This window comes from Thamnophis sirtalis, unplaced genomic scaffold (assembly GCF_051295495.1).
Source record: "Thamnophis sirtalis isolate CommonGarterSnake01/CBP01778 unplaced genomic scaffold, rThaSir2_p1.2 scaffold_5, whole genome shotgun sequence".
Lineage (NCBI taxonomy): Eukaryota > Metazoa > Chordata > Lepidosauria > Squamata > Natricidae > Thamnophis > Thamnophis sirtalis.
In genome coordinates, this window is record NW_028261385.1 from 27,600,288 (window position 1) to 27,672,376 (window position 72,089).

A 72,089-nucleotide genomic window follows, 5' to 3' on the forward strand; every position below is an offset into this window, starting at 1 on the left:
GGTTTTCAAAGCTTTATGGAAGGCTACGAGGACAGAAGCCTTCAGGAGAAGATCCATACAACAGTAGCAGTCACAGTAAAGGCTTGTGTTTTAGATCTCATCAAATGGCAATATTTAATGGAAGGATCTAGGACATTCACTTGTCCTACCAGGTCTTATCTGACCTGGTAGGACAGTTAGATGTCCTTAAGGAAAGGAAGTCACACAGGTTACCTGACCCTGTGCTATATAGATCTTTAAAGGTGATTACCAGAACCTTGAATTGCACCTGGAAAGAAACTGGAAGGCAGTGAGATAGCATAATGGTGTTTCATGGGCAAAACTAGGGGCTTCCAATTACTGAATACCCTGCTGCATTTTGAATCAGTTGAAGACCTTGAAGATGGTCTTGAAGGGTAGCCCCATGTAGAGTGCATTGCAGTAATCCAAATATGCATACATGTACCTATGGATGTATACCAAAGTTCAATCTGAAGGAATCTTTATTTTTCTCTCTCCAATTTGACATCGTATTCTGTGCAGATTATATGTGGAAGTGTCAGGTGAGAAAGGTCATGTGAAGTTCCAGTTAAATGATGTATTACTAATCATACCTGTACATAGTAACATACTCAACAAATGGTCAGCACAATCTTGGCATTAGGTAAGGTTCAATGGAATTCAAGGGGGATTTGACTTGGTCAGTTTGTGACTACATAGACTGATTCTAGACTGATTCATCTTTTGATTCCACCTCCAGGTTTTTGCCACTCCTTCTCCAACAGGAAGTCCAGCAACCTTGACTGAATTGTTTTTTGCAGTAATTACACATTTGTTAAATATATAAATCTATGCTGACGCTCAAAATATATGCAAAGCACTTTAGAGTACAGGTAGTCCTCAATTTAATATTGTATGATTAACAATGGCTCAAAGTTATAATGACTTCAGAAAAAATGACACATGACCTCTACTGGCACTTAACAGTTGCACCATTCCTACAGTCATATCAATCAACCCTTTGCACCACCTTGTGGTCACATGATTGCAATTCAGGCTCTTGACAATTGTTTCATATTTATGCCTGGTTGCAGCATCCTGTATTCACATGACCATGATTTGCAATCTTTCTTTTGTCATTTTCAATAAAAAAAACTTCCATTGGGAAAACTGGATTTTTTAAATGACTGTGTCATTCATTTAATGACCACCATAAAATTATTATAACATTTATTCTGATTTGACTTACGATGATAACTTGGGATGAAAATTCTGCCCCCCCAATGTGATTGTACATTGAGGACTACCTGAGGTGTGGTATAAATGAATATTATAGTACAAAATTCTTCACATTTCTTTTAGTACTGTGTTTCTTCTATAAATCTCTTGAAAACATCCATTAAGCTCTACTCCAATACTAAAAACATTCAGATCTCCTTTTTTCCTGATTTGCATGAAACTTAAATCTCTGTGTGAAGTCAAGGAAATAACACTCAGTTTAAGCCTTTCAACTTTTGAGCATACAGCTTAATAAGCAGTTACTATTTTTTCCCCAAGTATCTATAGTGAAATGTAGTAAAAGAACAAGGAAGAAGTTCATGAAATGGGGAAATGAATAATACAAAAGGGAAATAAAGCTTTCACTACAAAACATTCCTCACAAATCATTTTATAGCCAAGGATTCCACAGAGTTCACTGAAATAAGCTCGGTGATGTAACTGAACTGTCTTGGCAGTTGTGCAGGAACTGTACATTTCATTTGCATCCTGAAATGAGTTTTGATGAATCTATTTTCTTTGTACGGACCTATTGTTGTTGTTGTTATTATTGTTAGTTGCAGAGTCATGTCCAACCCATCGCGACCCCATGGACAATGTTCCTCCAGGACTTCCTGTCCTCTACCATCCTCTGAAGCCCATTTAAGCTCACACCTACTGTTTCAATGACTCCATCCAGCCACCTCAGTCTCTGTCGTCCCATTCTTCTTTTGACCTCAATCTTTCCCAGCATTCAGCTCTTCTCCAGTGTGTCTTTCCTTCTCATTAGGTGGCCAAAGTATTCATCTTCAGGATCTGGCCTTCTAAAGAGCAGTCAGGGTTGATGATCTCTAGGACTGACCGGTTTGATTGCCTTGCAGTCCAAGGGACTCACAGGAGTCTTAAGCACCATAGTTCAAAGGCTTTAATTCTTTGGTTTTATCACAGCTCTCTGCTATGACCTGTCTGTCTTGGATATGCACGACATAGCTCATAGCTTCATTGAGCTACACGATCCCCTTTGCCACGACGAGGCAGTAATCCATAAAGGCGTTGTATGGACTACTATGTCTATAATCTGCATTGACTAGGTTTCAATTAAGAAAAATTAGGAATAATGGTGTAATACTCAAGTAAAAATTGTGCATTTTCAAATGCAAAGCTATACTGCATCTTTTAAAGATATTTTAAAATCTCTCCTTTATTACTTTGCAAATAATTCAAGATGGCAAACATATGTAATACTCCTTCCTCCTCCTATTTCCCCACAACAATCTTGTGAGATGGGCTAAGAAAGAGTGGGCTAAGAAAGAGTGACTGGTTGAAGTTTTCATACCAAAGGCAGGACTAGAATTGTTCTGGTTTCTAGACCAATACCTTAAATACTGGGAACACCAACTTTGATTTGCAGCCCAATCCAATGCAAATTTACTTACACATACAAGCCACTGAATTCAGCAGAATTTCTTTCCTCAAAGGAAGCTTAACATTTTGAATTTATAGCAATAGCAATAGCAGTTAGACTTATATACCGCTTCATAGGGCTTTCAGCCCTCTCTAAGCGGTTTACAGAGTCAGCATATTGCCCCCAGAGTCTGGGTCCTCATTTCACCCACCTCAGAAGGATGGAAGGCTGAGTCAACCTTGAGCCGGTGAGATTTGAACCGCAGATAACAGTCAGCTGAAGTGGCCTGCAGTACTGCACCCTAACCACTGCGCCACCTCGGCACAATTTACTGTGCCACAATTTACTGGTGCATGGCACACCCAGAAGTGATCTTTAATTGTATTTTAGAATTTACTGGTACCTAAGAGAACAATCCAATGTAAACTCCTTATTCTTCACGGATTCAGGAATAAAATGAAAAAATGAATTAACAATTTTCAAAAACATGATAAAGGATACCTACTGTATGAGCTATGGATATCTGGCAATGAATAACCGTAATTGATTCAAGGTACCTATTGGCTCAATAATACAAATGTGTCTCCCTTTGTACAAAAGATAACTAGAACTACATGTACATATGAGTGAACAATCTGAATTCAGAGTATGCAATCTTAAAAATATAAAACTCGGAATTAGATTTTATTTACGACAGAATCAAATTCAAGTTGTTCATTACAGAAAGTCTTTTTTAAAAGAATTAGCAATATTTTTTCAGGTATATAATTTGCTTTAACAATGTTATCACAGCCATTTCCCATGCCGGGTTATGAAAGGGAAGGAGCAACAGTATGCACTCAAAGACAAGCAAATTTGTCTTTCCATTCTTATCATCTATTTCATTTTGCCCTCTTGAAATTGATGGAGTCTAAACGTGCTTAACTTTGGTTAGATTGTCCCAACAGCACAGATTAAATTGCTGTCATTTCACAAGCCAGAGTTGTTCTCCACTTTTTTTTTTCGTGGCTCTTCTTTGCAAAAATCTCTAATGCAAGAATTGAGATTCCTGCATCTTTGAACAATGGTTTTTCAGCTGCAAATCTCTAGTAATCTCTGAACTCAGAACTTAAATTGGCACAACAATTGGGTATCCAAAAACTCTCTGCCTTTATACATGTTCTGGTATTTTGTTATGACAAGGTATGTTTTTATGGATTGGACTAGTACCAGTCACATGTCTATGCCTACAATTGGGACCAGAATTTCCATTACTAAGCATTACATGACCAGGGTGATCACATGACCCTATGAACTCACAAACTTTGTAAATACATGCCGGTTACCAAGTGCCCAAATTTTCATCATATGATCATTGTGGAGGCTGCAGTGGTTGTTAAGTGTTAGGATTGGTTATAAGTCACTCTATTCAGGGATGTTGTAACTTCAAAGGGTGAATGACCACAAATGAATGGTTGTAAGTCAAGGACTACCCATACTTAGACATCTTCTGAATCGATGATGGATTTTGTCATTGTTTGACATGAACATGGATGCCTCCTAAAAAATCAATAAACTTTTTTCTCTTGGGTCCTCTTGTGAGTCCTCAATTTGAGAAGCTCTCCAAATTCAAGTTCAGTCTACAAAATAATTTAAGGCAGATGGATAGGGGCCCTGAAGTACCATATTTTTCAGACTATAAAATACACTGGAGTATATTACACACCATAATTTTGAAGAGGTACATTTTTTAAAAAAGGTTTTGCATTCTGCAGGGTTCCCAAACCCTCTGCACACCTCATTTTTGCTTTGGGGGAGGGCTTGTAGAGTGCTCCTGGGGTGGGGAATGAGCAAAAATGACCCATTTTTCACAAAAAAGGCTATGGAAGGCTTGTGGAGGGCTCCTGGGGGCTAAGGGGGGGCAATAATGAGCAAAAATGGCTTGTTGTTTGCTGGTTTTGCCCTACCTGGCCCTCAGGAGTACTTTGCAAGCCTCCCAAACCCTCTGCATGTCCATTTTTGCAAAGGGGGCGGGGTTTGGGTAGGCCAAAAATGCTGTATTCAGTGTATAAGACGCACCCAGATTTCCACCCTCCTGAGCCAGGACTGATAAAGATATTTCCTTTGAAGTTCTGACTGACTGTCGTTTGTGAACGAGCGAAGAGGGGGGTCAGAACACTTCTGTATGTAACAGCACAATGTTCCTTAACATTTTTTCCATGAAAAACAGTGATAAAGTTAAAAGACAGAATTTCTGCTGAGGCTCTAATATACCATCTGCTAAATTCCAAGCAACTATTTTTGCAACCCAGTGAGAATTTCTGGCCCTTGTATTGTAATATACAAGAAAATATGATTTCCTACACAAAACCATAAGATAATTTGGAAGACTGGCTGGCAGCCACACAGATTTGCCATGAGGATGAGATGAACACATTTTAAAAACAACATATAGAAAAAAAATTACAATCAATTTTTATCATTAAGAAGTATAAATATGAAAATAAATTAATGTTCACATTAGCAATAATTTTTAGCAAACACAGCATTAATGTTCATATTACCAAGAGCTTTGCAATCAATATCAATTACTCAATAGACTACAGAGGGGTGTTTTGCTCAGTTAAATACAAGTCAAAGTAGCAGAAGCTTGCCTTAACATTTATTTATCTTCAAATTATAAAAGGGTCCAAAGGACCTGGTAAAATTAGCAGTCTGTCCTATGTCTGAGAAAAAGAACATTTTTTTTAAAAAAGCTAGTAGACTCAGAATGTGAGAGAACATACATTACTGGTATTAAATTTTACTTTCTAAAGGACACTAATGACAGTAAAAATAGAGTTTTGAGCTATTAATCACCAAATAAAACCCGAGATTTAAAACATACAAGCAAACCATGAGACGTGATGCTGGCTACCAGCTTGATCAGCTTCAAAAAAGAGTGGGAACAATTTATGGAAATTATGGAGAACGATGGCCATTAGCTTTGATGATGGTGGGAGACAAGGGAAACAAGGGACCTTCCTCATTCAATAGCAATATATATCGCTTCATAGTTCTTTTACAGCCCTCTCTAAGCAGTTTACAGAGTCAGCTTATTGCCCCCAACAATCTGGGTCCTCATTTTACCCACCTTGGAAGGATGGAAGGCTGAGTCAACCTTCAGCCTGATTAGATCTGAACTGCCGAACTGCAGCTAGTAGTCAGCTGAAGTAGCCTGCAGTACTGCACTCTAACCACTGAGCCATCTTGGCTGATCGCTTGGCTGCTATAAGAACAGTCTGCTGGACTAAATGGACCAGAGGGCTGACCCAGAAAGGAACTGCTTCTGTTCTTCTGTCCCTATATTATACCACAAACTGTAAGCTTGACTTTCTGCTTTATGGGAAATCCTTATTATGATTTAAATTCCTAAATATATAATGGTATTTCCATATAGAAATTCTGTACAAAATAGGATTGTGTGGTTTTGAACCAACAGAATCGAAATATTTCATGATTTAAGTTTACTGATTTCCAACCATATAGAATAATGGAAATATACATTTGTGTATGTATGATGCAATATTGTTTGCTACCTATCTTTTATTTATTATTTAAATAAAATTTGGTCAAGAGCATTCTGATTGGAAAAACAAAATAAATAAAACAAGTTCCCCATATGGAAACAAACTCTTCTCTCTACAACTTCCTGTCTTTTTACAACTATCTTTCAGTATTAATCTCCAGTGGCATAGTGATTAACAGCAATAGCACTTAGACTTATATATTGCTTCACAGTGCTTTAAAACACTCTCTAAGTAGTTTATAAAATCAGCATATTGCCCCCAACAATCTGGCTTCCGATTCTGAAGGTTGGAAGGCTGAGCTGATCAGGATTGAACTCTGAAAGTGGGCGGCTAGCCTGCAATACTGCATTCTAACCACTGCACCACCGTGGCTTAAATTTACCATTAATTTTAGCATTCTATCACATTAAAAATTTCAATTTGCCAACAAATTTATAGAAGTCCATAAGCAGCACCTAATGGGGCACCTGTTGTATATTTCATACACTTCTCTTACTTTTACTGCAACCAACATAATTGGACCCAAATTATTTGATTGTGACCCTATAAAGCTTACTGTTGTCCTCTCCTCTCCTTTTTTGCTTTCTCCAAATCAGGAGTTGATTCCTGGCAACTGCCTAGACAAACCCCTGAATTTTTCTTGGCAATATTTCAAAAGTGGATTTAGTTATGGATAATTAATTAATCATACAAAAACTAAAGAAAAAGAGACGCAGTACAAGGTTGAATATTCTTTACCGATTTCAATGGTATATTATACCCAGTATTGATTGCATTTCAATGTTGGGTGCGTTTTTCGACAGTGCTGAATAATTTCTGGGTCAAGGCTGGACCAGTTGCTTTGCAGAAGACTTATAGTTGGTTCTGGAGTAGCTGGCATTGGATGAGACTGTTCCCGCTGGAGGGACATGAATGGTAAAACCGATGTTTTGTCGGTGCTTTTTAAGAGAGGGGTCACTGTGACAGTAGGTATTGTTGAGCTCCTCTCTGCAGAAAAGCTTGAACTGTTGTGAATTACTGGTGGCTGTTCTAAAATAAGAGGTTTTGCCCTCTTTGATCTACGGCACATTAAGAAGATACAAAGAACAATGGCAATTATAATGAATAAACCAGTCACAGAAGAAAGGGGTACGATGATCAACCAGTTCCTGCTGCTCAATGTTTGAAGCCAGGTGCTTTCAGACTGTGTTTTTATTGTGGTCACAGCCCAAACAGATATGCTTCTAGTATTATCTTCATCATACTGTCTATCTTTCTGAGGCTCCCAATGGTTTTGGTTAGGCCTAAAAGTCTGTGCTGGTATATCGGTGTGTGTACCATGCTTTGGAATAAACAGATGTTCATTTTCTATAACATAAGTTTCTAAAATGTCAGCAGTAGTTAAAAGGGGCACTTCTGGAGTAAATAGCTGAGTCGGTGAAGGATCCTGTTGCACTATGACAAAGTGGAACTCACCAATGGCAGGCTGAACATTGTCTGCTCTAAGTATAAAGGAAAAGGAATCATTTAATACATCAGTATTTGTCATATTAGCATTGGTTTCAAGGAAAACAACACCCATATCAATGTCCCTTTTTGTGAAGAGAACCAGGTTCTCACTTTCAGCGTTACTCAATGACTTCCTTGAAAGACTTCCATAAACTGGTGACATTAGGACTTCAAACTGTGGATTGCTTTTTGTCATGTTGGCTAACCATGTAGCATCCAAATGACGTGTCTCGAGCTGGTAAGACATCCTGTTGGGAATTGTCACATTAAGGGCCATTTGCAAAAGAGGTTGTACTAAGATCTTCAGAACTTGTCCTGTTAGATTACTGTCTGATGTGAATACAGCAAATTCTAACGTATCACCAAAAGCAGTGAAGTCTGCCATGCAGTACAACAGTCTTGCTTTATGTATATCTCTTTGGTGAAATGTAGTCACCTGCTCATTCTCAATCAGAAGATTCCCATATCTAAAAGGCTTTGTGACTTCAAACCTGATTTCAGAGTTCTTCCCATTTGTTGTGGCCGAAAGGTGGACATTTGTAATAGCAACTCTGTCCTGTCCCTGGGGAAGAAGCACTTCTGTTAAATTAATCAATGTGATGGACACCAGTATCACGTCAAGCTGAAAGAGTTTATACTGTGGACGGTGCTGCCCATCGGTCACACTAAAATAGAAAACCCCCGAGAAAGGGCTCCCATCTTGTACAAACCAAACATTACCATCATTGATATCAGCTTGTGTGAAATTTTTGATAGACTCATTCAAATGAGTCCACAGTGCTAAATGTCCATTTTGGGGATCAGTTATTATGGTATATTTAATCTCTTCTGGTGAGTTATCCAAATCTTCAACGTTTAGGTTATCTTGCCCTAGAACCATTCGATCTCCTTGCAAAACATTCAAACATAGCAGTTTTGACTTCAGTTTTGGAACCTGGTCATTCACTGGTACAACAGTAATATTAAATGCCTCTTCTATAACATCAATGTTGGGTTTCACAGTGGACTTGCTTTTCTCATTTAGCCACACAGCAAAGGTAAAGTAATCGGTGAGTGATTCAGAGTCATCGTGAACATAGAATATTCCAAATTTGTTAATGATATACTGGGAGAAATAGGGCTTGTCTCTAGTAATATTTCGTTCTCCCACAACAATTCTGCCATGTTGAGGCAATGCTATGACTTCATACCACACTTCAAATGAAGAACGCTGTGTCTGGGGTAATTTAGAGAGTAGGTTTGAGCCATCCAGCTTAGTTTTGTCAATTAAAACTTTGCCACCTTCCTGGACAACAACACCTGCGAAAGAAAAAAACAACCCCTTTCAATAGAAAATTTGGAGAGTGACTCTTAAACATAATATTGTATGGAGACATCAAGCAATCCAACTGGAATTCTAAGAACAAGTCCATCCACTGGTTATTTGTGAGCAATTCCAGTGGACAGAAAATATTATAATACAATTTTTTTTTTCTGAGTAAGAGCAGAATTAGTTCTGACAAATGATGGGAAATTACCTTTTGAATAGAAGAAGAAAAAAAGAGGAATCAAATGGGAAAATAACACATGCAAAGATAGTCTTCTGGTAGGGAGGCAGATCTTACAATTAATTAGCCCATTTTCTTCCCGTTGCAGTAAAAAAGCAAATGGGGTAAATGAAAATGGGAATGCAAATGGTAGCATTTTAGTGCCAGCTGGATTATTTAAAATATCCAAAGATAGGTTGGCTCCAAAACTTGCAATCTTTTTTGCCCATGCAGACCAGGTAATGCATATTCCAGGAGACAGGAATAAGCTATCATAGTTCCACAACTGGGAAATGCATGCAGGATGTGGCTTCATGAATCCTTAACAGGAGCTCTATTTTGGGTTAAGTAAATAACAAGGAGGAAAGGAAGAGGGACGTTTAGAATAGAAGAGTCACCAGTCTTCTGAGCTGTAACTCTCCAGCCCCCCACAAATAAAATGACTTGAGAATTTTATCCTAGGTTTTTTTCCCCTGAAAATTCCCCTGCAGGGTCCAGCCCATTTTCAGTCTCAATCTTTCTTTTCCAGCTTTTTGCCTTGTACCAAATTTGACTGTAAACCGCTTAGAGAGGCCTGAAAGGCCTATGAAGCGGTATATAAGTCTACTGCTATTGCTACTGCTATTGCTACTGCTATTGACTGTATTCCATTCAGTTTTGAGAGAGTTATCCTCATCCATCGTGATGGCGAACCTATGGCACGTGGGCCACAGAGGCCCTGCAGCGCCCTCTCTGTGGGCATGTAAGCCACCTACCCAGTTCAGCTCTGCCACGCATGCATACACAGCTCCCGCTGGCCAGATGGTTGTCAGGTCCATGCCACACATGCACAGGGGGAGGGGCACGTGCGGGGCTGTGTGCATGCATGGGGGGTAGGCACATGCAGGAGGTGCACATCAGTGGTGGGATTCAGCCAATTTGCTCCACTTCGGGAGAACCTTTAGTTGTTAACATTCTGAGCAGTTTGGTGAACTGGTTGTTGGAATAAATCATTAGGGCAGAGAACCGGTTGTTAAATTATTTGAATCCCACCACTGGTGCACATGCATGCACGGGAAGGCAGGACGTGTACAGGGGGGCTGGGCTGCACGCATATGGGGGCACGCATGCATGGGGGCAGGGCAATGTACAGGGGCCGCATGCACATTGCATTTTGGGGGTTTGGCACTCAGTCCAGAAAACATTAGCTATCACTGTCATAGATGGACAGTGTTCTGGATTCTTTTAACATAAATTTCTTTTCAATACTGCATCCCATTGGGTTGCAAAGAACTGAAAGATGAGAAAACTGGCCTCCACACTGGATTGAGTTGCCAAATACTGCAGCTTAAACTATCTAAGGAACCTCTTTAGACAAAACAGGATTGGAGGAATAAGTGTTTTGGCATTGGAATGTCGGAGCTCAAGAATATATCAATCCCTTTCTGATTAAGTAACCTGCAAGAGGTAATTTGCATAGTTATTTGTGGAGTTTAAATCAGTTTGAATTCTATTAAAACAGCTATGGAGGGAAAAACAGGTAGCCCTAAATGGGTTGTTATTATTAATGAATTAATCTATTGCATGAAAGTACCTCAAGCCAATTTGGATGGAACATCTATGCATACTATTCAATCAGATCTCAATCTCCAAAGGGATTGAGCCAAATGGTGTATTGCCTCCTACTCTATTTAATTTTTTTATAAATGGCATAGTAGCTTTCTAATTAGAATGCCATGCCTTTCAGTTACCTCATAAGCTGCAGACCATTTAATTTTATGATAGTAAGGCACCCACTGAAGAAAGTACATGTTCTCTAACCTGGTAATAAAACTTCTACGGTGAGAGAAGCCAAAGCAGAAAACACAAGACAACTCCATTTACCAAAATATTTCAGGAGACATTAATCCTAGAGATTTGAAAGATCTCAAGGATGAAAGTTCCAGCAGATTTCTGCCCTGAAGCTTCATTTAGTTGACCATCAAAGTTGAGTATGTTATTATTTTGCTTTTATAAATTAGATTCCATTGTCAATTAATATATCCTGGCCACAATCTGAATGATAGGGAAGCCCAGTAATAAAAATAAAAATAAAAAATCCAGAAAGAAACATGTGATATATAAATGGAATTCAAGTGAAACAGATCAAAGAGTTTATATCTTTAGGAAATTATATTTTATTCTTTCTTTTCTTTTAGATCTAGTATAGAAAAAAACATTAAAAACATAACTCAGCAAATGTTTTATGGTTCCCTTATGTACAATTATAAAGACCAGCATTATTTAAGTGCCATTGAGTTGAGCCCAATGCTGGTGACTGTGTGGCTAGAGTCACTCAATCTGTCTCCAATGGATAATCCATAACTCTTCCAAGAAAATACTATTAACCTTTTTCACCTGTCCATCAATTTTATTGTGAGGATTCTAGGTCAGTGTAAAATGTACATGTTTTGTTTCAAACTCTGCCATGCCCAATGAAACAAAGATGTAATCCATTAAGGCCAGATTTCAGTTACAGATTTACAATACTTGCCTAAACTAATACTTTCCAGATTATCATTTCTAACTCTTCCAGGTGGTTTAATTCATGCTGGGGGAAAAAGCAGTTGAAGAGAGCCCTCTTCTTAGCCTTTGAAATTTTGAGACAGAATTAAAGTTGCGGTTAAGGATGTGTCAGACCTGGAAGCCACACTTTGGAGATATAAGAGAATAACTCCTAATCATCTTAGAACTGTGATGGCGAACCTATGACACCTGTGCCACAGGTGGCACATGGAGCCATTTCTGAGGGCATGTAAGGCATTGCCGTCAGCTCCAGCGAGCATGTACGCACTGGCCACCTGATTTTTAGCTGGTTTTCTCTATCTGGAGGCTTCAGGAGGTTTCCTTGAAACCCGGGGAGGGCGAAAAACTGCCAACATGCAAACCGAAAGTTCGGGAATTGACTTCCAGTTTACGCCTTAGTCTGTTTTTCACCCTCCGGAGGCTTGAGGGAAGCCTCCTAAAGCCTCCGGAGGAGAAAAAGGGCCTAATGGGCAACCCGGAAGTCAGTTCCCAAACTTCCGGTTTGCATGTTGGGCTGTTTTTCGCCCAACCCAGGCTCCTAGAAAGCCTCTGGAGCCCGGAGAGAGACCTACCGGGCCCACAGGTAGTCAGAAAATGGCCTCCAGAGGACCCCCGGGGGAGGCTGTTTTGATCCTCCCAGGCTGCAAGAAAGCCATGCGGGCATGCATAGGGCAGTGGGGGGTTGTGGTGGCATGTGCGCATGGCGCTGGGGGGGGGATAAATTATGGGATGGGCATGCCAGTTCACGTGATAGCATGCACACACATGCTTTTGGCACCTGAGGCAAAAAAGGTTCGCCATCACTGTCTTAGAAGATGGGTAGACTACCTAGGTTATTATTCTCCAATCTTCTGTGAACAGTCTGAATGTGCACAATACAATATTTTACCCTATTCGGCCTACTAGAAGGATAGTATCATTATTAATATGCATGTCTTTCTGTTTAGAAGTTGAATCAGTAGGCCATACATTATTTTGAGGTTTATTCTGCATCATATTCAATTTATATAGCTTCTTTTTATATAAAACTAGATGGTAACCTGGCATTGCCCCGGTATTTATCTATCCGAGTGGTGGGATTCAATTTTTTTACTACTGGTTCTGTGGGCGTGGCTTGGTGAATGTGGTGTGACTTGGTAGGTGTGGCTTGATGGGTGTGGCAGGGAAAGGTTACTGCAAAATCCCCATTTCCTCCTGATCAGCTGGGACTTGGGAGGCAGAGAATAGATGGGGCCAGGTCCAGTCAGAGGTCCTATTTACCAGTTCTCCAAACTACTCAAAATTTCCACTAACAGTTCTCCAGAACTGGTTAGAACCTGCTGAATACCACCTCTGATTTATCCAAATCCTGTATTAGACAGTAATGGTGATTTTAAGTGGCAACATAAGTGCAGAATGGGCTGTCCTCCTTCCTTCCATTAACGTTGCCACAATTCCTGAAGAGGCAATGGCAAGAGGAACTTCTACCTGATTTTGGTAACAATTAAATTAGTTAAAAATGTTTTCCCTGTGTCACCAGAAGCATCAAGAAAAATAATACCATGTTTTGCTAGCTGATCCATGATCATTTGTCCTTAAGAATAATAAAAGCCTTGTTAAAAATGTTCAGACCAAAAGTAATTTCTAATGTTGGATTTTCCTCCTTACCAGAGGAAGCCCCCTTGTGAAGTTGTTATCATGGCAATTCCACTGCGCTGTACAGTAGGATCCATTTTACGGCAGAACAGTAGAAGCCATTTTAAGGCACAGCAGGCTGTATCTTAACAGAACACCCCCCCCCAAGGGGTGTTAAGGGTGTCTTACTCCCACAGTATTTTTTTCCAGATTAGTCATCTGTGTACGACATTTGGTTGCAATTGCTCGAGTGTTCCAGAGTTATGCTGGAACAAACATTCACACAAACACACACACACAACACACACACATTCTATTCTATTCTATTCTATTCTATTCTATTCTATTCTATTGTTCTATTCACAGAGCCATTTTATATATCTATAGATCCAGGAAAAAGAACACAGAAAGTACAAATTATATATCTTTTATTAGACCAAAATATGGAGTTTCTGTAAAGAAAATCTCTCCAACTTTAGTTTCTGCAAAGAAGATCATATAATATGTGATTCCACATAACTTACCTGTGTTGGCAAATAGCTGACTGCTCTGATTATGTGCTCTAATTTCATAGGATATATTAATACGGAACATCTGCGGTCCCAGAGCAGCTGGTGGAGAAGAGACCGTAAATGTAAAATAATCTTGTGTACTCCAATCAACTGATTGTTTGTCTGAATGCTCGTAGATGACCAATCCTTTATCCACCTGTAGAGGAAAAAATGCTGAACTTGCTGGCAGTGAAAACATTTACAAATACATTTTTATTTAAAGCTTTTGTTTAGTAAGAATCAGTGGTGTGATTCAGCCAGTTTGCACCTATTCGGGAGAACAGGTTGTTAACTTTATAAGCAGAGAAGAACTGGAGAACTGATTGTTGGAAGAAATCTCATTTTGCTTTTTTTCCACTTAAAAGGGCTAATCTTGTAAGGAAGGCAGAAAGAAACCATTCTGCTGTTGTTTCTAGCCTAATCTTTATTGCCCTGTTTACAGAAACTGCCTCTCCTGTTAACCCTTATTACATTGTAACAGCTAAGGCAAAGCGCCCATCGACGTGAGTGATGTTGAGTTGGCCACACCCACCCAGTCACATGACCACTGAGCCACACCTGCACAAGTGGTCATTAGGGCAGAGAACCAGTTGTTAAATTATTTGAATCCCACCACTGGTAAGAATGAATGTTTCACATCTTAATCAAAACTTGGTATTAAAATCTATAAACCGGTACAAGTGTTATAGGTACTCCAGAACCATACAGATCTGAATTTTGTGAGTAGTTTTAAGGTTGCAATCAAAATTATCTTGCAACAGATTTAAACTAAGTGATGTGTGTTTACAAAGCTCAGAGATTAATTTAACATTTCCTTAAACAATAACAATTAAAACATTTGCCAATTATGGTTAAAGAAGGCAAAAATTTGAGAATGAATGTTTTTGAGTTTTAGAGAATGTAAAATTGGATGTGATAAGCAGTTATTTCACTGCATCTTCAGGGAATAATTGGGATGATGGGTATTATTATTATTGTTGTTACTGTTATTATTGCTAAAAAAATCTTTTTTGCAGCACATCCTGGATCGGCAACTTTGGCTTGATATCTATGCTGCAAACTTATAAATAAATAGATAGATTAGATAGATAGATAGATAGATAGATAGATAGATAGATAGATAGATAGATAGATAGATATAGATATAGATATATAGATATAGATAGATAGATACAGATTGTCAGAGTTCCAACACCCTAATTAAATCATGAGCCTCAAGCCAAGCTTCAAAAGAAATCCAGTTATTTATTAGGAGCTTCATGTCGGCACAATCAGATCATGAATGCTTCATGAGTTGACAGAGATAGGGATAGAGGTAGAGATAGCAATAGAGTGATAGAGATATATTTTAATGACCCTGTAATTCCCTGCATCCAGTTGGAGACGGGGTGACTGCACCCAGAGAGAGAAATATCTACTGCTACCTAGGATCGAACTCACAGCCTCCAGACTGTGATGTGAGACTTCAACTCTAGGCCACAATGCTGCTCAGATTGAAGTGGTATATAAATGCTGTAAAACTATCTGGGACAGGCCTGCTGGTGAATATTTAGTAAAAACAAATGTCATGTACAGACTTATTGATATGGGTCTCATAATTACATTAAACTTCATTTCCTATTTATAAATATGAATCACAACAAATTCAAGTTTCATTTCTAAATTGTTGGCTTACTTCTCCTAAACCTTTCAGTCCCTTTCCTAAGTTTAAGTGGGATTCGTTTGTATCCCACCTTTATCATTTTTGCAACTAACCTAAGGAGACAAATGTATACAACGCATCTTCCTCCTATTTTCTCCACTGTCTCTCAGCCCAACCCCATGAGGTGATATGGGCTGAGAAGGAGAGACAGGTTCAAGGTAACTCAGTTGGCTTTTCAAGCATTAATCAATATTGAGAGTAGCCGCCAAACCCACTCCACAGTAAAGCTTTTCATAGTATTGTCTTGAACTACTGACTATTTTGAACGTTAAAAGAAATATCTCCAAACATTTTCATATTCCATCTAAATGTCATTCTAAGAAAGATTAGGCAATGAAGAAATATTTGTAAATGAGGCATGCTTCCAGTTTCCTAAGGTAGATGAACACTTACCATAGATTGTGTAAAACTTGAAATATCCTGTATGTTATTTTCAGAAAATACACATATCAGTCTTCCAAGTTTGGGGGAATTTGCAATTGTAAAAACAATTGTTCTGTTTTCTACCTCAGCCACATCATTGGTGACAGCCTTCAGATTGTAGGATGTAATTGATTTCCTGGAGCCTGAATAATTATAATAATAGTGCAGAAGGATAATAATATTGTCAATACAGTTTATGATCTTCTTTAATCCTGAACTCTCTCTGCCCTTGAGCAGTTGAATCATTCAAAAGCAGTGCAATCCTCTAAACATTCATCGAGAAGTATTTTCAACCAAATGTATAATTTAAAATGAGGGATCTCATAACAAAACATTATCCTGTACGGAAGCTCTTGGCACCCAGACATCTAGTATGCCAAGAGAATGAGAATAAACACACACACACACACACACACACACACACACACTGAGCTAGACCTTATCTAGCTTGGAAAGCTGCCATGTAAATATTTTCCAAATACAGTGATGTCCAAGGAAAGACTTGGCACAGTCTCTGAAATTCACGGACAGATCTTCACACTCCTGAAATGAACGAACAGACGAACAAATTATTTCCTGCAAAAGCCCGCTCCCCTTTCGCTCTTCTTTTATTTCCTATGGGAGGGGACATTCACCATACACCTGTGGCCTTACTCCCAAGTTAACCCTGATTTCTTAGCTGTTCTTTTCTTCTGGAAGCTCTGAGCATGCGCAAACTGGGAACAAGCTCCAGCTATTCCTCTACCTCACTGCTGTCTAGCTCCGAAGGCAGCTGAGAACTGCCAGATGGCCTTGGCCCCATCTCTGCCGCCGAGCCTTCCTCAGCCTCCAGGAGTGGCCCATGTTCCTCCCCAACCTCATCACTGTCTGACTCCACTGGAGGACCACAACACATACATACATACACATACATACACACAAGCTATCATTCAATTCCCTCATTTATACTTTATGGCCTGGGGAACACCAAACAGCCTGTCAGTCTCCCTTTCGTGATCCCAGAGCCTCTCTGATGTAAGTAGAACTATGTTTTGGTATTTCAGACATTAGATGGGGATGGATTAAAAATGGGCACCTAAAATTCTCTTCCAAAATAGGGCTGTTTCTCTCCGTTCTCAGCAGAGGTATTGACATGCTATGCAACGTGCTATTCTAATGTAGGCCTTGTGCTGACAGAGATTGTGCCCTACAATTTGAAATGGTATAATATGTATTTTCTGCTCTTTGACCCAGCTCTTTATGAATGATCAAAACAATCCTCTGTTATTTTACAAAGATCAATCAAGCCAGAGTTTAAAGGAATTAGATCAACCGAAGGGTTTTTAAGCATTGTTCTTACATTCTTTCACTGAATGCAAAGGGTGAAATCAAATATGATCTAAAATCAAATAACAACACAGTTTCAAAAACTTATGAACCATCATGTGCAATTACGTATGCTGCTAACATTTACATGTGTATTTATTTGGATAAAAAGTAAATGTTCTGAACCGTATGCTCAGCAGGTAGCAATAATGGAACGGATCAAAAAGATTAACAAGGAACTCATCCAAGCTTGGAGAAAAGACAGTAAAAACAAAGAAAGATTTTTAAAAACCCAACTTTCCTAACAAGGACATTTGGCAAGATTTTTTTTTTAAAAAAACAGCAGTTATTGCATTGTCTGCATAAATTCTGGTCAGTTAGTTTTGCTTTTATATGGAGAATTGGTGGAACAGGCATAGCCCACTTCTCCAAACAGAGGGTTTCTGAGCCTCTGGCTAGGAATTGTTGCAGGCCAGCAATAGTATTGGCTGTCTGGTTCATGTTATCATATCTCTCTATTTTTACTTATTATTGGATTCCTTTATTTTACAGACTTTCAGGGCCCATTGATCAATTTGACTCTAAGTGGCATACAATGAAGCAATAAATTACTGTAAAAATAACCAACAGAACTCAAATATTGTTCAGGAATATTATAAATAACATTACATTCATTCTGTCTCAAATGCTGTTCAAAACTATTATAAGTTTATAACAGTTTCCAAATATGAGCAGTAAATATACCAATTTTATCTCTGGAAGGAAGGAATTCCATAGGAGGGAGTTCTTGCAGAAATTGCACAATGTCTGTGTCCTCTTCTGCTATATTTAGCAATAGCAATAGCAGTTAGACTTATATACCGCTTCATAGGGCTTTCAGCCCTCTCTAAGCGGTTTACAGAGTCAGCATATCGCCCCCACAGTCTAGGTCCTCATTTCACCCACCTCGGAAGGATGGAAGGCTGAGTCAACCTTGAGCCAGTGAGATTAGAACCGCTGAACTGCAGATAACAGTCAGCTGAAGTGGCCTGCAGTACTGCACCCTAACCACTGCGCCACCTCGGAGTTGGGTGAGGGATTCCGTTTGAACGTATGCCATATAACATAGCTCAAAGTTATGAAAGATATTAAAATAGCATCTTGAATTGCACCCAGAAATGAATTGGCTGTCAGTGTAGTTCATATAGCTGTGATGGCGAACCTATGGCATGCATGCCATAGATGGCACGCAGAACTGTCTCTGCGGGCACACAAGCTGTCGCCCCAGCTCAGCTCCACCATGCATCCGTGCGTGCCTCCTACTGGCCAGTTGATTTTTGTGCTCTGCCATGCATGGGGGGGGGCAGGGAGCATCCGCGAGAAGCACACGCATGGGTAAGGGAGCATGGGGAGAGCGTGGGGGACACATTTTTGGTCCCAGGTGGCTTCAGGGAGGTCTGCTATGTTCAAAATGGGCCACGGGGGGATGTCACATGCACATGCACAGGGAGCTGTGTTTGCGGGGGGGGGGGAGGTCACACACACATGCATGCTTTCAGCACGCGATGACAAAAAGGTTAGTCATCACTGTCCTATAGTATTGATGCTAAATAGTCATCTTGAATAGTTCAATGCAGTTCCGTCTATAGCATATTGTAGTAATCTAACTATAAATTAATGACAATGTGAGTGGACTGTTGTTGTCTATTGTAGAAATGGTCACAAGGGGCATGCCAGCCAAAAATGGTCGAAATATTATCTGGCCAGTCTTCGCTTAGTTTAGTTTACTTTATTTTCATTGCACATCGTACAACGAAGTTAAATGCCATCTTCAGTGTACATTATAACTAAAATAATAAAAACACAAACACATATCATTCACATTCTATGAAATTGAAAGCCTGATATTGCATTAATATTGCACTATACCACAGAATTCAATATAATTACTTGCTGCTTCAATAAGAGATGCATGTGTCAGACCTTTAAATTAGTGATGGCGAACCTTTTTTGGCTTGCGTGCCAAAAGTGGGGGAGCGAAGGGGGGGTCGGGCGTGGCTGTGCCACACCCATGCTATGCACACAACGTCGGCGCGCATGTGCACACGACCAGCGCTTCCATTCATTTTTTGTGTGCTTTTTTCACCCTCCCCAGGCTCCAGAGGCTTTATAGGAGCCTGGGGAGAGCGAAAACAGCCTCCTGCCCCCCATAGGCCCTGAGGAGGCTTTAGGAGCTTCCCTGAAGCCTCTGGAGCATGAAAAACCGGCCCTACAGGCAAACCGGAAGTCACTTCCGGTTTGCTCATAGGGCCTGTTTTAGCCCTCTGGAACCTTCATGGGCCTTCAGGAGGCTTCCTTGAAGGCTCCGGAGGGCTAAAACCGGCCCTACGAGCAACCCAGAAGTACATTCCCGAACTTCTGGTTTGCCTGTAAGGCCGGTTCTCCGCTCCAGAGGCTTCCGGAGGGTGAAAAATGGCCTCAAAAGAAGGCCGAAGTCAGGTGGTCATGCACGCTGGCCAGCTGACAAGACAACGTCTTGCGTGCCTGACAAATGGCTCCACGTGCCACCTGTGGCACGTGTGCTATAGGTTCGCCATCACGGCTTTAGATAGACCAAACCGGAAAATCCAGACTAGATATCCACAGAGTATATTTTATTGAGATTGTCTATAATCTTGCAAATGTGATTGTGCTGTTCCTCCCCTTTCTTCTCAGTGAATTAGGGAGATGTTGCCTGAACTGCTTCCAAATATTTCCTGGATCTTAACGAATGTTTCAACCCTCTTTGTCCAGGTAATAGCGCTTGAGTATTTTTTTTTCCAAAAACATCTCCCTTACTTTCTATAACACCAGAGTTTTCTCAGGGAGGATAAATCCATCAAGAGTTAAAAGTTGGCATTGTTCCAAATTGAACTGGCTTCTGGATCAGAAGCCACTCTGTCTTGCTTGGGTTAAATCACAATCTGTTGCTTTCCACTCAGATCCTTACAGCCTCCAGACATCAAGCCAAAACTTACACCACTTCTCTCAATTGGTGCAAGGTAGAGGTGTATCTATCATCCTGTATCTCAAAACACCGAATGTCTTCAGCAGCAGGTTCAGACAGATGAAAGTCAAACCTTGTTGTTAGTTGCAAAGTCCTGTCTAACACATCGCGACCCTATGGACAACGTTCCTCCAGACCTCCCTGTCTTCTACCATCCTCTGGAGTCCATTTAAGCTCAAACCTTGTTGTAGCTCTTATTATAGTATCCTAAAGTTCTTTATAGGTTGGAACCACTGCTCAAAAAAATAAAGCCAGCAAAATCCAAGTTTTTGTTACTAACATTGCTTCTGTCTCATCTGGATTTAATTTGAGCTTGTTCCCTCTCTCATCCAGCCTATTACTGACATAATGTAGCAATATTCAAGGGTTCTGGTAATTTGGACAAATAAATCATAATTTTTTATTCAGTGACTTTGGGCCAATCACTTTCTCTTAATTTAACCTCATAAACATGCTATGAGACTAAAAGGAAGGAAATCACACATGCCAGTTTGAATAAAATAACCAGCCAATAGTAAACAAATTGTAAGGTGAAGCTCAGAAGATTATGTATGACAGAATGTTTTCATGTTTTCAAACACCCTTTAAAAATACCAGTTTTCCTTAGTTCTCGATTATGAATGTCAACTTTGGGGGAATTGTTGGCATAAAGGAACAAGACTCACCCTTTAAAAATGTACAATGCCTAGCTTGCTTATAATTAATTTCACTTCCTATGAACATTCTTGTAAAAAACTATGCCTCAAGGCATTTTTGTGACCAAATGTCAAAATGAGGATCAAAAGCATTAAGCCACGTGTCAAATATGAATCACAAAACACAATTTGCCACTGAAGTTGCTAAACATGTTTTTCTACTGGTAGCACATCTGTATTGCTGAAATAATAGTTTCCTGGCGGTTTTAATCCAGAAATCACATAAAATAGGTTCACATAATTTTAAAAAGTAAGCAGTACATTGTTGTTGTTGTTGTTAGCTGCAAAGTTGTGTACGACCCATCGCAACCCTATGGACAACGTTCCTACAGGCCTTCCTGTCCTCTACCATCCTCTGGAGTCCATTTAAGCTCACACTGACTGCTTCAGTGATTCCATCCAGCCATCTCATTCTCTATCGTCCCCTTCTTCTTTTGCCCTCAATCTTTCCCAGCATTCGGCTCTTTTCCAGTGAGTCCTTCCTTCTCATTAGGTGGCCAAAGTATTTGAGTTTCATCTTCAGGATCTGGCCTTCTAAAGAGCAGTCACGGTTGATCTCCTCCAGGATTGACCGATTTGATCACCTTGCAGTCCAAGGGACTCACAGGAGTCTTCTCCAGCACCAGAGTTCAAAGCCTCAATTATTTGGCGCTCAGCCTTTCTTATAGTCCAATTTTCACAGCCATACATTGCAACTGGGAAAACCATAGCCTTGACTGTATGCACTTTCGTTGGTAGGGTGAAGTTTCTGGTTTTTAGTATGCTGTCTAGATTTGCCAAGGAGCAAGCGTCTTTTAATTTCTTGGCTGCAGTCCCCATGTGCGGTGATTTTGGAGCAGTATATACACACTGCCTAATCCTGATTTAGGATCAAGTTGGACATAATTGCATTTCTGAATTCCCGGTATTGTTTTCTTTTTCAAAAAGAATAAGTTAAATATTGACCAATCATCTTATTGTTTATCTTAGTTTATTCCAAATCAATTAAGAATACAAAGCCTTACCTGGAAAAATTTCTAACCCATTATTATTTTCAAGACGAATAACCAAATTTCGAGCTGTGATGCTAAATATCTGACGCGGTGCAAAGTTTATACCATCTGTAACTTGAAAACTGAAACCTCCAGACATTGATCCTAAAGGAAAGCAGGGATATAGTCATAAAACAACAGCAATAATAATAAAAAACATGTAGCAATCAGCATGCAACAAAATAAATACATTAATTAAATTTAAATAAAGAATGATTATTTAAACCAGAAGAATTAGTTCTTCAATGCAGTCTTTTTGTACTGATAGCCAACTTTGGGTCGATGAATTATTTCTGAAAGTAGATCGAAATAAACATTGTTCCTATTGAACAGGAATATTTTCAATCAATACATTATGGTATCTGTATGCTTTGACGCAGAGGCTCAATGGCTAAGATGCTGAGTTTGTCTATCAGAAAGGTTGTCAGTTCAGCAGTTCGAATCCCTAGTGCCGCTTAATGGAGTGAGCTCCCATTACTTGTCCCAGCTTTTGCCAACCTAGCAGTTCAAAAGCATGTAAAAATGCAAATAGAAAAATAAGAACCACCTTTGATGGGAAGGTAACAGTGTTCATGCACCTTCGTCATTTAGTCATGCCGGCCACATGACCACAGAGATGTCTTTGGACAGCGCTGGCTCTTCGGCTTTGAAACGAAGATGAGTACCGCCCCCTACAGTCGGGAACAACTAGCACATATGTGCGAGGGGAACATTTACTTTTACCTTTATGCTTTGGCCAAACCTACAACTGGCTGCTTGTTGGGATTAGTAATAGAATTGATTGTGGTTCAGTAATTGAATTTGACTGCATTTGTTTCTTGCATTCAGACAATGTTTCAGGAGCCAGATACCCTATTTTTAGGAGTATAAGACACACCTTTTTCCCTCCAAAAGGAGTATGAAAATGTGGGTACTTCTTATACACTGAATGCAGCACTTTTGCTTCCCAAAACCCTGTCCTCTTCACCAAAATGGCCGTGCATAGCCTTTAGGAGGCTTTCAGAGTGCTCCTGGGGGCTGGGGAGGGCAGAAATGAGCAAAAAACAGGCTGGCTATGCATGCCCTTTTTTTGACAAAAACCAGGCCCGTTTTTGTGAAAAATGGGCCATTTTTTGCTCGTCCCCCCCCCCCCCCCGAGCATTCTACAAGCCTCCTAAAGGCAATTCATGCCCTTTTTTTGAAAAAAAAAATAAGCCCACTTTTGGGAGGTCTGCAGAGTGCAAAACCTTTTTTTAAAATTTGCCTCTTCAAAATCTTGGTGCGTCTTATATTCCGGTGCATCTTATACTCCGAAAAGTATGGTAGATTCCATGAAAAAGTAATAGACAATGTCAAAAAACCTAGTTGGAAAGTGTGGCTTGATTTGCATAGCCGCAGTTTGCCAACTGTGGTTCACTTGCTTGCACTTTTTATTCATCATAATTATTCCCCTGAAATTGCTATCTATCCTTGCATGCCTATGAGTATGTGCATATGCAAATATTGTGCAGGGGAAAATATATTCTATATAGCCATAGCTCTTACTTATATAAGTATCACTTGAGAGACCGCCTTCTGCCGATTACCTCCCTCCGACCGATAAGATCGCACAGACTGGGCCTCCTCCGAATCCCATCCGCCAGTCAATGTCGACTGGCGACTACACGGAGGAGAGCCTTTTCTGTTGCAGCTCCGACCCTGTGGAACGACCTCCCCGTCGAGATACGCACCCTCACCACCGTCCAGGCCTTCCGCACAGCCCTCAAGACCTGGCTATCCCAACAGGCCTGGGGATAAGCTTCTAATTTGCCCCACCCGAGTGTTGAATGTTGAATGCAAGTTGTGTTTTTATTATTTTACTTTGTTCACATATTGTTTATTTTTGACCCCCTCCCTAATGATTGTAAGCCGCCCTGAGTCCCCTCAGGGAAAAGGGCGGCCTATAAATCCTAATAAATACAAAATACAAATACAAATACAAATACTTCATTTCATTTGCATTTTAGTAGAAAGAAAAATGCTTATGCATATTTATCTTGGTGTTTGTCTGTCTTGTTCCTGAGTTTCTGATATGGACTTTTATCTATTTGTTTCATTGAGTGTGTGGTAGGAACATATGTAGGAAAAAAATCAGACTATATTAAGTCATTTAATATTTTCTGGATTAATGAATATGAATTTCTGTTAAAATAGCTTGCTTCCTATCCCATCCAGGCACACAATAAAACCAGTCATGGGTATAAGAGCATTGGTGTACAATGGAAACTTAATTTATTTGCTTTTATGTTTCTGCTCCCCCTCTAAGTCCAATACAAATCTAAACTCTGCTTTCATAAAGCCTTAGTGTTCTGAAGTTTGCTTTCTGAACATAAAAGGATTCTCCTTGCAGCTAATATGTTATATGCTAAATCATGGAATTACCACAAATGCCATTCAATTCTATCTCTATAGAACTGATTTATTAAAGATCCCAGAAGTATAAAATATGTGGTTCTCCTATTGGGTTTGACTCTTAGCTACCGTATTTTTCGGAGTATAAGACACACCTTTTTTCTTCAAAAAAGAGGCTGAAAATCTGGGTCCGTCTTATACATCGAATACAGCATTTTTTTGCCTCCCAAAGCCCCACCCCTTAACCAAAATGGCTGTGCATTGCCTTATGGAGGCTTTCAGAGAGCTCGTGGGGGCTGGGGAGGGCAGAAATGAGCAAAAAGCCAGGGCCGTTTTGTGCCCCCCCCCAGCCCCCAGCAAGCCTTCATAAGGCTATCTATGCGATTTTTTTGACAAAAAACGACCCCATTATTTGCTCGTTTTTGCCCCCCAGGAGCATTCTGCAAGCCCCCCCAAAGGCTATTCATGCCTTTTTTGGGGGGGAAAAATGGGCCCGTTTTCATGAAAATAGGCCGTTTTCAGGAGGTTTGCAGAGTGCAAAAACTTTTTTCCTTTTGGAAAGTTCTTTAACTGATTGATGAGAATTACATTGATCAAGTGCTGTGCCAGCAGAAACACCTACCTATCTACTGTATTTCTCTCTGTCTCTTTTTCTCTCTCTTTATCCCTCTACCTACCTAGCTAGCTATACACTCTCTCTCTCTGCCTACCTACCTACTGTATTTCTCTCTCTATTTCTCTCTCTCTCTATCCCTTTATCTACCTACCTACCTACCTACCTACCTACCTACCCTCTCTTCCTATCTACTGTATTTCTCTCTCTCTTTCTCTCTACCCTTCTACCTATCTACCTACACTCTCTCCCTATGTATTTCTCTCTCTATCCCTTTATCTACCTATCTACCTACCTAACTACTCTCTCCCTATCTACTGTATTTCTCTCTCTATTTCTCTATCTCTATCCCTCTACCTATCTACCTACACTCTCTCCCTATCTACCTACTGTATTTCCCTCTCTCTCTCCCTTTATCTACCTACCTACCTACCTACCTAGTCTCTCTCCCTGCCTATTTATTGTATTTCTCTCTCTATTTCTCTCTCTCTATCCCTCTACCTACCAACCTACTTACTCGCTCTCTCTGTCTCTCCCTACCTTTCTACTGTATTTCTTTCTCTCTATCCCTTTATCTATCTATCTATCTACCTATCTACCTAACTACTCTCTCTCTCCCTACCTACCTACTGTATTTCTCTCTCTTTCTCTCCCTGTCTATTCCTCTATCTACCTGCCTACTTTTTTTAAAAAAATTGCCTCTTCAAAACCTTGGTGCGTCTTATACTCCGGTGCGTCTTATACTCCAAAAATACAGTAGGCTATTTTTAACAGAAGTAAAAACATAATTAACTCTAGCATGAAATTCCATCAACAGTGCAAAATACCTTTATGGACGAACACCACTTGTCCTTCTTCAATATGAGCTTGGGTAAAATTAAGGATATTCTTGTTTGGAGAAGACTTGAGTGCCAAGTGACCATTATTGGGAGGAGAAACAGAATACAATAATTCTGCTGGAGAAGAATCCTTATCTTCTGCCAAGAGTTCATTCTTTGTTATTTCAGTGACTGATCCTACCCACACCTTAAAGAAAAAGAAGAAAAAAGAATTGTTACTCAGATTCTGGCTTTGTTGTTAAATATATAGTTTTGTACACAAAGCTGGTTGAAAAAGCAGCTGAGCTTTGTTGATACATCTTTTTAAATAACTTATTGTAGAGGTTTTTCAAAGGAATTAAAAACAGTACAAATTTCAAGTTAAAGAAGAAAGTTGGGAAGGGAAGGGAAGGAAAAGAAAGGGATTCTTTTCTGATATATTTCTTAAGGATTTCCTATAGGTTAGGATTCACAGCATGGAGTCTGCTGGATGTTTTGGACTATAAAAGCAACTTGCTGACTCTAGGTATTGGGAACTATGTTCAGAACTTAGAGGAAACAAGTTATCTGCCCTGTAGCTAATCAACAAGAGTTTATTACTATAATAACCACAATAGTATCCCACTAAATTAGATTATTAAAATAAAACGAGCAAACAATGACTGGGCCCTTGTGTGAAAATCTCATGAACGCAGTTCAGTTCTAGCACACAGGATAAATCTCTGGTCTCGGAGGCACCTTGTTCTTTGATGTTAAGTTTGCATCTGACTATGATTAGTACATCAGTGGTATTTTTTTTTAAAAAAAATCTGACAAGACTGAAACCTACCCATCCCGCTGTTGCATTTAAAACTCATTTCAAAAGACTTCAACTAAATATCAAACCACATCCTGCATTAATTCATATCTAAAGAAACACGGCATGGAATTGCATAGCCTGTGAGCATAGACATATTAATGAAGGTATCTGAGATCACTGAAATAGCTTTGTTCTCTCAGTACCTGTTTCAATACTATCAGTACTTCCTTGCACTTTGAAGTGCAGATGGATCTATGATTAAAACAAATGGAGAAATAACTGGGCTAAACTGATGTCAACACTTAGCTGCCTTTTGCTGACCTAGCTCAAAAGAGAGACAGACGCCAGGCTAAAAGAATTTGGAAGAGTGCCCAAAAGTCATAATATCTTGGACATCCTATTGCAACTTTCAGATACACACACACACACACACACACACACACACACACACAGAGAGAGAGAGAGAGAGAGAGAGACAGACAGACAGACAGGTAACTTTTCCAGTCTCTTTAATGTTTTTGCTGTAACAGAATACCTCTGTATCAGAATTCCAGAACAATTCAGCAAGATTTCCTTCCTATGTTTATATTCCATGCTTATACCATTTATTTACAAATTCATAGGCAATTCAATTGGATAAGATCTGAATAAGCATGCATTAAGTTATCTAAATTTCTATATTTCCTGATACTCTTCTATTCGCCAAACACTGGTTTGTCAGCTGGAACAAATTTAGATTTAGATGACTGCTAAAAGCTCTTTTTCTTTCCCATATTATTTTATGCATAAATCTAAGTCTCATATCGTCAGCGTAGCTCATTTGGATTCCTGAGGAGCTTAGTTTACACATAAATCTGCTCATACATACAAAGTATGGGTATATATTTAAATCTATTCACACATATAAGGTAAGGAAATATACCTAAAAGCATGTTTGATTTGATTGCTTTTGATAAATGACTAAGAAAATTAGTAAAAGAAATGTTGATGAACAATTCTGAATGTTGGACAGATTTTTTCCCAGTGTCAAAAAAAATAAATTAAAAGGATCTTGGGAGAATAGAAAGATGTGGAAGGGAAACAAAAATAATGTGCAAAAAACAAGAATGAAAAAATTACTGCAACTATGGAATGTATGGGGGGGGGGGATTATTTCCCAACAAAATAATTAGATATGAAGTTGTGGAAGTTATATGGAATAAAGTAAAAAAAAAAATGCTCGGTGACATAATGAAGCTGTAAATGAGGAAAAGAAAATATGCACTGGTAGTCCTCGACTTACGACTGTCGTTTAATAATGGCTCAAAGCTACCATGGCGTCAAAAAATGGGATTTAAATCTAGTTCTTGCAATGACTGTCACATCACCCCCTTGGTCATGAGATGGGCATTGGCAAATGACTTGTTCAATGTGTATCTGATGGCTCTACTAGACAATTGGAAGAAATGTATTACTGTTTCACTCTATGAACAGAAAGATGGTAAGAATTAATACAGAAGCTACTGAGGATTAGTTTGTAAATACACCTGAAAAAGTGTTGGGCACAATTGTGATCAAAAGAGGTGGGGGGAGCCTGTTCATACAAATAATGAGTTAAATTGTAATAAAAGTGAAATTTTTGCAACTATACTGTAGGTTAGGTGAGGAAACATATATACGGTATGAGTACATATGATGAGTTGCGTGGCACGACAAAACCGCGCTGGTCAAAATCGCGGCGATAAAATCGCGGCGCTAAAGCCGCAACGTCATCACTGCGCGTCATCACCGCCACGACAACAGCGCGGCAACATAAGGGCGCTTTAAAACGGCACCGCGGCAGAAAGCCAACTTCATTTAAGGTAAGCGTTAGGATTAGGTTTAGGGGTTTGTTTTAGGGTTAGGTTTAGGGTTAGGTTTAGGGTTAGGTTTAGGTTTAGCGTTAGGGTTAGGTTTAGGGTTAGGTTTAGGTTTAGGGTTAGGTTTAGGGTTAGGTTTAGGGTAGTGAGTGCTTGGGAATGCGCGATTTTGCCCTCCGCGATTATGACATCACGGTAGGGTCGCGCTTTTCCTTAGCGCTTAGAACGGCGCGATTTAGTCTTCGCGCTTATGTCTCCGCGCAGAAGTGCTTCGCGGATTTGTGGTGGAACCGATGAGTTGTATGTGGCCTTGGATGAGAGATAAAGATTTGTAAAAGAAGAAAAAAAGTTATGTAAAGAGTATACTTCTGTCTACTTTGACAGTGAGAGATTAGTATATCAGGAACAACATAAAAGAATATTGCATTGCAAACAGGGTACTTAAGAAGTGCATGTGGTAAAACATGAAAAGGTAAGGTCATGAATGAGTGAGTGTTGAATGAATGTAGACTGAATACAAATGAGAACAAGGACTGGATGCAAAACAAACACATGGGCTTTGCATCCAAAATTCACCACATTTTGAATTGTGAGCCAGAGTTGTTTGCTGAGATGGTCAAGTATAGAAATAAAATCAAAATCAAAATCAGTAAGTATGTCAAGGGGAAGCCTGAAAGACACGTAGTTAGAAAGATAGATGGACTTGATGGTTATTCCTAGGAACAGGAATTCCTAGGAATAGTTCCTCTAAAATGAAACTGCCAGAATTTTAAATAACAAAAGGCAATATATTAATATGGTGGAAAGAGGGTGATTTGCAAGCATAGAAAGATATGGAGCATTATAGTGAAAGGCTTTGGTGTAAATTAGATTTAACTATGTTTCCTTTTCTTATTTCCTGGCTTTAATTTCTTTGACTTTTTCTCGCTTCCCTCACACCATATTGTATGCCCCAAAAAGGTGATAATGTGATAGGTATCTATCCATGCATGTATGTACAATTAATCAACAAAATGCTATTGCAGTATAATCTGATTATTAATAGAAAACATAGGAGGGAAGGAAGTACTCTAAGTCTATCTTAGTGGTTTGTTGGCTCTATCATAAATCATTTAACACGTTTTAACCAAAAATGCTTTTAAAATGGTTGTCTATGATGCAGACGGGTCAGAATGAGATTACTAACTGAAGCAGAAAGCGTTTTTTTTTTCCTTTTTAGAGGCTCTGTTTGCATTTTTTCTGAATGAGAACATACATTGTAGTATGGAATGAATGAAGCACACTGCAGAAAAATAACTTATTGCCAATTACCATGATCATAAGAACCACTGAAAGTATTGAATCAAGGTCCTGTAGGCTGCATATCACAGTTTGCTTGCTCTGTGGTTACACAGACAGATGTGAAGGGAGGGGTAACCTAGCGAGAGCAATAGGTCAACACTATGGATTCTACATATGACTGTTGTTTAGAAAGATGACTCATGTGTTAGGTTTTTATCATTTCCTTGCCATTAAATTGTCAAATTTGAAACTGCAAAAATGTTTCATGTTGCATGTATGGAAAATGACGCTTCATAAATATTATTTTCTTATTGAATATTTTTTCTTTAAGTCACATGTTATATAGGATGTTGACTTTCCTAAGGATTTTTCAGTGGCTACATTTGATCCCTTAAGAGCATCTTACTCAGCATTAGACAGTACTGTACCCAAAAACTGAAAGCAGGCTGCAACACAAAGAGATGGAAATCCATTTAAAATCCAATTTAAGTTTTTCTAAGAGTCATGGGGAAAAATGACATATACATGTTCTAAACAAAGTTAAATTATAAACAAAAATAATTATATCTGTGCACTCCACCCCACAACATTCAACAATTCTCATAATGTGAGAATGCTGCATTTTCCCCATCTCATCCTCATGGAAGGCTGCTTCCAGAAGAAATAAGTTACGCTTTGGTCCCTCTGAAATCAAGATCTGAGATGACAAAATCCCAATTGCAATGACTAACTCCATCCCAGCCCAGGCCATAAACTTTCTGAAAATGATGGTGAGGTAAAGGATATTCCTCCAGCACTGAACTTCAGTTAAGCTTAGAGCTTAGAGTATTGGCTGAATCTTTCAAAATAAGCACAAGCTATACAGCTGTGCTCATTTATGAATTACTGCAATATCACATACAGGTAGTCCTCCACTTACACCATTCATTTAGCAACCATTTGAAGTTACAACATCACTGAAAAGAGTGACTTATGACTGTTTCTCACACTTACAAAAGTTGCATCATCTCAAAGGTCATGTGATCAAAATTCAGGTGTTTAGCATTTCATCTCATATTTATAACAGTTGCAGTGTTCCAGGATCACATGCTCACATTTTACGACTGTCTGACAAGCAAAGTTGAAGGGGAAGCCAACCTGTATACTAACTTAACGACTGCAGTGTTTTACTTAACAGATATGCCAAGAAAGGTCATAATATGAGGTAAAATTCACATAACAACTATCTTACTTAGCAACATAAATTTTGGACTCAACTGACCACCTGTGTCTGTTCCTTCAGTGCATTAACGAGATTAAAATTGGATTGGGGTAAAAATAATAATACCATCTTCAGAAATTTGAGAATCAAATAAAAGTGGAAAAAAAATATTAGTCCGTACAAGAAAACTTTATATACCGAATCCTTCCAAAATAAAAACAGAGCTTACTTTGCCAACAGAAGATCTCAGGAAGCAGCTTGGAAAAGAAAAAAATGATTTAGCATCACTGAAATACTGAAAACATTCACATTGTATGCTATCCTACCTTTATAATGTATTATCTGTTTAAGAACACATTTTATTTTCATTTATCCTAATTTTGTCTCGCATGTTCTCTATTATTACAGGGTTTTTCTTGATAAGATTTGAGAATATTTGGCCCAGAGGTATACACTTCTTATTTAGCTTTTCCATTTCATACTTTCATTTTGAAATGTTAATATTAGCAAATCCACAGCTGAGATATTTTTTCCCTTTTATGCATGTTTCTAGGGATTGCATTCTGATCTTCATTACTAAAATGAAACAGTGCTTAATTATGTTTTTGATAAATGGGAAAACTTCCATAAAATTGAAAACGGATCTCCCCCTTCTGGTTACACTGCAGTACTTGCGCTCAAAATCATGCCATCCAAAAATACAACTACTTTTGCTCATTTTTAAAATTTGGGGTAAAGGTGGGTCTTTACTAAGAAAATAAGAGATAACTAATGTTAGTATATCTGTGACTAAACGACATTGCATAGTTATCTGCTTAACAATTTAATGCCTAAGGATATTTTTTAAGTGACTTCAAAATATCTATCCATCAGGTAAATAGATATTTTTTTAAAAAAACAATAATAATTTGTTTCACACGCAAATGGACTAGTTAATCCTGTAACCCATGAAAATGAACTTAATTGTTAATATTGTCCTCTATTAGTCCCAACTAATAGATTAATAATTAGTCTGGACAAGGATAGTGGGGTTTGGCTGAGGCATAGATAATTCAAGCTATCAGAAAGCAGTCGGTACAATTTGGAAAGAATTCCAGAGGAAATCTATACACAATGGATTACTCCTATGACAAGAGAGAGCAGTGGAAAAAAGAATGAAGAAAGTAATCCTAAGGACTTTTTAAATTTAAATTTAAAAAGGGGAGGGGTGTACCTTAATAATTGGTGTACAATTTTACTTACTGAGGTTTATGTATAGGTAATGTGGAGACAACATAGCAATTTGGAAATCTGCTCCCATCCCATTTGTACCTTCTCAATCAGTACTCATTCAAGGAGGCTATTTGATTGCAGTTATTTGCAAATGTTGGAAAGTTCCAAATAAGCTCAAAATCAGAGGTAGGTTCCTACTGGTTCCAACTAGTTCAGCCAAGTAGGTAATAACTCAGCCAGACACGCGCCTGGACCGTTTCTATCCTCGGGGCCGCCATCTTGATTTTCTGTTCTGCACACGCGCAGAACAATCTTCATTGAAAAAAATTTTTTTTTCTTTTTTAATGTGCACATGTGCAGACCTTTTTAGGTGCATTTTTGGGTACAAATGTGCATCTGGCATGTGCATGAATGAAGCCAGTGTGCACACTCAAAAAGTTTTTGAGCCCCGAACCGGTAGTAATGCCAGCAGGAACCCACCCCTGCTCAAAATTGTATGCACCTGGTGTTTTTTTTAAGACAGGTAATGAACATTCCAATGCTGGAGATCTTCAAGAAAAGATTGGACAATCATTTGTTCAGGATGCAATAAGAACTCCTGCCTTAGGCAGGAGGCTGGACAAGACGACCTCCAAGGTCTTTTTCAGCCCTATGATTCTATGAATTAATTGATTGAACTACCAATCAAGAGGCAATTCTTGAATATAATCAAGGGATGCAATGTTTCCAGGTACATATTACGTGAAAAATCAACTTTGAAACATTCCAGTGTAGAAATGGAGAGATAATTCTGCCATTTTGCAACATGCTTATTCATATTAATAATTTCTCATCATTTAATCCTGTTATTAATTTATTTTAAACAAGATCAACTATATTCTAGCAATAACAACACAGAGTTGGGATGTGATCATTAAAAATAAATCAAAGACACAATGAAAATGCATTACGGTCTGCCTTGCCTTTTTTGCCGTCCCCTGGATTTCTTTTAAATTCAACAGTAATAAAAGTGAAAACTGTCCAGATGTTTTAAACATTGGTATAACCTCTTGAGAGAGCCAATTTGGTGTAGCGGCATCAGGCTAGAAAACAAGGTACTGTCTAGTCTATCTTAGACACAAGTCCATCTGGGTGACCTTTGGCCAGTCACATTCTCTCCACCCTAGGAAGGAGGCAATGGCAAAACCACTTCTGAAAAAACTTGCCAAGAAAACTGCAGGGACTTCTCCAGGTGGCCTCTGAGATTTGGGCATAACTGAATGGGGAAAAATACACCCTAGAACAGCAGTTCTCAAAATGTGGATTCTTTAGACTCCCTGAATACCTTTCCAGAAGTCTACAAATTCAAATATTTTAAAATTTCTCAAGTCTCCATTTCCAATATAATTAATATTGATAGATATAAAGCAAAATTCTATGAATTTAAAGTAACTTCACTTGTTCTCTGTTAAATTTAGTCAATGCCACTTCAAGAAAATAACAGTTTGCAATTCAACCATATTACGGTGGCTCAACTATAGTTGCAACTAACTCCTAGTATTTTTAGAATATCTTCTTCCATGACTTTGGAACCTCTCAATCATTTTTAAGAATGTAAAGAAGTCCTGAGATCAAACTGTTTGAGAACTGTTGTTCTAGATAATCAATGGCTATTTATATAGGACAGATAAACCAAAGGCAAGTTTCACCTGTTACAAACAGAAGACCCTCATGTATATAACCAGTTAAACATTTAGATCTTGGACATACCCGGAGTGCCAAGTTTCTCTTTATGAAGGGAGCTTCATCATTTACTGCTGTAATAGTCACAAATATGATCTGGGGCAAGCTTTGCTTCCATAATTGTGTGCAGTTTGCAACAATTGTAAAATTATCAAGCAGCTGTTCACTGTCATCATGAACATAGAAGATCAAACCTTGTTCTACCTAAAACAGGAAAGACAAAAAATGTAAAATGCATCCACATGAAAAATTAAACCATAATCACGTAATCACTCCAGTTGGTGAACTAGGGGGGCATTCGCCCAGGTTCGCCTGGTGCGCCAGTTGCGACCCTACCTGAATCGGGAGGCTCTCACAACAGTCACTCGGGCCCTTGTGACCTCTAGGCTGGAATACTGCAATGTGCTCTACATGGGGCTGCCCTTGAAGAGCATCCGGCGACTTCAGCTAGTACAGAACGCGGCCGCGCGAGCGATTGTGGGTGCACCTCGGTTCACCCACATAACATCTATCCTCCGCGAGCTGCGCTGGCTACCTGTCGATCTCCGGGTGCGCTTCAAGGTGCTATTAGTCACCCATAAAGCCCTGCATGGTAGTGGATCTGGATACTTGAGAGACCGCCTTCTGCCAATTACCTCCCTGCGACCAATTAGATCTCATAGATTAGGCCTCCTCCGTATTCCATCGGCCAGCCAGTGCCGGCTGGCAACTACAAGGAGGAGGGCCTTCTCAGTAGTAGCCCCGACCCTTTGGAACGAGCTCCCCGTGGAGATTCGTACCCTCTCCACTGTCCAGGCCTTCCGCACAGCCCTTAAGAACTGGCTAGCCCGTCAGGCCTGGGGACAAGGATAGCCGCCCCTCCCGAATGATGAATGTATGTTGCTTATTACTTTTATTATATGTGTCTATGTCATTGTTTGTATTCCCCCTCCCTGATTTTATGTGAGCCGCCCTGAGTCCCCTCAGGGAAAAGGGCGGCCTACAAATGTTAATAAAATCTAAAATCTAAATCTAAATCTAGGGTTACTTAATCTAAGCACATTATTTACACATTACTTGCTATATTATATACTCATGATGGTGAACCAGAGGTAGCACGCAGAGCTCTCTCTATGGGCATGCGCGCTGTCTGGTCTGTCGTGCATGAACATGCAGCCAGCCACTCTCTTCTGGGTTCCGTCATGTGCATGCATGCCGGCCAGCTAGTCAGCTCACATGCACATGACAGAACCCGGAAGTGCAGCTAGCAATGGCGTGCATACATGCGGGGCTAGACACTCTCTTCCGGGTTCCATCATGCGCATGCCCGAAGACCAGTTGGCCAGCGAACATGCACACAACGGAACCTGGAAGAAAGTGGCTGGCTGCACGTGCATGCTCACCAGACCAGCTGCTTTATTCCGGGTTTTGGTGATCTGGTGCACACGCACGCTCCTGTTTCGGCACTCTGTGTCAAAAAGGTTAGCCGCCGTTATATACAATAGTGGGGACTGTACAGTTTTCTAAAAATAGGAAGGTTCTTAAAGTCTAAAGTCCAAAAATAGAAAAGTTCAAGAAGTTTTAATTGTTCTTTGATATATTTCAAAATCTAATTATAAAATTAAAGCCAGAAATGTATTTTGAATAACTTTACCTGTTTTCTGTTAAATTTAGTCAATGTCATTTCCAAAAAATGAGAGTTTGCAATTCGGCCATATATTGGTGGCTCAACTAGACTGAAGTCACAATTAACCTCTGCAAAGTGACTATTAGAAATTTTTAGAATATCTTCTTCAAGGACTTTTGAACCCCCTTCAGCAACTGTGAAGTTGTGTACTTCTAGTGGGATCAGCTTTGGAATGACGTCCACAGTCACTTCTATTCCACTGACTGTCTGGATACCATTAGTCACATCCAAGGAAAAGTGGTCTTGGAGTTGGTTGGAGATGGTCTGTATGTACTGGATAATGCCATCATTGATGTCTTGTTGAGTAAAAGACAAAACTGGATTTTCTTCTGCTCCAAGGTAGTTTTCTTTTGATATAAACATCCAAAGATAGCCATAGACTGGAGGTGATCTTACTTTGAATTCTATCTCTGATGGCAAGCTGTTTTCATGCACAGCCTTTAAAAAAATATAAGACCAAGTCATTAACAACATAATGATTAGTGCTTTTTCTAAATACAGCTTTTTATATTTAATCTTTAATAACAACAGCATTGAACATTCTGATGGTTTAGCTATGTCCCTACAGGTATAGATGGCCTACAAACTCTTTCAATCTGTCTGTCTGTCTATCTATGTGTCTTTTTTGAATGTCCCACCTTGTGTTCTGTGACACCACTACCAAAAATTGGCAGCATGGTTTGTCATTTTGAGATGGGACATGCTCAAAACCTTTACTATTAAATGTTTTTTTTTAAAGTTTAAAATAGTTCTTGGTGCTTTCTGAGTTTGCTTACAAATATTTCATTATCCAACTAGGTAATGTGATCAGTGCAAGAGAGTATGGAGTTTGCTGCTTTGGAAGTCGCTTGATTAAATTATTGTTTTCTGCCTGATTGTTTGATCATAAACAGACACATCTTAATGACTTGAATATTATTAATCAAACATATAAATATATTTATATACACTGCTCCTTAGATTGAAGAATCTCAAAAATAGCTTTCAATAAAATCAGCAATAAAGCAAATAATAAACAGTACATTAAGCAATATAATATAATTTCTGTAAAGTAAAACATTCATTAAGAAAGTTAAGGAAAACAAAATACACAGGTGCTCTTCCAGTGTTCAGAGTTGGAAAGCTCAAAGGAAGAAATTTACTGAAATCTTTTACGGAAATCAAGGAAACACAATACAAAAAAATATTTAAAACATTTGCTATAAATTACTAGATAACTTCATCTTACCAGCAATTTTCCATTATTGATTTGAACCCGTTTTCCTTCTTCAACCAAAAGTCTGTGGTTATGTAGGACCACTGGTGGACGCTGATGACTTTCCAAATATATATGAATATTCATATCAGCATCCAAGTGGAGGCTTTTAGCATAAACAGTGAAGTTCAATGTGTCAATCAAATTATTGCTATCATCATGTCTATAAGTCAAATGTCCCATTTTGAGATCATGCTGAGTAAAAGTACTCACTGCTAAATTATTAACCACAATTTGTCCGTACTTTGGGGAGGAAAATATCTCAAATCTAATTTCATGATCACTTCTGATATCTTGATTTGTGGTAGCGCTCAAGTTAGTGGTGGTAATCACTGCTTCTTTTCCTTTTTGGATCAATAATCCTGTATTGTTTGCTAGAAATACATATGGTTCAGAAGCACTTACTTCTAGCAAAGATGATGTATAATGTTTTCCATCAGTTACAAATAGCACAAAACGACCGTAAGTTGCACCTCGATGAACAAAGAGGACTTGCTTGTGTATAAGGTCCTCTTGCTTGAACTGATACAGTCTATATGATGTTTCATTGACAAGAACCAAGTCTCCATTAGGAATGCCACGCCTGGTGTATAACAACTGGTTATCATCAAAATCTGTATCAGGATCATGATAGCAGAGATCATCCAAAGTCAAGAGTTTCCTTCCATTCTTAACAACGTGGAAGACCTTATCTACTACTCGTACTGGTTTTTCATCATTTTTCAGGTGGATAGAAATATTAAATTTGATCCCTACTGATAATGGGAACTCTGTTTCTAAATCCTCTTCTCCAAATTTTATAGCAGTTGCAGTGATATGAATTTCATCGCATTGGGTCTCTGAGTCATCATGTATATACATAAGACGTTCTCCATAGATATCCTGATTAGTGAAACTGCTAAGGTTGTTGTTACTTTCTGGGGAATCAGAAAAATTAATAAGCATTAATTTCCCATGTTGAGGACTTTTTGTAACCTTATACTCAAAAGTCGTATTAATGGAGGTCTGCACAAACAATTCTGATTTTGTTATCAGTGATCCTTCACCTTCAGTAACAGTAAGACCATTGTTTATCAAAATAATGTTTTGTGGGTTTGTTTTGATCTTAATTTTGAAATCATAGATATTTGATACCACATACTGGGTACTAATGAAGAATTGAAATGTGTCCAGACTTTCTTCATGGGACTTCCTGTATAATTGATACTCTACTTTACAATCAGAAATATTCTGTTGGCTGAAGCTGGAATTTATTTGCAGTGGGACATTATCAAGCAGAATTATTCCTTTCTCGGGTAAGGATTGCAGCTTGTAAAGGATTTCATTTTCTGACAGGTCCATCTGTGGTATGACCACAAGAAGGTTATTAGAATTAAGACACTCTCTATCTAATTTATCAATGACTAATGGTGCATATTTCAGAAAATTATAAGTCAGCCATTTTACTCTAACAGCAAACAAAAACTCTTGGCTTATATTGCTACCAATGATAATTTTAAACTTAAAATGTTCGTAGACATTATCTTGCTGAATTGCTTTGAAAGTAGAACGATACCTCACACGACCACGTTCAATGGATCGTTGAGAAAAAGAATTTGTTTTTTTCCATTCTCGACCAGTATGTCTCCTCTGAATTTCTCCACAAAAGGGTTCTTCTGTGATTTCATATCTTATGTCCAGCTCTTGTTGAAAAGCATTTATTTCTGTGGCCAAATGGCTGAGTGTTATTAACACTGGGGTGCCTTGTACTACATCAACTCCTGTGTTGTTGACTAATTTATAATCCAGGGGTACAGCCATGACACGCAACACAGCTGTGTTGCTAACTTTCTCCCCATCACTTGCTCGCAGAACAATCCTGGAATTCTGAACTCCAGAATGGACAAAAAAAACATTACCATGTTGTAAATCCTCATAGGAAAAGGTAGTAATTATTTCTCCAGGAGTCTTGGAATTTTCTAGAAAACCTGCATCAGCAATTGAATTTCCCAGGACTGTAATACTAAGATCTGCAGCACTTGTGTCGTTGTCCACAATATTTACTGAATCTACGCTCAGGCATTTCTTGGAATGTTCTAAGAGAAGAAATAAGTTTCCATTTGGAAACATGAGTTCTGGAGCATCATTTATTGGTTTTACTGTAATAGTAAACACATATTCATCATTTCCTTGGAGATACAGAGGCATCTTCCTTTTACTGCTTGTAGAAACAGAAAAAGTGAAATAATCATAGCTTTCTTCAGAACCATCGTGAATGTATAAAACTTTTCCTTGCCACAAATCTAGCATACTAAATGTGAAGTCTTCTGGCATTGACACAACATTCAACCTCAACTGTCCATAAGAAGGGGGATGTATAATTCTAAAAAGAATTTGCGACTGACGAATCCCCAGCGTTTTGAAGTCCACATTGACTTTAATATGCTTTGATCCAAGAAATGCTTGCCCACCTTCTGGCACAATCAAGTCATCGACAAACAAAAAATGCTCATGACTTTCTTTCCTAAGCAGTTTAGGAGCGACAGTACCAGCAACAGAAATGGAAGGGGCTATTCCCACAGCCTGCTTTTTTGGTGCAAAATTGGGCGTTGTGCATCCTACTGAAATATCCTTAGTCACTAGAACATTTTTCAAGGAATATTTTTGAGAACCAATTATCAAATCTTTCAAGCAGCCTCTGAAAGATCCACCTTCTCCATATCTTCCAGAAACCGAAGCTAACCCATATTTTAGCACTTCTGCACGGAGTGCATCATTTATTCCACCGACATGCAAGACCCCTTTAAGAACAGGAAGCCTACTATGAGAAGGCAATGGAGTTTTCACAGTTTTCTTTTCTAGAGTGAGTTCAACATATTTTATGGAAAATTTTAGTCTGATAACATGCCACTGGTTATCATTGACAGGGCTAAGAGAAGAAAGTTCAAGTCTATTTTTACCCATTCTAATGTGAGCTTTAATGAGACCATTTTCAATTTCCATTGCAATAAAGTCCCCTATGGGACCAGAACTGTAGATCAGCAATCCCCTCTGAGCTGTAGTTTGCACTGAATACTGCAAGATGCCTCCTGCTTGGACATTCCAGAGAGGAAATGAAACATAAGATTTGGAACTAAAAAAACTTACGGGTTCTTCTTCCTCTGCAAAAAATTCATTGCTACAGCTCAGTGATACTTCGTGAATGTTTTTATTTCTTGCAGATGATTTCAGGGAGGTTAAGAGATCATGGTTGTTAAATATCACATCATTAATACATCCTCGGAAATTAACTGGTGTACTGTTAAGATAGTGGGTATCAAGGGTACCTCTCCCACCAATATAGAGACCATATTCAATGTTTAGTTCAAATACTAGGAAATCTGGAACTATTGCACTAGTCTGATAATTTTTATCAATCACTAGAGTAATATTTTCTCTTTTGTGACGAATTTCAAGAAGATGCCACTCTAAATCATCAAGTTGTGAGTGCAATTGGGAACGAAGGATCTGTTCATTTGTGCGAAAGTTGATTCTCACCTGTAAAAGAGGACTGAGTTTGAATCATCTAAAGAAAACAATGAGAATATGTTCAAAACTATTCAAAATAATTGCATACACATTTCTTCAATCAAATTATTGAGGAATGGAGAAAATGTAAAATATAATTCTGAATGCAGAATAAACTATTATTTTCCATTTCACCCAAACTCAAAAAAGTGGTATAATGTTAATTCAAAAAAGCTAGGACCAAATCAGTTTTAAACCATGGTTTGTTGAATAAGTCACACTTTTTTTATTCATACATAATAGAAACCATTATAGTAAGGTTGATACATCAAAGTAAACCCCAAATAATAAACCAAATAGGCAGTAAACAAAATAATCAGATCCATAATCATATGTAATGTGGTAACATCTAAAATTACAACAAAGTGATATCTAAAATTTAATTGAATTACAGTTAAATAGAAAACACTCTGAAAAATTGACTTATAGGGGCCTGATAGGTCTTTTGGCCACTGCACAAAACCTAACTACATGCACTGTAAAAAAAAAAAGGCCGTTCATAAGCAGCACCTGGGCATGGGCTAAGTCTGGGTAATCCAGGGTATCAACTAATCAAAGGTAGGATGAATCTGATTCAAATGTTTCCATAAAAGCAGCACTGAAGAAGAACATGTTCTGTAGTTTCCATCTGTCTGGAATTACAAGACAGACCCTTTCAGGCAATGATACTTTTTTATAATTACCGTACAATACTGCAGAGGGCAAAGCATGACATTGGGCAAGAGAGAAAGCTGGAAGTTGCAGCATTGCCAATATATTTGAAGTGTACTGGTACAAGAAGACTTTCCTAGATCTGCTTGCTGCTCCCTATTCTTTATCCTTTGCTTCCAGATTTGTTTCGCTTGATCATATTCCATCTTAAGACCTGAAGAGGGAGAGTAGCTTAGATTTTAAAAAATGAGATTCAACAGCCTTGATCCATGTGGATGGAAAATTATCCTGAAGAACTAACAGTGCTAGTCCTTGAAGACAGAATTTAAGCTTCAACCAAAGGTTTATAAGAAGCAAGACACACTCTTGACTCAACTTCATACCTGTCTCCAGGCTTACATACGCATTTGAGACACGGCAAGATATCTGGAGAGCTGCTCTAATGAATTAGATTGTACCGTCTCCAAGTGAAACAAGAAACTGGGGAGTCAACCAGAGCCCAACAGAAATGCTGGGCTACAAGCCGAGGTGGTGTAGTGTTTAGAATGCAGTACTGCATGCTACTTCTGCTGATTGCCAGCGGCCAGCAGTTCGGCAGTTCGAATCTCACCAGCTCAAGGTAGTCAACCTTAAATACATAAAGTCATTTGTTCTATTCTATGGACATTAATGCTCCATAAATGAGTCAGAGCCTTCCATCCTTCCAAAGTCAGTAAAATGAAACTGATTGTTAGGGGCAATGTCCAAGTGCTATTGCTATTGTTAACAGTTTAGTCTGAAAGCACTGAAGCCCAGCTTGTACATAATACCCTCCCTTAAATCTGAAAAATTTGAAGATAGCATTGGCAGATCTTACTGGAATGCATGATTAGTCTTAAATACATAAAGTCGTTTGTTCTATTCTATGGCCATTAATGCTCCATAAATGAAGCTTCGTGAGTTTTCTGGCAAAAAAACATAATCTTGGTTTTCTGATTATCATTGTTGCAGTATTGGACTAAGGTTCTCAGAGCTCTTTTAAGACCTATTAGTTTTCTGAAAAGAAATATAGGGTCGTCTGGACATAGCAGCAAGGCAATACTGTCATCCCCTGGTTTATGGGGATAGCATAAACAAAATGAGGCTTGCATGAACCATAAATGCATTTAGCTGTTAAAAAGAGAGTGGGAGAAGGATCAGATCTAGCATAAATTACCAATGCAACTTTTATAATCTTACCTGTATTTTTCCAGAATTCAATTCCACCAAAAAATAATCCTCCTTTCCAGGAGCAAGAAAAAGCAACCCATCAGGTCTACTTGTCTGAAAACGTAACTTCAGTGATATTTCAGACAGCGTTTCAGCGACCTTTAATTGTATGTAGCTTTCACCATAAAATGATGCTAAAAGGCAAAGTAAGTTATTATAACTTCATGATACAAATAGTTTATCAACATTACATAAATAAAGTATTTGGTCCCAATTCTTGGTCTTGAGTAGGAAGCAATTGTGGCCATGAATAAATAGCTTCATCTGGTGCACCAGTTACAGCATGTCTTAGATCAGAAAATCATTCAGACCAACACTTATGCCATAACCATCTCATGGTTCAACTACTACAACATAGTATGCATGGGCCTGCCTTTGAAGACCACTCAGAAGCTTCAACTCATCCAGAATGGAGCAGTGAACGCAGTGACAAGTATTCCTCAATATTCCTATGCAAGACCTCTGTTTTGTAAGCTGGGTTACCACTTTGCTACTGGGTGCGATTCAAAATGCTGATTATGATCTATAAAACCCTACATAGCCCCCATAAGCACGGCTTCTCTGTCACAGTGCCCGCCCTCTGGAATGAGGTTCCTCCTGAGATCAGGCTGATAGCATTCCAGAAATCTGAAAGGCCTGGCTGTTTTCCCAGGTTTTAGGCTGGAGTGGTCGGAGCCACTATGCATGTTGCTGTTGGCCGTATTTGCCATCTTGTTCTATTGTTTTTTTATCTGGATTGTACATTGTTTTCATTTTGTGAGCTGCCCAGAGTCAGTAGGAATCAGGCGGTGTTGGAGTCGAATAAATATTTCCCCTGCACATTTCATACTTATGACAATGTTTTCAAGCAGCCCAATTTACAACTCGTGTGTGCGCCCACATCCCAAGTTTTAGTCCTATTCATGAGAAGGCAAACTTATAGCAATAGCAATAGCAGTTAGACTTATATATCGCTTCATAGGGCTTTCAGCCCTCTCTAAGCGGTTTACAGAGTCAGCATATTGCCCCCAACAACAATCCGGGTCCTCATTTTACCCACCTCGGAAGGATGGAAGGCTGAGTCAACCCTGAGCCGGTGAGATTTGAACAGCCAAACTGCAGAACTGCAGTCAGCTGAAGTAGCCTGCAGTGCTGCATTTAACCACTGTGCCACCTCGGGTTAACTGGGTTAAATAGGTTACAATCAGTGGTGGGATTCAGCCAGTTCGAATCTATTTGGGAAAACCGGTTGTTACATTTCTAAGCAGTTCAGAGAACCGGTTGTTGGAAGAAATCTCATTTTGGTTTTTTCCACTTTACAGGGCTAATCCTGTAAAGGCAGGAAGGAAACATTCTGGTGTTTCTAGCCTAATCTTTATTGCCCTGCTTACAGAAGCTGCCTCTCCCGTTAACACTTATTACATTGTAATAGCTAAGACGAAATGCCCATTGATGTGAGTATGAGTTGGCCACGCCCACCCAGTCACATGACCACCAAGCCACGTCTGCCCAGCTGGATCTATAAGGCAGAGAACCGGTTGTTAAATTATTTGAATCCCACCACTGATTACAATGATACCAGCCCTGAGACCCTATTATGTTTTTGAGGCCATCCTTTGGTATGCTGAGAGATAAGGGAAGGCCGCTCTTATTCTCCTTTTATTTCTTTATAACAAATATCAGTCTGGCTTTTACAAGTAAAAAATGAAACATATAATAGAGGGTTTTTTGTACGAACATATATCATCAAGGATTTTTGTTCAAGTAATGAGGGCTGTCTTTTGTTCAGGAAATCCACAACATACAGTGAGATTGCTGCACCAAAACAGCTGAATGTGGGGCACTGCACTGCATTTTTAAATGAGGGGGTGGGGATCACTTTAGAGCTTAAGGGATAAAGACAAAGCCTCAAAATGAGGCTCAAATCCTTGTGATTTTGTGGAGATATTCACGTAGTTTTCTTGGTAATGTTGAAGTGCTTCTGACTTGCCTGTTTACCCTTCCCAGCTCCTTAGTCTCCATCCAAATTCAACCCTGCTTAGGACTGGGGGGGGGGGGGAGTTGGAAACCAAAGATAGCTAGCTGCTGACAACTGAGTCACTTGAATACAGCACTAAAAATGGACACAACACCTAAGCCTCTCCGACCCACAAGTCATCATACATTTTCCCCTTTAGGCTCTTTTAGCCTGATGAAAACATTTCTATTCATATGGTTCAACAAAGATTTTTTTTTTAAAGTACAAGCACTCTTTGAGTTATGACCACAACTGAGCCCAAGATTTCTGTTGTTAAGTGAAACATTTGTCAAGTGGGTTTGCCCCATTTTACGACCTTTCTTGCCAGTTGTTAAGTGAATCACTGCAGCTGATAAGTTAATAACACGGTTGTTAAGTGAATCTGGCTTCCCCATTGATTTTGCTTGTCAAAAGGTTGTAAAAGGTGATCACATGACACACACAGACCCCGCCGGACACTGCAACCATCATAAGTATGAACCAGTTGCCAAGTTTCTAAATTTTGATCACTTGATCATGGAACCGCTACAAAGGTCATAAGAATGAAAAATGATCATGTCGCTTTTTTCAGTGCCGTAGTAACTTTGAACGGTCACTAAATGAACTGTTGTAAGTTGAGGACTATCTGTACAGATCTAATCCTCACCCGCACCACCCTAGAAGGCTGCCTATCGCTTGCATTCTGAAAAAAAATAATTCTCAAATTTTTTTTGAACCTGAGCATCAGCTTTCAGATTCTGTTGAGCTTGTAGAAAAGTTTCAACGAGATGTTGCGGAGTACGGTGGCAGAGACAGTATTGACAATGACATTATGGATCTGAAGACTTATTTATGATGATGCTTTACCTTGAAAAGGGAAGAAAAATGTACCAAAACAAGATTTAGGAATGAGAAAATTCTTGGAAATGAGAACATAAATATGCTAACAAAGAAAAAAAAAAGTATTGATCTTGTTATGAGATTTGTAAAGTATATCTGTCTATACATGTAAAATAGAGGTCATAAGCCAAACATTTCACAATCTTTATACTGCCATTGCCCAATTGCATTCCAGCACAAGTAAAGATTTTAAGCATATGGTTTTATGGGTTCTGAATTTCACATATTTGATGATGCCATTTTCTCAAAATTCCAAGCATCTACTCTGGCGCAGAAGACATTGCTAACCTTTTTGTACTAAGTGAACTTTTCTGAAACAGCCTCTTTAGCTTCTGCTAAATATAGAAGCTCTCTAATGCTCTATTACAAAAGCTGTCAATAATGCTAAAAATGCAAAAAGAATACAGATAAAGATTTGCAGAATTGAAATGCTTGCTAGTGCTTGGAAAAGAATCAGGCAAAGTGATTGGAGTCTCACCAAGCTAAAGAATGACAGCTTACAGATCTGAGACCAGTTGTGGCTTCCAAATGCCTTTTCATGGCCACTAAACTCTGATAATTTGCCAAGAAAAAACACAATTGTTTTCCAAAAACTAGGGAGAAGAGTGACAATTCCAGCCCTAGCCATTTGTATGGCTTGCTTATTTTCTTTTACTACCACTGAAGCTTTTAGCTCTTCCAAAACTGTTAATTGCAGCTCTTGATCACCAAAGTTACAATATGTGTAATTATGGCCGGCTGAATAAACCACAATCAGTTAGGTCCATAAACACACCAAGTTGTAAAGCTTGTTTTGGAAACCACGTATTGTCTTGGTGGATATGTTAATTCAACCAGCATAACATGGAGCTGTTCATTACAGACCAGAGAAAAACCTTGGGCTCATGGAAGATAGCTTGGTGAAGAAAACTTAAATGTGAGCCAGGGGTGAAATTCAGCAGGTTCTGACAGGTTCTGGAGAACCGGTAGAAGAAATTTTGAGTAGTTTGGAGAACCGGCAAATACCACTCCTGGCTGGCCCCAGAGTAGGGTGGGAATGGAGATTTTGCAGTATCCTTTCTCTGCCACACCCACCAAGCCACACCCACAGAATCGGTAATAAAAAATTTGAATTTCACCACTGATGTGAGCCAACTGTGAAAATGAGTCATTCTCTACGTTAGGGATCAGTAGGGAATGAAACTGAAAACATCATTGCAAGGTCCTTGCAAATAAATGGTTGTCTTCACATCTGGGTTACTATGCACACTTCTGTTGAGAACATCATTATAGAGCATGGGAAAGTGCAACAAGGAGCAACCAAAATGATCTTCAATACCTTCTCTATGAAAAACAGAATAGAGCATGGGAAAAATTGATGGAAGGGAAGCATGACTGAAATGTATAACTATCTGTTTAGCGACCATATGAAGTGACAATGACAATGAAAAAAGTGACTTATGACTGGGCCTCACACTTAAAACCATTGCACCATCCTCAGAGTGAAGTGATCAAAATCCAGGTGCCTGGCAACCAGAATGAATTTTGCAGTGTTCTGGGATTATTTTCAACTTTCCCAGCTGGCTTCTGACAGCAAAGTCAATGGGAAAAGTTGGATTCACTTAACAACCATGTGATTCAATTAACAAGTGCAGTGATTTGCTTAACAACCATGGCAAGAAAGATCATCAAATTGGTCGCAATTCACTTAACTGCTTTGCTTAGCAACAGAAATTCTGGACTCTATTGTGGTCATAATTGGAGGACTACCTGTTATACACATACAATACATGAACTGGAAAAAGTGGAGTGAATTTTTTTGTCCTCTTTCTAATTACTACAACTGGAGATCGTCCACTGAAACAAATTGTGAGAATTTTAGAAATGTATTCTTCAGACCTAAGTACCCTGTGGCATTCATTTAAAGATGTGTGATGGACACTAAGTTGGACGGTTTTAAAGAAGAGGAGAAATTCATGGGGAGCAGATCTCTCAAGGTCTATTAATATTAAGCGACGATGCTACTGCCCATTTAAAGGTAATATACCTTCAAGTGCCATTTGGAGGGAGATCTTTCCTTTTTTGCAAGTGCTCCAGAGGCAACTGATTGACCCTGATAAGAAACAAAATGGATGGATACAGGCCTCATCGACCAGAGGTCTTTTTAAGTAGGCCTAGCCATTCACTCCGTAGCCCACTGTTTCTTAATCTTGGCAATTTTAAGACAGGTGGATTTAAACTCCCATAATTCACTAGTCAGCAAGCTGTCTGGGAAATTCTAGGAGTTGAAGGCAGTGGTGGGCTGCTATGGGTTCACCGGGGGTCTGGAGAACTGTAGCTAATGTTATGGCTGGTTCAGGGACCCTCCAAATGCCACACCTGGCTGGCCCTGCCCACCCCACCTAGACCCTCCCACCGATTTGGGGCGGGGTTCCTGATACAGCTGCAACGGGGCCTGGCGTACACCACGTGAACGCATGCAACACGCACACAGCATGCGCATCCATACTTACCGCCCGTGACGCTCCAGCTGCTTGGCAGAGCGTCACGCAGCCGCCTTACGCTCCATGCATGATAGCCCCAATGGCTCAAATAGCGGTAAGGAGAATGGGTGGAGCTGTGTACCGGAACAGTACCTGGTGCTCCCAGTAGGCACCAGTACCCCTGTACCGGAGCGTATCAGTCATATCCCACCACTGCTTCCACCCAGACCTTCCCAGGAGTCTCCATGCGGCCTATTTTGGATATGAGGTAAGTGCAGGGCCTGTGTGGAGGCTCAGGGAGGGGGAAAACAGGCCTCCGGAAAGTTCCATCAGGCCAGAAACAGGCCTGTTTCCAGCTTCCAGAGGACCTCCAGAGCCTGGGGGAGGCAGTTTTCACCCTCCCAGAGGCTCAAGGAAAGCCTCCAGAGCCTGGGGATGGCGGAACCTCCCCCCCGCCCCAATGGTGCAGGAGGCCAACTAGGCCACACCCACCATGACCACGTCCACCCAGCAACCGGGCAGGGAAGCCGTTGCTGAAATTTCTGAAGCCCTCCTCTGGTTGAAGGCCTCCCATCTTATTGTCCAAGGTTAAGAAACACTGAAATAAGCTTTGCAGTTACATGTTGATCAGTTTTCCTAGGACCCGCTCCTATATGCAACTCCACGGGGCTTTGCTTTTGTTTGAACTCAGGAATTTTTAAGAAGCAGATCTGGAATGTGTTTAGGGGTGGGAGAGAGAAGAGGCTGTCAGCAAATACACTGTGAAAACATTTTCAGCATATTACAGGCCTGTAGTCATAAATCAGGCAGAAGGAGAATAATCCAAATCCTATTAGAGTCAAGTGAAGGAAACAACTATTGATTTCCATGGTTCTGGTTTGCTTCCATAATCTTCTGATGAAATATGATTTGGAAACAAACATGCATAACAAGAACACTAATTTACATTCTGCAGTTCATCTTTAAAAGTGGTAATAAACTTTCTATCCTCTACAGGCCAATAGTTCTGAGTCATCCCTTTAATATTGCAAAGTTTAAAGTGGTTTAGATTCTAACTCAGAAATCTGACCTTATAATGCAATTTTTCTTGAATGAAAAACTCAAGTGGTCTATAAACCAGTTCACAGGCAGTAAACAAGTATCAAACCTTTCCACAGATCTAGCAATAATTCCTCACCCCCAAGTCAACATATCAATCAGATTATTCTTTTTGTAGGTAAATAATATTATGATCATCAAACAAATCAACCCAGAGTTCTCACTAGCAGCATACATGACCGTGCTCAAATTATTCTACTTTGGACACATTATGCAAAGCCATAGCTCCCTAGAGAAGGCTCTCATGCTGAGAAATATGAAAGGAAAGAGAAGAATAAGCACCAAGCTGGATGGACCCAGCCAAAGCAGCCATAGGTGCAACCTTTGGAAGATCTGAAAGACCAGGTTAAGAACAGATCATCATGAAAAAATTAACCAACAGTGGTGTTGAAGCACAACAAAGGAATAAAAAATAGAAGCCAAAGAAATTAATGTTACCAGAAAAGAAAATATAGCTAAATCTAGTTGACAGTAACACCACTCACTGTACTTCTCCACTAGAGTCATGCAGTTATTTGGATCTGAAGAAGAAGAAAAAAATCTGTTTTGAAGCCAGCATTGGCACTCTCTTTGGCTCTTAAAGGAGTTATATCTTTTCCTGGGTTCCCACTGACAGTTGGGTGGGCTCAAAAAAAAAAAATTACACATTTCATAAAGTGTTATATATGTGCTGCCCTGCTGAGCTCTCCTTTTAATGCTCTTTCAGCCTCTCCTGTAAATGAAACATGTATTTGGAGTTAGCTTGCTTTGCAATTTCCAAAATTCTCAGCAATTGGGATACTAGCTAGGGAATTCTGGACTTGTATTTGTAACATTTGTATGGCTATCCATCTTACAACAACTTATTAAGAGCTACTCTCTTCACCCAACTATAAAACCAAGCCATAAAATATAAAAAGCAACCCTGTGTCTCAGTCATTCCTTTGGGATGCTATAACAACAATACTACCGCAGCACCTAAGGTAAAAACCATGTTTTTTAATAGCCTCTCAGAAGAGGGTAGAGACTTCCTTTATCACTAAGTGATGGGTGTTCCATAAGGTGATGGCATCCATGGAAAAAGCACACTTCCAATGTGCCAAATAGACGGCAAGATTTCAAGGAAGGGAACTGAAGCGTGATTGAACTGGTGGGACAGGCAGATACGTTGAGGTGGTCTTGCGGATAACTTGGTCCCATTCCATATAAGGTTTTAAAGATAATACCAACACCTTAAATTGCACCTGGAAGGAATCTGGGAACCCCTGTTATCATTCATATAACAGAGGTGTAACATGGGCAAATCCAGGAGCATCCAACACTGCATGCACTGATACAATCTGGACCAATTGTAGCTTTCAAATGGCCTTCAAGGGCAGCACTTTGTAATCATCCAAACAGGTGACATCTTAAATGTCACACACCTTGAGTTGTCAAGGTGGGGAAACGCAGCACAACTGAGAATATAAAAATAGCATAATTGCCACCATTCCTCACAACTGGTTATGCTAATTGAAGCCATTGAAGCATTAAATACCAAGGTTTGTGGTTACTGGAAGATGTCATATTCATCTAGGATGACCTAAGCCACAATGTTTGTCTGGTTTTGTTCAGCATGTTGTGTGTGTGTGTGTGGTGGTGGTGGTGGTGTGCCATTCTGATTGCCAAACAGTGATTTAGGCTCCGGAGGCTGTTTCACAGCACACATTTGCTCACAGTTAATGTACTTTGGCTTGCTCAGTCCAATTTCATGAATTTCCACAAGCCATAAACTAAGAATTCAGCATAGCTCACTAAAGTAAAAAGGAGTTATTTTCAGGTTAAGTAGGTGGTGTGAAATGCTCAGCAGAACATGGAAGTAAAGAATCGTTGCTGGAATTGGGTATATCTAAGTTAACGAAAAGAAGAACTAGAGGTGATATGATAGCAGTGTTTCAATATCTAAGGGCTGCCAGCCTGCCACAAAGAAGAGGGAGTCAACCTATTCTCCAAAGCACCTGAGAGCAGGACAAGAATAAATGGATGGAAACTAATCAAGGACAGAAGCAACCTAGAACTAAGGAGAAATTTGCTGATAGAACAATTAATCAGTGGAACTACTTGTTTCCAGAAGTTGTGAATGCTCCAACACTGGAAGTTAAGAAGATATTGGACAACCATTTGTCTGAAATGGTGTAGAGAGCTTCCTGCCTAAGCAAGGGATTGGACTAGAAGACCTTCAAGATGATATGAGATGAGATGAAATGAAATTAGATGAGATTAGATTAGATCAGATTATTTTAAACTGTATTGCCACTTTGGACGTACACTATAAGCATACATTACAATGGAATTTCGTTGCACACAGCTCTCAAAGATTCACCATCTCCAATATACCCTACAAGGTCCCTTTTGTTCTGCTCTACATAAGTCTACACAGATATGCACTCATCTGGACAGTATAATTGAATGAGTTATGAAGACATTTGTCCAAAAGAACCAGTAGGGTTTCCCTCTCCTTTTAGAGTTTGTTTGGCTGAAGAATGAATACCTTCTACCACCACCACCTCCCTCCAGCCCCTCGGACTGTTTTGTTTCTGCCTCTGCCCTCGCCCAGCCTGCCTTCGCCGCTTTCCGCTCCAAGCGCTGCAGGTGGCGCCGCGGAATCCAGCCACTCAGAGCACTCAGAACAACTCTGGCAGCCTGGCCCATCCTTTGCAGAGGCAATCGGCCCAGCAGGAAGAAGCTCAGAGGAGAAGACACTCGAGGACGCAACCCGGGGCTCTTGCGCGCCCAGCGCTCGCTTCTTTCCGCTCCGCAGGTTTCCAGTCGCCGCCCGCTCGCTCACCTGCCCGCCCGCAGGCGGAAGTCGAGCCCTACCTGCGAGCGTCTCTCGACTCCTAGCGAGCATCAGAAGGAGCAGCAAGAAGGTTCTTGCACACCAGCCGGGGGCCATGCCGTCTTCTCCGGGAGTCGGAGGGCGAGAGCCACCGGCGGCCCAGAGTAATAGAGGCCGCTTTCAGGGCCTGGGTGGCGGGGCTCCGCCTGCCAACAACTGGTGCTCTTTGCTGGCGCGCTTGCAGTTCGGGTCAGGTTACACGAGGGGCGAGGAAGGGGGAGAGGCAGGCAGGAAGGGGGAGAGATAGGGGGAGAAGCAAAGCAGGCTCATAGTTGTCCTCTTTCTAGCTGTTGCAGTTGTCCGACAAGAGAAGGCCTGGGCACTTTCTGACGTGCTTCCAGTGGCCAGCTCCACCTGAGAAGTCTGATCAGGCATCCCCGAACACAGCAATGTATTATTGATAATAACACTTAGTGAAATTGCAGCCTGAGGCTATAGGACAGCATATCGTCTTCCCCACAGGCACCCCTTCTCCTCTCCAAGCTCTGAAGAAGGTTCTTGAATGAGAAGCAAAAACATCTTCAAAGAAAAACCAAAAAGTCCAATTGCCTCTTGGAAAAAAAAAACACCTTTGGCTAGACAAATGGTTATTAAATTGAGGAGTTGTTGCTGTTAGTTGCAAAGTCGTGTCCAACTCATTGCGACCCCATGGACAACATTCCTCCAGGCCTTCCCGTCCTCTACCATCCTCTGGAGTCCATTCAAGCTCATGCTGACTGTTTCAGTGACTCCATCCAGCCACCTTATTATTCTCTAGCGTCCTCTTCTTTTGCCCTCAATCATTCCCAGCATCAGGCTCTTCTCTAGTGAGTCCTTCCTTCTCATTAGGTGGCCAAAGTATTTGAGTTCCATCTTCAGGATCTGGCCTTCTAAAGAGCAGTCAGGGTTGATCTCCTCCAGGACTGACCAGTTTGATCGCCTTGCAATCCAAGGGACTCGCAGGAGTCTTCTCCAGCCCCATACTCCAAAGGCCTCAATTCTTTGGTGTTCAGCCTTCCTTATGGTCCAACTTTCACAGCCATACATTGAAACTGGAAAAACCATAGCCTTGACTATATGCACTTTTGTTCGCAGGGTGATGCACCTAGCCTTTTATTTTTAAACATTTGATGTTCATGGCAATATGATGTTGAGAGTACAGGTGACAAATGTTTCATGTATTTGCAACATAACTGAAATGTGACTTTAAAATGCAAGAAATTGTAGCTTATAATTTTTATTCAATTGCTAGGAAGATTTTCAGATAGAGTTCCACTTAAAATACTCCCATTTTAACAAATTTTAAGAAAGAGAGATAATTATTTTGCTCATACAGTCTCTAAATTACCTGAAAACCACCTCTTCTATTATTCCAGAGGATTTTTCAAGTCATACAGAGCAGATTGTACTATGTGGAACTGAAATTTAATTAAAAATTTCTATTGGAAATCCCAATGATAAAATTAGGCTTTGGTTAAAGCCCCCAGGCTCCAAGAAAGCTCTTTGGAGAAGGCTTTTTTAAATGCAAGTCAAGGCCAACTACCATTTTCCTCTTCTGTAGCAAATTACTACTGCAGATAGTCCTCAACTTATGACCACAATTGAGCCCAAAATTTATGTTGCTAAGTGCGAAATTTGTTAAGTGAATTTTGCCACATTTTACAACTTGCCACATTTGTTAAGTGAATCACTGCAGTTCTTAAATTAGAAACAACGTTGTTAAGTGAATCTGGCTTTCCCATTGACTTTGCTTGTCAGAAGGTTGCAAAAAGATGATCAAGTGAATCCAAATCACTGCAATCCCCGTCAATGTGAGTCAGTTGTCAAGTATCCAAATGTATAGCACGTGACCATGGGGATGCTGCAATGGTCATAAGTGTGAAAGATGGCTATAAGACATTTTTTCAGTGCCGTTATAACATCAAACGGTCACTAAGCGAATCCTTGTAATTTGAGGACTACCTGTAATTAATTTTCACAACTCATTTGCTACCACTTCTGAGTGTAAAAGGTGTAAAAAGCGGCCTTATTAATAGTTGCAGAAATCTTGATATTTAGAAAAAAATTTAATATATATTTTCCCCGTTGCATCTATTATGCATTTATATAGATCAAAAGATAAAATACATCCAACAAAGAGAGCAATATGACCACTGGAGGGCAATGTAAGGCTGAGGAAAAAGAAGATATCAACTATAAAAGGCAAAAATAATATCTGTTGATTTTTTTGATATTTTTATCTCTCATTTATTATTTTTTACAAATAACTCGAGGTGGCAAATATGCGTAATACTCTTTCCCCCTCCTCTTTGCCCCATAACAACAACCCTGTTAGGTGGGTTGGGCCGAGAAAGTGATTGGCTTAAGGTCACCCACCGTAATATGTTTGTATGCCTAAGGCAGGACCAAAGCACACAATCTCATAGTTTCTAGGTCAGCACCTTAACCATTATATCAAACTGGCTCTATTTAGTAAAACAAATCCAAATTAGGATAATAATGTGCGCTTTTAAAACCTGCATGCATTCTTAACAACATGCTTGAAATGATGAAACTTCAGTATACTGCGTTGCTTATAAACATATAAACTAATGAATGCCTGTGCAGTTGTGTTCATCTTAATTTGCTGAAAGTGTATTAAGGAAGTCTTTTTTTTAAAAAAAAGTAATTTTAACAGTGATCAAATACACCAAACAATTAAAATAAAACACAAATGTTCAGTTAAAATATCTTATTATATTAAATATAAGCAATATAATAAATGCATTAAATATAAAGAATATGTTACTGATCTCAATTTCATGATCTTAATCAAATAATACATGCCAGTGTTTCTCAACCTTGGCATCTTTAAGATGTAAACTTCAACTATCAGAATTCTCTACCTGGTATGCAAGCTGGAGAATTCTGGGAGTTGAAGTCCATGCATCTTAAAGTTGTCTAGGCTGTGAAACACTGAGATATACTAATTGGATATGATGTTATATCATTTATATGAATGCACCTGCATGCATGAAGTTCCATATCATACTATAGGTACTCCTTGACTTACAACAGTTCATTTAGTAACCATTCAAGTTACAATTGTACTGAAAAAGTGATGTATGACTTTTTCACACTTACGACCATTGTAGCATCCCCATGGTTATGTGATCAAAGTTCGGACACTTGGCAACTGACTCATATTCATGACGGTTGCAATGTTCTAGGGCTGTGTTTCTCAAGCTTGGCGACTTTAAATCCTGTGGACCTCAACTCCCAGAATTCCCCAGCCAGCTTTGCTGGCTGGGAGATTCTGGGAGTTGAAGTCCACAGGATTTAAAGTCGCCAAGCTTGAGAAACACTGTTCTAGGGTCCTGTGATCATCTTCTTACAAAGTCAATGGGGAAGCCAGATTCACTTAAAAACTGTGTTACTAGCTTAACAGAAATAGTGATTCACTTAACTGTGGCAAGAAATGAGGCAAATTTCATTTAACAAATGTTTCACTTAGCAACAGCAATTTTGGGCTCAGTTGTAAATCTCTCAGTTGTAAATCAAGGACTACCTGTATTTCTCCGTAATTAGATTAGTTTAACAGAGATGGAAGGGACCTTGTAGGTCATCTAGTCCAACCTCCCACCCAAACAGGGGACCCTACACTAGTTTGGACAAATCGCCATCCAATCTGTTTTTGAAAGCCTCCAGTGATGAAGCCCCCACAACTTCCGAAGGCAAGCTGTTCCATTAATTGATAGTTCTCACTGTCAGAAAATTTCTCCTTATTTCCAGGTTGAATCACTCCTTGTTTGGTTTCCATCCATTATTCCTTGTCTGGCTTTCAGGTGCCTTGGAAAATAGCTTGACACCTTCCTCTCTGTGGCAACCCCTCAAATATTGGAACACTGCTATCATGTCTCCCCTTGTCCTTCTCTTCACTAGATTAGCCATGCCCAGTTCCTGTAGCTGTTCGTATGTTTTAGTCTCCAGTCCCCTAATCATCCTGGTTGCTCTCCTCCAGTGACGTGCGGTGAGGTTGATACCTGGTGAGGCTCAGAGAGCCAAGGTGGCGCAGTGGTTAAATGCAGCACTGCAGGCTACTGCTAGATCAGCAGTTCAGCGGTTCAAATCTCACCGGCTCAGGGTTGACTCAGCCTTCCATCCTTCCGAGGTGGGTAAAATGAGGACCCAGATTGTTGGGGGCAATATGCTGACTCTCTGTAAACCGCTTAGAGAGGGCTGAAATTTGCATCGCGGGAGCAACCAAGCGCCCGGGTCTGCAGCAAAGGCGCTTGGTGGCTCCTGCGATGCAAAGTGCCCCGCTGCCTCCCCGCTGTCCCGGCCTGCATCCGCTGCTTCTCCAAGCTCCGCCACTGGAAGTCCTGGATCGCCTCTGGGGGAAGGCTGAGTGAAAAATGGAGTGAAGCTTCTCCGCGGCCTCCCGGCACTATGCAGAGGCTCTCACAGGAGCGCGTGCCAGCGGCCGGTGGCCTGGAACGGCCCCACCTGTGAGACAAGGGAGCGCTTAAAGTAGCCGCTGCCGCCACCACCGCCCCACACTATCTTTTTTATAGTGTGGTGACCAAAACTGGATGCAGCATTCTAGGTGTGGTCTTACTAAGGCTTTATAGAGTGGTATTAGTACCTCACTTGATCATGATTGTATCCCTCTGTTAATGCAGTTTAGGATTGCATTGGCTTTTTTGGCTGTTGTTGCACATTGCAATTACAATGATAAAGATATTAAACAATTTCCAAAAAGAAATACAATCTGTATATTTCCCCTTAAATTGATACATTTCTAAGCTTATTGTCTAAAGTTTCCCTATCCTGTCTTTTAGATAAAATGTTGTAATAGCTTTCATTTTAAATTTCCTTTTACCCTTATTTTGTTACTATTGTTATGTTCTTGAGGTCTTAATTATACCAACCAGGGGACAGCAACTGGCCAACTCTGGTGATCTTAAAGGGAAGTTGCTTTAGTGCTGATCAGAACTGGGGCGAAAGTCAGTAAGAAACCTGAAGAGTAGTAGGCAAGACTGGGAAGTTGGGAAAACATTTCAGGAAAGCACTTTAGCAAGATATTCCATGTTGCTATCAAGAAAACTGCATTGGCATGTCTACAGTAAACCTGAAATGTTGTCTTTTCCAGTTTTATCCTACAGCGTTATCTCTCCACCTTCCCTCTTTCACTTAGATATTCCAATCAGTAGGTTTCTACATGCAGTTCAAGATGCTAGAAGTCCAGTATAAAGAACTAGTTTGATCTAGTGGTCAACTAGGAGATGGAGTTCTAGTCCCACCTTAAGCATCAAATCCAGCAGGTTGACTTTGGGCCAGTTGCTCGTTCTCTTAGCCTAACTCATCTCAGATTTATTATTGTGGGGAAAATGGGAGGAGGAGAGAATATTAAGTATGTTCTCCCCTTTGAGAGTTGCTTATAAAAATAATAATAATAATAAAGGTTGCATAATAAATAAATCTAGTAGAAAGCCAGACTCTCTTGTCGACTGCTGTTCCCCAGTTATTTCTATCTGGGGAACAGGCAACTGGGGAACACCTGTTGAGGGACTCTATCTACCTAGAGGATGGTGGGAGGGGGCTCAGTGACAGGCCTTCTCTGTGTTCTGACCGAGGCTTCCCAAGAGCATGAAACAAACTCCTTGTCCCGGCAAAAAAAACCTTTTATTAATTTACAGAGAATTCTGCTCATTCACATGGTACTTGAGAGACCGCCTTCTGCCAATTACTTCGCATAGACCCATCAGATCCCAAAGATTAGGCCGCCTCCGAATTCCATCTGCAGGCAAATGCCGGTTGTCGACCATCCGGAGGAGGGCCTTCTCTGTGGCTGCTCTGGCCCTCTGGAACGATCTGCCTGTGGAGATTCGGACCCTCACCACCCTTCAGGCTTTCCGAAAAGCCGCTAAGACCTGGCTGTTCCAGCAGGCCTGGGGCTCCTGAGTTCCACCCCTACTCGAATTGTGTATGTTGTGACTTTTTAAATTGTTTTGTATTGTTGTTTGTTTTTTGTCTTTTTACTTTTTGCATTGTGACCCTTCCCTTCTGGTTTGTCAGCAGCCCTGAGTCCCTCCGGGAATAGGGCGGCATACAAGTCGAATAAACAAACCAACCAACCAACCAACATCCAGCAAAGTTTTTCAAAGGAGGATTTACAGTCACAGACCTTATCTGGCTTGGAGAGCTACCAGGCCGGTATCTGTAAAACTTGGCAAGGAGTCTTGGAGAGTCGCTAACCAATTAGCGAACTAATTGTCTCCTGCAAACTTCACTCCCCTTTCACTCCTCTTTTATTTCTTCTGGGAGGGAACATTCATTGTCTGGTCTTACTCCCAAGTTGACCCCTGCTCTTTAGTTGTTCCCTTCATCTGGCAACTCTGTGCATGTGCACACTGGGAAGAGACTCTAGTCTAGCTGTACGTCTGTCTCACTGCTGTCTGACTCTGACAACAGCTGATAACTCCAGGACTGGCCCATGTTTCTCCCCAACCTCCTCACTGTCCGAATCTGCTGCCAGCTCCTGGGAACTACATTTATGCGGTTTTCTCAATAGTATTATGGAAGTGGTTTGACACCTGTTTTTTTTTTTATTTCCACATCTAGAAAATAGCCCTGGGTTCCTCCTCACTACCAAAGAGGACAAATCCTGCTTAGCATCTAAGAACAGCCAAATTAGTTAGATATTGACATTTGCTTAGGCAGAGGATGCATATGAAAAAAAGATGAGGTGCTATTTGCCGAGACACAAGATGAATGTGCAGTTGGGATGATCCATGCAGGTGTGAGATACATGAGAGCATGTACACTGAGGGCAACAGTTGTTCTGACAGAGGCTTCCAAGAGCACGAAACAAACAACTTGTCCTAGAAAAAAAAGCTTTTATTAATTTACAGTGAATTTTGCTCATTCACAGCAGGCAAAGTCTTTCAAAAGAGGATTTACAGTCACACACCTAATCTGGCTTGGAGAGCTGACAGGCCGATATCTGCAGAACTTGGCATGGAATCTCAGAGAATCTGCCTCACTGCTGACTCTGACAACAGCTGATAGCTTCCTCTGGCCCCCTCTCTGCCTCTGACACAGAGCCCTCATCAGAGCTTTCCCCAGACTCCTTCCCCAGACTCCCCATGATCCTCCCCAATCTCCTCACTGTCCGAATCTGCTGCCAATTCTGGTGGGCGCTGGCAGGCCACAACAACAGTGTCATGAAGGCTACCTTAAAAGATTGGTCTCGTTTTGTCATTTAATACCACCAGAGACATTGCTGTTCATTAAACATCTGCAAGTCAACAACCAAGCACTAAAAACTCCCATGGAAAACCTATAGTTTCCTCTTGAGTCAACAAGCTGTAAGCCTCAGTCAATCGCTCACCTGAAGCAGACAAGGGAGACCAGGGAGAAAATGAGCAGGACTGGTGAGGGAAACTAAGATAATAAAGAGATAAACCCTGGCAGGCCACCTACCCCAGGAAGGAAAGACAGAAGGTAATCGACTCATCTAGTTAGGATAATCCCTAATTAAACCACACCTACAGTTGAAGCTTCTCAGGAGTAGCCACAAAGACCTCAATGCCTCCAGGAAACAGTTCAATAAAATTGGACCTATATTTTGGTATCCTTGCTCTGATCTCAGACTTGGAGCTTATTGACTCAAGAGGAGAGTATAGTTTTTTTGTGGATTCCTTGGCTGTGGGCTTTCAGATTTTTAATGAACAATGATAACTCTGGTGTATTAGATTATTCTAGTTGCGGAATTCTCTGGCATTTGAATTCTAGACCAACACAGACCACTCTTGTTTGTCTGCAGTTGCCTCACTGCCCTTTCTTGGACCTGACATCTAACTCTGCTTCTTGCCCTTCACAGCTATGACTCTGGACTGAATTTTATGAACTTCTGTCTTGGGATTCTTGAATTCCCAGCTTCAACACTCATTGGAATTGCTGGCAGTGCATTCTTGCTACTAGGCAATATCTGATCTTTCCTGACCGTTTGAACTGCAGTCCCATCAATAAAACTAATGAAATTTGCTAGGATGATTGCTCAGTCTGGAACATAACAGAAAAGGGCATATTATTTTGGGGGGGTCTCAGCAAGACTGTTGATACTTCCGGTTAGTTTCTTTTTTCCTTTTCAGCAAGTCTGCTGAGCCATGTCTTGTCTCACCTCCAAAAAGCAATTTCAAACCAATAAAATTCTGATTCCATCTTTTGAAACCCAATTGTTTGATTTCTGACTCAATGGTTGCCTGTACCTCTTCTGTCTTTGGCTGCTGCCCATAATCTTGATCTCAATCTGATCTCAGCATGTGCTTACATATTATTCTTTCAAGATATTGCTATGACCACAAAAAAGTTATTTGGTTCCCCACAGAGAAACTTGATGTGTATAGATAAATACTCTTTGTATCTTCAATTATCTTTTACTCAGCCATGCACTCTTCTAACTCTTTGGATTGTTCACCAAGATCCTTTTCTCACGTCACCTAGAACCTTTGCAGGGGGGGACAATGGGCCAGAAGAACATCCATGGGATATTATGAAGTGTTTGCATTGCATCTGGAAGGTAAAATCACTTAGATTCTTTTAGAGATAGGTAGTTTTGGGCAAGTCCAGTAAAGATCTCATCTTGAGATGTTAACTCTGAGACCCTGAGACTATTAGGTCAGAGGAAGCAAACAGGAGCTTTTGAGATCTGCTAGAAGGCATAAGGAATAGCCAGAAGGACAGTGGAATGATCCAATGCAAAAGCAATGATCAGACAAGCATAGTGTCAGGCTTCGAAGCCATCTTTTACAGTGGGCCTCAAGCCTGTCACATATTCTACTGTGGGAAACTGGGAGGGGGGATTGTATGGAGCTTGGGAGCTTTGTAGTCAAAATAACATTCCTTCTCAGAACGGCAAGGTCATCTTGCCCCGGCACCTGGAGGTGTGTCACTAGGAAGAAATTTCTTTTGGGACAGTGACTGATTGGACCATGTGATGGACATGTGGGTACTGCTGCGGACGTATGTCTTGGGATTCTTGAATTCCCAGCTTCAACACGCATTGGAATTGCTGGCAGTGCATCCTTGCTACTAGGCAATATCTCATCTTTCCTGACTTTTTGAATCGCAGTCCCATCTAGGGTGATTGCTCAGTCTGGAATATAACAGAAAAGGATATATATATACATACATACACACACACACACACACACACACACACACACATATATATATATATAAAACACACACACACACACACACACACACACACACACACACACACATGCATATTGCTCTTAGCAAGACTGTTGATACTTCCGGTTAGTTTCTTTTTTTCTTTTTTAGCAAGTCTGCTGAGCCATGTGTTGTCTCACCTCCCAAAAGCAATTTCAAACCGATATAATTTTGGTTCCATCTTTTGAAAACCAGTTGTTTGATTTTTTATTTTTATTTTTGACTCAGTGCTTGCCTGCAGCTCTTCTGTCTTTGGCTGCTGCCCATAATGTTCATCTCAGTGACTGATTGGGCCACGTGATGGACATGTGGGTGCTGGGGCAGGGTCTTGAACTTTTAGCTGGGTTGGGAAAAACTGGAAGCTTTCAGATTTGGGTTTTCCCAGATGTGCCAACACGTAGTTTAAATCCATTCCAAGAAACTAACTTGAGAAAGCATCTCAGGCTCCACTCAAGGAAAAAGCAAGGGAGGAAAAAAGCACATTCAGACTTTCAAGATCGTGTTATTATAGGCGTTATAATAAAAGAAGTTTTAGACCTTTATGGTCCTGGGTTCTTAAAGTGTGATCTATTCTATAACCTATAGCCTATTGTCTATATGTAGCCTACTCTGTAGATCTGGTCTACTATGGCTAGATCCCTAGCTTTTCGTATTGCTAAAGCTTCCAAAGAAATAACAACAGGTTGGCTTATAACAATGGTAAATACATTCTTGAGAAGAAGTTGGTATATTCTCGAACCAAGAAACCACCGTTTAAATTATTTTGGAGAAGTATCAGGCATGGCTGTTGAAATATATGGTGGGCTTGCAGTTGCAGATGATTTCAGAGGAAACGTCGGTCAGGGCCTCATCAGAGTTTTCCCCAGACTCCAGGACTGGCCCATGTTCCTCCCCAACCTCTTCACTGTCTGAATCTCCTGCCAGCTCTGCTGGCCACTGGAGGGCCACAACACTCTATAGCAATTTCTATACAACACTTGCCTCCTCAGCCATTCCCCGCCACCTCCTCATGCTACCCGCTATCCATTCTGAGGGCTTGAGGACTAGGCAGATGGGCATGAAGACAAATTTATCATCCTCCAAGAAAGTAAACAACAAAAGCCATAGGTGAAGAAAGTTTTTCCCCCTCTGTTGAAAGCACTTGCAGCTCCAGAAAAGAGAAATGCATCTTGTTCTGACAAGCACAGCTTGTTCAGGAATTACAATTATTTGGGGAAGAGAAATCTTCCCTTTGCATAACTTTTAAGGATTATACAGGAATGGGAAAGGTTTCAACATAGAAATATCATATCAAAAAGATATTCTTGTCATTTTTCCCCCTAAGATTTTTTTTTGTGCACCACATTTCTACTTTAAAGTAGATACATAGGTTAGTAATAATAAACTTTATTTTGTTATTTATCACATCAATTTATATGTCTCCCCATCTTACAATTACATATCTGAGCAGCGCACATGGGAGTAAAACTGAACAAAAAAACAACACAATAATTAATAACGAAGGAACAGGGTTGGGATTAGTAAGGAAAAATAGAGAGAGAGATCTTGATTTCTAACTTAGTTATCTTCAGTGGGCTTTAGTACATTTTCCTAATACAGAAAGAAATATAGATTTGTTTCTCTTCCAAATAAACCACAATGCCTTAAGAAGCATATTCTTAGATTGTTCAACATAATACTGAAGGTTTTACACACACATGCAAAGTTCAGTGTGGCAAACAGTCATGTGTTTTCTGCTGGGACATTTCTGATAGACTTTTTAAGGCTTATAACACTTTTGTGTTCTCTGTAATTTTGCACATAAATGTCATGTTATTTTTGTTTCATGCTTGTCTCCAGTGGGAAATATCAAAGCTAATGGCTGTTTTTTCCTGAATCGGATTGGAAAAGATTTCAATATAACAAGCTTTTAGCCTTTATTTAATTAAAATAGGCATTTATGTTTCAAAGTGATTTTTTATTACAATAAACAAATTGTTCTTATCAGAATATTGCTTAAAGAATAAATAAACTTCTTTGGAATGGAAACACGCAGCCTTGTGAATTGGATTATTTGAATGATTTTATTAAATTTTCTCTAATTTTTTATTCTTTTTCACTAAACATTCTTGTATGTAGATTTGTTAGGTGCAGGGGGGAAATAAACTAGGTTTTAGGAATGCTTAAAGCTAGTTCAAACTCACAGGGAAAAACTAGGTCAGAAGCAATGCACATGTTATACAGATAAACGATATAAGTTTCACTGATGCTTTTAGGCAGGGTGGTGTCAAGGTGTAGTTAAGGTGTTAGTTTCTAAATCGCCCACAACTATGAATGTTCACTGAATGACTTTGAACTAGTCATTCTCTCCAAAACTACCCTTGACCACAGCTATCACAGAAACACTTGAGCCCAGACAGATACCCAAATTATGAACCAGTTCAGAATGATGGAGTACATTGTGTGTGTCCAAGACTAAAGATGGCATATCTCCTTTATTAGATAACACACAGCCACCTTGTTGAAACTGAGCATAAATGTGTTCCTCCACATCCGAATTTTCATAATCTCAAGGTGTTGGGACAGCACCTTGGCTACTTCTCCATATTTGAGCTATGCACACTGTATATACTGCACATCGTGGGATTTGACTCCCATGGCAACAAATGATTTCCCCCAGTGGTTTCATGTAGTAAGGAGGGGAGAAAGGGTAAAACATAGTGCCACTACACAACAGGGGACGTTGGGACTCAACCTTTTGTTCCTCACTGTCATTGATTGGTAGTTACCCTGGAGGAAGGATAAGAACCACTGCAAAACAACGCTCCTTCTCTCCCCTCCATTGAAGATGGTTCAGAATATTACCATGTACTGAAGGAAGCTGAGAAATCAAGAAGGACTTGGAGAGCCAATTCCTTATCCTGATCCTGCCATGGGTCATCTAGAAAAGGCAATTAATGTGGTCTTAGCACTGTAATGCAATCTGAAGCCTGACCAACATTTCCTCCAAAATCATCTCCAACTGCAGGCCCACCATATATTTCAACATCCATGCCTAATACTTCTTCAAAATAATTTAAACAGTAATTAAAACCAAATTGGTTGATTTAAGAATATACCAACCTCTTCTCAATCATGTATTTACCATTGCTTTAAGCCACCTTGCTCTTATTTATTTTGAGCCTTTTGCAACAAGAAAAGCTAGGGATCTAGCCATAGTCTCTAGAGTAGACCAGATCTATAGAGTAGGCTACATATAGACAATAGGCTATAGATCAGTGATGGAGAACCTTTTTCTTAAGGCGTGCCAAAATTGTGTGTGCATGAGCAATCGTGCACGCACACATGCACACCAACAATTCAATGCACCCCATCTAACTGTGCATGTGGTGTGACACCCCCCTCCCATGCATGCGTGCATGACAACCCCTGTACGGGGGGAGTTTTTGCCATCCCCAGGCTTCAGAGGCTTTCCTGAAGCCTGGGGAGGATGAAAACAGCTTCCCCGGCACCCTGGAAGCCCTCCAGAAGCCAGAAACGGATCATTTCTGAACTTCCAGTTGGCCCGTTGGGACTGTTTTTCACCCTCCACAGCCTCCGGAGGCTTTTCCTCCGGAAGCCCAAAAACAGCTGGCTGGCATGCACATGCATGCTGGAGCTGATGTCTCGTGTGCCAGCAAATATGGCTCTGCGTGCCACCTGGGGCACACGTGCCATAGGTTCCCCATCACTGCTATAGATTATAGAGTAGATCACATTTTAAGAACCCAGGACCATAAAGGTCTAAAACTTCTTTTATTATAATGCCTATAATAACACAATCTTGAAAGCCTGAATGTGCTTTTTTCCTCCCTCGCTTTTTATTTGAGTGGAGCCTGAGAGGCTTTCTCAAGTTAGTTTCTTGGAATGGATTTAAACTACATGTCAGGGTTCCAAATAGTATCCTCAATAAACTAAAAGTCCAAGGCTAGAGATTCCTCTAAGTTTCAATTTATTAGAAGAGCCATGTTGGCACATCTGGGAAAACCCAAATCTGAAAGCTTCCTGGTGTTCCCCCACCCAGTTGAAAGTTCAAGACCCTGCCACAGCAGCACCCACATGTCCATCACATGGTCCAATCAGTCACTGTCCCAAAAGAAATTTCTTCCTAGTGACACCCCTCCAGGTGCCGGGGCAAGATGACCTTGACTTTCTCAGAAGGAATGTTATTTTGACTACAAAGCTCCCATGCTCCATACAATCCCCCCTCCCAGTTTCCCACAGTAGAATATGTGACAGGCTTGAGGCCCACTGTAAAAGATAGCTTCGAAGCCTGACCCTATGCTTGTCTGATCATTGCTTTTGCATTGGATCATTCCACTGTCCTTCTGGCTATTCCTTATGCCTTCTATCAGGTCTCAAAAGCTCCTGTTTGCTTCCTCTGACCTAATAGTCTCAGGGTCTCAGAGTTAACATCTCAAGATGAGATCTTTACTGGACTTGCCCAAAACTACCTATCTCTAAAAGAATCTAAGTGATTTTACCTTCCAGATGCAATGCAAACACTTCATAATATCCCATGGATGTTCTTCTGGCCCATTGTCCCCCCCTGCAAAGGTTCTAGGTGATGTGAGAAAAGGATCTTGGTGAACAATCCAAAGAGTTAGAAGAGTGCATGGCTGAGTAAAAGATAATCGAAGATACAAAGAGTATTTATCTATACACATCAAGTTTCTCTGTGGGGAACCAAATAACTTTTTTGTGGTCATAGCAATATCTTGAAAGAATAATATGTAAGCACATGCTGAGATCAGATTGAGATCAAGATTATGGGCAGCAGCCAAAGACAGAACAGCTACAGGCAACCATTGAGTCAGAAATCAAACAATTGGGTTTCAAAAGATGGAATCAGACTTTTATTAGTTTGAAATTGCTTTTTGGAGGTGAGACAAGACATGGCTCAGCAGACTTGCTGAAAAAGAAAAAAGAAACTAACCGGAAGTATCAACAGTCTTGCTAAGACCACAAAAAAATGTCATTTTCTGTTATGTTCCAGACTGAGCAATCATCCTAGCAAGTTTCATTAGTTTTATTGATGGGACTGCAGTTCAAACGGTCAGGAAAGATCAGATATTGCCTAGTAGCAAGAATGCACTACCAGCAATTCCAATGAGTGTTGAAGCTGGGAATTCAAGAATCCCAAGACAGAAGTTCATAAAATTCAGTCCAGAGTCATAGCTGTGAAGGGCAAGAAGCAGATGTCAGGTCCAAGAAAGGGCAGTGAGGCAACTGCAGACAAACAAGAGTGGTCTGTGTTGGTCTAGAATTCAAATGCCAGAGAATTCCGCAACTAGAATAATCTAATACACCAGAGTTATCATTGTTCATTAAACATCTGAAAGCCCACAGCCAAGGAATCCACAAAAAAACTATAGTCTCCTCTTGAGTCAACAAGCTCCAAGTCTGAGATCAGAGCAAGGATACCAAAATATAGGTCCAATTTTATTGAACTGTTTCCTGAAGGCATTGAGGTCTTTGTGGCTACTCCTGAGTAGCTTCAACTGTAGGTGTGGTTTAATTAGGGATTATCCCAACTAGATGAGTCGATTACCTTCTGTCTTTCCTTCCTGGGGTAGGTGGCCTGCCAGGGTTTATCTCTTTATTATCTTAGTTTCCCTCACCAGTCCTGCTCATTTTCTCCCTGGTCTCCCTTGTCTGCTTCAGGTGAGTGATTGACTGAGGCTTACAGCTTGTTGACTCAAGAGGAAACTATAGGTTTTCCATGGGAGTTTTTAGTGCTTGGTTGTTGACTTGCAGATGTTTAATGAACAGCAATGTCTCTGGTGGTATTAAATGATAAAATGAGACCAATCTATTAAGGTAGCCTTCATGACACTGTTGTTGTGGCCTGCCAGCGCCCAACAGAGTTGGCAGCAGATTCGGACAGTGAGGAGGTTGGGGAGGATCATGGGCCAGTCCTGGAGTGTGGGGAAGGCTCTGATGAGGGCTCTGTGTCAGAGGCAGAGAGGGGGCCAGAGGAAGTTATCAGCTGTTGTCAGAGTCAGCAGTGAGGCAGATTCTCTGAGACTCCTTGCCAAGTTCTGCAGATATCAGCCTGTCAGCTCTCCAAGCCAGATAAGGTGTGTGACTGTAAATCCTCCTTTGAAAGACTTTGCCTGCTGTGAATGAGCAAAATTCACTGTAAATTAATAAAAGGCTTTTTTTTTCTAGGACAAGAAGTTTGTTTCGTGCTCTTGGAAGCCTCTGTCAGAACAACTGTTGCCCTCAGTATATCTGCCTTCATGTATCTCACACCTGCATGGATCATTCCAACTGCACATTCATCTTGTGTCTCGGCAATTAGCATCTCATTTTTTTTTCTCATATGCATCTTCTGCCTAAGCAAATGTCAATATCTAACTAATTTGGCTGTTCTTACATGCTAAGCAGGATTTGTCCTCTTTGGTAGGGTTGAGGAACCCAGGGCTATTTTCTAGATGTGGAAATAAAAAAAATAGACAGACAGTCAAACCACTTCCATAATACTATTGAGAAAACCGCATAAATGTTGTTCCCAGGAGTGAGCTTGATTTAAGAGCATCTCTTTACCTTTTAGTCTGAAAGCTGCATTGTGAAGCAGACAGATCTGTGCATATATCCAAATGATGTGAACATACTCTAAGGATGAAGAACATTGGAAACTTGAATGGCAGATTTGATGAACAATTATGATTTTCCACAAATCATATCAGAACATCAATCCCATGATCCTTATATTAGTTTGCTCCTCCAGATGTCTTAGAACTTCAGTTCCAAGAATTCCCAGTTAGAACATGATTTGAGGTCTCCATGTTGGGGATTTATTCAAAGACTTGATGTTAAAGGAAGGTTTGTATTAAGACCATACTGAGGGCTTTTTTTTTTTAGCTTCCTGTCACTTCTGACAGAGCGCATTGAGGTTTCCTCTGAAATTTGAACATTTCTGTGTTTGTTCTACCAAATCCAGATGTCCATACGTAGCCAATGTTCACAAGGCATCTGGAAACATGACGAAAATGTCAAGGGACACTCAGCAATATGTTAAACAGTGATTCTTTGGAAGTATAGTATTAGTTTAGATGGGGACAAAATATAACTATGATTTGAAAAATATCTTGAAATCTTTTTAGAGATTCTTTGTTGTAACTTTCTCAAAAAAATGACACTTGCCATTCTTTTCAATAGTGCATTGGTAGAGATTTAGAAGCTTGGGTGATAGAATCGACTGTGGGTGCCTTAATTATTTATTATTTATTGTTTTTTTATTTTTACAAAACGTTTGCATTAAACCACTGCCCTGACTTGAACTTAGCTTTAAAATCTAATAAGCCAAAATGAGGATGCCGTTTTTTTTTCTTTTGCAAATTGTGTTTTCCCAGACTTCTTTTACAAAGACTGAATTGTTCTTAATGGCTTTTATGTAACTGCTTGCCTGATTATCTCCAAAATATTTTGGGAGAGAAGCTGGATAAAGTGGTGATGCAAGATCCCACAGATATTTTAAAGCTTTTTTGGGGGGGGGGGGGTAAACAGACATTGTGGAAGCAAAACAAAACAGCAAAAATGTTTGAACTTGTCTTTAATTAGTACATTGAGTAAAACATGTTTTCCATGTTCATTATTGAAGAACTCCATCATTTTATCTAGGGTTTCCCAGCCTTAGTGTGATCCAGATTCAATATATTGAACTTGAATCCCATAATGTCCAGACCATGATGATGTTTCTTGACAATTATGGAAGCTGAAATATAACATATCCGGTAGAGAAAAGACCATGGAAGGCAATTTGTGAAAAAGATAATGTCCCCTTCAAGTTGAACTTAATTCCTGGTGGCAGTCATGTCACTTTCTTGACAGAACGCAAAAGGGATTTAACTCTTGTCTTCCGTGATGTTTTTTTTGTTTTTGTTTCTCATTTTAATTAAGCACTAACATTCCCAGGAAATCTATCCAAATGCCAATCAGGCATGATTATGTCTAACTTTCAAGGTCAGTGAAGAGTAGATGGCCATATCTCACACCCAAAGCACAAACATAAAAGCTTTAGTGGTGTGAAATAGTAGGCCCAATTGCATTTTTTTTTTAAAAAAAACACCTGGCTCCAACTCTATTCCTACTTTCTGTTTGAAGAAAACTAGTAACTTCCCAGAGTCATGCAGATGATATAGAGAGCCATGTCAGCTTATTAAATGAACATCACTAGAGTTCTACTAATACTTTTGCAATTGAGCTGAAGAGTGATATTGAAAGACAAGCCATTAAAAATGGGAAATGTTTAGCATCTTCAGCCATGGAGCCTTTTCAGCTGAAAAATACACAGTGTGATATATACAATTAGCATAGCTACAGGTAGTTTTCAGCTTATGACTAGTATTGGGATCAGAATTTCCATTGCTAAGCATGGCAGATTTTATGATCTTTTTTGCCATGTTTGTTAAATGATTTACTATAGTTGTTAAGTGAATCATATGGTCATTAAGTGAATCCAATTCTTCCATTGACTTTGCTTGTCCGAAGCTGTCTGGGAAAGTCACAAACAGCGATCACAGGACCCTGTGATCATAAATACATGCTAGTTGCCTAAATTTTGATCATATGACCCTCGGGACATTGTGATGGTCTAAGTACAAGAACTAATGGTAAGTCACTTTTTCAGTGCTGCTGTGACTTGAAATGGTCACTAAACAAATGGGTCTCAGCAAGTGTAGTTGGACGAACACATCTGACACTGTCAGTTTTGAAGTCTTCCAATGAATCTGCTCCTGAGGTCAAATAGGAGATAAGCTCACAGGGCTTCCGAGCAGCGGTGAAATTCAAAACTTTTTACTACCGGTTCTGTGGCCGTGGCTTGGTGGGTGTGGCAAGGGAAGGATACTGCTAAATTTCCATTCCCACCCTACTCTGGGGCCAGTCAGAGGTGACATTTACTGGTTCTCCGAACTACTGAAAATTTCTGCTACCCATTCTCCAGAACCTGTTAGAACCTGCTAGATTTCACCCCTGCTTCCAAGTTCAAAATTTGCTAGTCAAAGCCTCATTCCTAACAATGAACATATAGTAAGTGCCAATGTGATTGCAGACAAAATGGCACCATCTGCATACCAGAGGGAGGCATCCACCAATTGAATAGAACCACAAGATTTGCAGGAGTCCCAAAATTACTAAGAGGAAAACCAGAAAACCAGCATGTCATGGCATCCCTCGGTAACCCCAGATAAAGTCACAGTCGGGGAAAGGAAAGGAGAATATGGAATGGGGGCAGAGTGGAATGCTTTACTGGAAGAGTGGTTGTCCAGAACCCACCAAAAGGAGCTCCCCTGTTAGGAAATGCTTGGAGACCCACTTGAGAGTTATTTAATCCAAGTTCTTCTCTAGAGGCCATTATAAGCATTTGCTCTTCTTATAGCATTTTCCCTGTCAGCCAAGCCACAAGATTCCCACACAAGCAAAGAAAAAGTACAAGATGCTTCTTTTTTTAATGGGTGTAAATTCCAAACAAAGACAGTAAACATCTTCAGAGGAATGTTGCAATCTCATTCTGAACTGTTTGTGCTTTCTGCAAGAGGAAAAAGAAATGCATACAAGAAGTTGATTGGCTTTTATTTTCCAGTTTATTCCCTTCAGAATTTTTTGGGAACCGATCTTTCTCGTCGGGTGCATGCCCTGCTATCTAGTCAATACACTGATGGGTTACAATCTGTTTTCAGCAGCTGACCCAGACATAACACCAGTGTTTCCTGATTAGATTGATATGGGTTTCTGTTATTTGCTTTTTTTGCACCCTGAGAAACAATTCTTTTTTGTTGTTGTACGGTAAACAGCATTGCAAGGCCCATATTAAATCATAATTATTTACTGGGCTGTTCGTGCACCTTTGTCCCCGAGGAGCGCGGTGACGTGAATTTACAGGAAGATCAGGGTATTTCTCACCAACAGCTTCCTGTTATTGATATGCCTTTGTTTAGTTGTGATCTTACTTTTAGCCTTTCGGATTCTCAAGGGAAAAATAAAACAGCACATTCCATAACACTGGAGACCATAGTTGGGTGTCTAACAAAATACTTTAAATTCTGGGCAATGGATTCTATACTATATTATGTCAAGGTTTAAAAATAAACTAGCATTTTTTTTTAAAAAAAGAATATTATTAGTTCAAATTACATTGCTTGGAATAGCTGCAGTAAAGCCCCTAGGAGTGCTTTGGTTGTAAACATCGCTGCGCTGACTTAAAACTATGTTCTTTGGAAGTACGTGGCACAGCCAGCTGAATATTTTGGTCAACCAAAATCCGAATGAACAGCAGAGCAATGGCTGTACAAATAAATTCCTTCGTGTGACTCTGAAACTGCTTTTGCCAGCCAAACAAACGTTACTCATTGAGATGGCCACCACAGTGGCTATTAAGGGAAGACACCAATCAGTGCATTAGGATGTCTGAAATATTTGTGACCGTACCAAACCTCTGCACACATATCAGCTGCGAGCAATGCACACCCTAAAAAAGACACTGCAGTTCTCTGCACAGAGAAACAGGGAATTTCTACATAGAAGCTTGATTCTAGCTAGGAAAAGAATATCTTCACCTAAAAAACATATTTAACAAGACATATTTAACAAGGCAGGCCTTTTTGGAACAGATCAACCTAATACTGAGTCCTCTGCATATTCACCTATTTTGCTAATGAGTTTCAAAGAGAAGTTGATGATTCTTGAAGTTATAGTCTGAAGTACAGTCTCTGTATCTTTTTGCTGCCCTGATTCATGTTGCTGCCTTTCTAGAGTTGAGACTCTAGCATACAGAGTACAGAGTACAGAGTACAGAGTACAGAGAAGAGCAACAAAGATGATTAGGGGGCTAAAACATATGAAGAACGGTTGCAGGAACTGGGTATGTCTAGTTTAATGAAAAGAAGGACTAGGGGAGACATGATAGCAGTGTTCCAATATCTCAGGGGCTGCCACAAAGAAGAGGGAGTCAAGCTATTCACCTAAGCACCTGAGGGCAGGACAAGAAGCAATGGGTGGAAACTAATCAAGGAGAGAAACAACTTAGAACTAAGGAGAAATTTCCTGATGGAACAATTAATCAGTGGAACAACTTGCCTCCAGAAGTTGTGAACGCCCCAACACTGGAAGTTTTTAAGAAGATGTTGGATAGCCATTTGTCTGAAGTGGTTAGGGTTTCCTGCCTAAGCAGGAGGTTGGACTAGAAGACCTCCAAGGTCTCTTCCAACTCTGCTATTCTATTCTAATCCCTAATTATACTATGATAATCAGGGAGAGATAAAG

The 72,089-nt window shown here is 40.0% G+C and overlaps 1 protein-coding gene across 1 annotated transcript; it reads right to left on the reverse strand.

The window, feature by feature from the left end:
- Positions 1 to 5,665: 5,665 nt before the first annotated feature.
- On the reverse strand, positions 5,666 to 51,752 carry LOC106546085 (chondroitin sulfate proteoglycan 4). The gene is made up of 10 exons (XM_087715496.1): positions 51,587 to 51,752; positions 42,284 to 42,447; positions 36,842 to 40,384; positions 35,581 to 36,051; positions 33,975 to 34,151; positions 25,904 to 26,102; positions 22,067 to 22,198; positions 16,008 to 16,180; positions 13,886 to 14,069; positions 5,666 to 8,976 (listed from the first exon to the last, which is right to left on the reverse strand). The coding sequence occupies exons 1-10, from the start codon at positions 51,660 to 51,662 to the stop codon at positions 6,944 to 6,946; spliced, it is 7,152 nt and encodes a 2,383-aa protein (XP_087571622.1). The 5' UTR covers positions 51,663 to 51,752; the 3' UTR covers positions 5,666 to 6,943.
- Between the last annotated feature and the right edge of the window lie 20,337 nt (positions 51,753 to 72,089).

Excerpts from the sequence above, each read along its gene's own strand:
- LOC106546085 (XM_087715496.1), bottom strand. The coding sequence starts at position 51,662 with ATGGCCCCCGGCTGGTGTGCAAGAACCTTCTTGCTGCTCCTTCTGATG. Across the intron at positions 16,181-22,066 it reads TGGGTTAGAAATTTTTCCAG|GCTCCAGGAAATCAATTACA; the intron begins GTAAGGCTTTGT and ends ATAATTATTCAG. Across the intron at positions 14,070-16,007 it reads CAAGTTTTACACAATCTATG|GTGGATAAAGGATTGGTCAT; the intron begins GTAAGTGTTCAT and ends TTTCCTCTACAG.